Below are 61,949 nucleotides of genomic sequence, written 5' to 3'. Positions count from 1 at the left end.
ACCTAGGAACAATCTTTTCGGTTGTCATGTTTTTTCCCTCCATGCTATAAGCTTTGTGAATAAATTACATGATAATCATTCAACTTGTGATTGATCACATCAACTGCACTATATTCTCGAATAAGCCTAATTAGACAATATCAATATAATGATTACGTAGTCGAATTGAACTAGAACCGAAAACCAATTTATAATTTATTCTAATTTATAATAGGTGCCACATTTACTTTGGTCAAGATTTTCAATCGAAATAATATGTGTTACTCTTTTTCTGGTCGACGTTACCTATCAATTATATCACATATGACTAAACTAGAGAAAAAAGAACAAGAAGATAGTCCAATAACGTAATCCAACTTTAGCAAAAAAAAGCCATGCATAAATGATTAATTAGGTATGATTGTACATAACATGTTGGAGATGTTTCCCCGGATAAAACTTTTTTCATAATCATAGTATTCGAACCAGCTTACGTACATCTCGATTAATTTCATGAGGTATATATCTGCTACCTCCTATCAACACAAGTAGTACCTGCAGGTAAGTCATATCAAGACTTAAATAGGAAAAAATCACCTAGCGTTTTTATCTCCAATATAATTTGATTATATAATACCTCATGATTCTCAACCCAATACCTTTCAGAGCTAGTCCAAGGATAATATAAACTCTTTACATATGTTCATTTCCCTAAAGACAATAGCATTGGGATGAACCAAAAATAGTGTAGTCATGTTAGGTCATCTGTCATTCATATATATCATTCATCTTTCGCCGCTTCTTGTCTCCCTCTGCACTTATCTTATCATTTGCAAAGGAATTAGCAAAACCCCATCTCCAAGAAGCCAAAAAATGGTGGGAAACAAATCACATTGGCTTAACATGTCAATGCGTGGTAAATAGGGTTTTGGGAATGTGAGATGGACTTATTATTTTGGAATCCTAAGTTTTAGATAAGTTAAACTTTGTTTTATAGCCATCTGATTTGGAAATTCACTGGCTCGACTATTTAGATTCACATCGCATAAGACTCATAAAGGAAAAGTTGTTCCTTATCATAAATTTCTTCATTTTCAGAGCTCGAATCTAAAATCTAATCTCTACTTAAGATTAGAGGAATCCCATTCATCCCACCACAACTCTTAGATAAGTTTTCAAGAGACTTTTGCATGGGTCCATTGCATAAACAGTGGACGATATTGTTATTTCATGAAAGTATTTTAGTAAATGTCTAGTTATAGATGAAAGAATATGTTTGATCTCTTTTAATCAGAAGTCAAATATTATCTCGCCATTATCGTTTGTAGTTTTGTAACTTGGCATATTGAAAAAGTGGTGTATCCAATCAAATGAAGCCAAATTATCTAGTCACTTATAATTTTCATGTGAATGCAAAGTGTTGTGAGCTTTCACAAAGAAAGTACTGGTATAATATGTGTCCTTTCACAAGACCTAAATAGTTATTTCCGTAATCTGTCTAAGAGGGAAATGCACACAGAAAATGAGTTTAATCTAAAAAATCAACTTTAATTTGTCATTGACTTACATTTCCTACCTTCTTACCTTGTCTCCAAGTGAAAAGAAAACAAAAGGTAAAGCTACAACTCTCAAAAACTTGGGTGATTTGCATAAATAGGACACTTCGGTGCCATTATTGATTTTTTTACTCCGCTTACCCCATGAGCAGAACTTTAAGTTTAACAATTGTTGTCCTTTGCTTTCCTACGACAACACTTTTAACTTTTGACTTAAAGGTTTGAACATGGGCCAAGCAGAGGTAAAAAAATCAAGACCATCCATTTTCAAGGTCATTTGGTGTAATTTCCTGCTAAAACTTTTAGTTACCAAGGGAAATAAATTTACATTACCGCTTCAAATATGGTTATTTAAGGCGGGGGCGGGGGGTTAAGAAAAGGAGAGAGGCAACAACAACATACCCAATATTATACCACACCGTGGGGTCTGGTAAGAAAAGCAGAGAGGGAAGAAGAAAAAAAGCAGATGTATAGCTATGACTATATGAGATTAATAGCCTGTTTGGCCAAGCTTCTTTTTGGCCAAAAGTATTTTTTTTTTGCCAAAGCACTTTTGGCCAAAAATTGAGGTGTTTGGCCAAGCTTTTGGAAGGAAAAAAAAGTGCTTTTGAGGAGAAGCAGAAACAGTTTTGGAGAAGCAGAAAAAAGTAGCTTCTCTCCAAAATCACTTTTGAGAAAAATACACTTAAAGCAGTTTTTTAAAGCTTGGTCAAACACTAATTGCTGCTCAGAAGTGCTTTTCAAACTAATTAGCCAAACACAAACTGCTTCTCACCAAAAGTACTTTTGAGAAAAGCACTTTTGAAAAAAAGCACTTCTCAGCTTGGTCAAACGGGCTATAAGTTTCCCAATTTTCTCATCCTTTTCCAAAGGTAATATTTTCCCTAAAATATAACTAAGTTTTCCCTTTACAACACCATTTCCTTTCCTGCATATTCTAGTTCCAAACATGAGAAAACAAACTGCATAGAGTTCAGTCACTAAAATTTTCACTCACAAAAGCATAGACTAAGGCCATGAAGAGTAAACATGGCACTCTCATCAAACCTAAGATTTGTGCTAACTACTAAGGTTAGGCGAGCCGTTACAGATCTACAATATCACATTTGGGTTCACGTGAAACAAGTAGCTTTTGCCAAACCTTGTATGTGTATTAAGAAACCCACTGATCATAACTCCATTTATTATTGTATATTAAGTCTTATGTAAAAAAGCATCAACTTCAAATCCTTAATATGCCTCTGTCCTATGCCTGACACACACCAGAACTTTAAGTGCCATCTCATAACAAGTTCATGTAAATGAAAAAGGAATCCTACTAATGTGCCCTCAGGAAATGTTGGGAATAAACCCCTTGCCAAAATAATATTCACGGTAATAAAAGTGGAATAATAATATAGCACCGAGATACGGTAATTAACAAGAATAAAAGAGTAACAACGACACCAAGATTTTTACGTGAAAAACCCTTTTAATGAGGGAAAAAACCACGGCCCCGAGAGGAGCAACTGATATCACTATAGTAAGGAATTTTACACTTTGTAGGTCAGAGATAAATACTCCAAAGACCACTACAACACTCAAAAGAAATAACCCTCTTTTGATATTCCCACCTCACTACAATATCGCTCACTCTCTATTTTCCTCACAGACTATTTTCTTATACCTTGTCCGTAAAACCTCACTCTTTCTTTCTCTCTTTGTTGGTGTATAGAAATGAGAGTTGAAGCTCTCCTTTTATAGCCAAAGCTTCACCCTCTAAAGTCTACAATATTTGACAATATACACACACTTTTCACAATTCAACAAAGTTGGCTACCAAACCAAAGAAATTCAATAAGGTTGCCTACCAAACCAAACTAATTCAACAAGGTTGGCTACCTAACCAAACCAAGTCAACAAGGTTGATTACCAAACCAAAGAAACTTTTATTAGGCACATGCCTAATACTTCTTCAATGAGATGGACATCATCAATCTCCCCCTCCAGTCTCATTCATCCAGAGGAGGTAGCACTGTCTTCTAGTTTGAGTGCATGCCGACAAGTTCTTTGCATAGCTCGAACTTGTTCCTTGGTACCACCTTGGTCAGCATATCTGCGGGATTCTCACTTGTAGAAATCTTCAAGACTTTTAGAGATTCATTATCTACCATTTCTCGAATCCAATGATATCTCACATCAATGTGTTTGGTCCTTGCATGGTATATAGAGTTCTTGCTAAGGTCTATTGCACTTTGACTGTCACAATAGACGACATATTCCTTCTGATGCAATCCAAGCTCTTGAAGGAACCGTTTGAGTCATACCATCTCCTTGCCAGTTTCTGTAGCGGCAATGTACTCTGCTTCAGTTGTTGAAAGTGCAACACACTTCTGCAACTTAGACTGCCATGATATACCTCCCCCTGAAAATGTAAACAAATATCCAGTAGTAGATTTTCTGTTGTCAATGTCACCTGCCATATCAGCATTTGTATAGCCCTTCAAGATTGGATCAGATCCTCCAAAGCACAAACAATCTCTCGTGGTACCTCTCAGGTACCTGAGTATCCACTTGACTGCTTCCCAATGTTCCTTTCCAGGATTTTCAAGAAACCTGCTGACAACACCAACTGCGTGAGCAATATCAGGTCTAGTACATACCATTGCATACATCAAGCTTCCGACTGCTGAAGAATAAGGAACTTTAGCCATGTTTCCTTTCTCCTCCACTGTTGCAGGACACATCTTCTTACTCAACTTTAGATGACCAGCAAGAGGTGTGCTGACTGGCTTAGCATTCTTCATGTTGAAGCGTTCTAGTACACGTTCAATGTACTTCTCCTGAGATAGCCACAACTTTCTACTTGTTCTCTCTCGAACTATCTTCATCCCTAGAATTTGTTGTGCTGGGCCCAAGTCCTTCATATCAAATGACTTGGACAGATCTCTTTTCAACTTTGCTATCAACCCCTTGTCTTTTCCTACAATTAACATGTCATCCACATACAACAACAATATAATAAAGTTATTCTCAGAAAATCTTTTGAAGTATACACATGGATCAGAATAGGTCTTTAGGTATGTTTGACTTTTCATGAATGAGTCAAACTTCATGTACCACTGCCTTGGTGCCTGCTTCAATCCATAAAGACTCTTATTCAATTTGCACACCATGTGTTTCTTTCCAGCTACTTCAAATCCTTCTGGCTGCTCCATATAAATCTCCTCTTCCAAATCTCCATGAAGAAATGCAGTTTTCACATCCAACTGCTTCACTTCAAGATCTAGGCTAGCTGCTAAGCTCAAAATTGTTCGAATAGAATTCATTTTGACAACAGGTGAGAAAATTTCGTCAAAATCAATACCTTTCTTTTGTTCGAAGCCTTTAACCACCAATCGAGCTTTGTATCTGACCAGCTTGCCATTTCCATCTTTCTTGAGTTTAAAGACCCATTTGCATTTGAGTGGTCTTTTAACCTTTGGAAGTTCAACCAGCTTGTATGTGCCATTTTTCTATAGAGATTCCATCTCTTCTTGCATAGCTTTCATCCACTGGTTCTTTTCTGGATGGGACAACACCTCCTTAAGACTTTTTGGCTCCCCCTCATTACTGATGAGGACATACTCTGTGGAAGGGTACCTGCATGACTCTACCCTTGGCCTCTCTGATCTCCTCAGAGGTTGAGGTTGTTCTTTTCCCTGAGTGGGGTGCTCCACTTCCTCGACACCTTCATCAAGTTGCTCCCCCTGCTCAATAACCTCACCAGTCGTACTTTATGCACTTGTGGGATTGTTAGAAGTAGAAGGTAGTAACAAAGTTAGGAATTATACCATTCTTCGCCTTTTCTGACATATCAGCAGCAGTTCCAACTTCACTTTCTCGGAAGACTACATCTCTGCTTCTGATGACCTTCTTTTTTACAGGATCCCACAGTCTGTACCCGAACTCTTCATCTCCATATCCGATAAATATGCAGGGAACAGATTTATCATCCAGCTTTGTTCTCTGCTCTTTTGGTACATGTGCAAAAGCTCTGCAACCGAACACCTTCAGATACGAGTAGGACACCTCCTTGTTGGTCCAAACTCTCTCTGGGATTTCAAACACCAACGGAACTGATGGACTCCTATTGATCAGGTAACAGGCTGTCTGAACTGCTTCACCCCAGAATGACTTAGGCAGTTTAGCCATTCTGAGCATGCTTCTCACCTTCTCCACAATGGTGCGGTTCATCCTCTCGGCTACGCCATTGTGTTGTGGGGTTCCAGGAACTATCTTTTCATGTCTGATCCCATGACTTGAACAATACTCTTCAAATTCCCTTGAAGTGTACTCACCTCCATTGTCACTTCGGAGGCTCTTTAGCTTTCGACCCGTCTCCCTTTCTACTAGAGCATGAAACTTCTGGAAAACTTGAAACACCTGATCTTTGGTTTTCAAAATATAAACCCATAGTTTTCGTGAAGCATCATCAATAAAAGTAACAAAATATTTGTTACCGCCCATTGATTCAATTTCCATTGGGCCGCAAACATCCGAATATACTAAATCAAGTATATTCAATTTTCTTTCAGACGATGTCTGAAATGAGACTCTATGTTGCTTACCAAATAAACAGTAGTCACAAGGTTTTACCATTGTACCTTTGGCATAAGAAATGAGTGCTTTATTGGCAAGAATCTCCAATCCCTTCTCGCTCATATGACCCATTCTTTTTGTGCCACAAATCTACAGAAATCTCATCTTGTGCCGCGTTCAATTCACCTTGGCATATTTCTGCATTTGTCCTGTACAACGTGCCATGAAAAACTCCCCTTGCAATCACCAATGATCCCTTAGTGAGTCTCCACATTTGATTTGCAAAATAACTCTTGTATCCATCTCGGTCTAAAGCAATTCCCGAGATCAAGTTCATCCGCAAATCAGGTACATGCCACACATCCTTTAGAACCAATGTGCATCTGACATTTGTCTTGATACAAATGTCACCAATCCCCGTAATCTTTGAGTAACTTGTGTTACCCATTCTCACTGTGCCGAAATCACCTGCTACATATCTGCAAAAAAGATCTCTTACCGGTATGGCATGGTAAGATGTCGCTGTGTCAACCACCCATTCCGACTCTGGACCTGACAGGTACATGCATTCCTCTTCCTCATTTATAAAGAGGACAATATTATCATTGTTTTGCACCATGGCGGTTGTGTTGTCGTCATTCTTCTGGCCACTGGTTTCACCTTTGCCCTTCCTTGGATTTGGGCAATCTCTTTTGAAATGACCTGGTTGATCACAGTTGTAGCAATTTCTGGCTCTTGATTTGGATCGGTTCTTTGACTTCCCACGAGCTCCGGATCTACCATAGTTGTTCGAACTCCTTTGATAACTCCTGCCTCTACCTTGTGTGATGAGAGCATGTCCTTGATTTTCAGGCTTCTTTCTCATCTTCTCATTGAATAGAAGAGCCGATGTGACATCTTTCAACTCAATAGTAGTCTTACCGTGCAAGATGGTTGTTGCCAAATTATCGTACGAAGATGGCAACGAGTTCAATAGCAAGATGGATTTATCTTCTTCCTCGATTTTCACTCCGAGGTTGGCAAGTTGTGTGATTAGTCCGTTAAACACATTTAAGTGTGACAAAAATTCGTACATTCACTCATGTGTAGAACTGCTTCTTTAGGTACAATTTATTTGTCAGCGTTTTGGACATGTATAGGCTTTCTAACCTTGTCCAAATTCCATGTGCAGTGTCTTCATCAATGATGTTATTTACCACATCATCTGATAAGTGCAACCTGATTGCACTAGCAGCTCTTTCATCCAAGTCAGCCCAATCCTCAGCTTTCATGGTATCAGGCTTTTTGGAATCAACATCTAGAACCTTGTGTAATCCTTGTTGGATGACCAGATCTCTCATCCTTCTTTGCCATGTTGAGAAACCGTTATCTCCGTTGAATTTTGCTACCTCGTACTTTACTCCAGACATTTATTTTTCACCGAGTATAGTACTACCGATAATGAATAGTATTTCAGTGAACGAGTAGAACCTGTGCTCTGATATCAGTTGTTGGGAATAAACCCCTTGCCAAAATAATATTCACGGTAATAAAAGTGGAATAATAATGTAGCACCGAGATACGGTAATTAACAAGAATAAAAGAGTAACAACAACACCAAGATTTTTATGTGGAAAAACCTTTTAATAAGGGAAAAAACCACGGCCTCGAGAGGAGCAACTGATATCACTATAGTAAGGAATTTTACACTTTGTAGGTCGGAGATAAATACTCCAAAGACCACTACAACACTCAAAAGAAATAACCCTCTTTTGATATTCCCACCTCATTACAATATCGCTCACTCTCTATTTTCCTCACAAACAATTTTCTTATACCTTGTCTGTGAAACCTCACTCTTTCTTTCTCTCTTTGTTGGTGTATAGAAATGAGAGTTGAAGCTCTCCTTTTATAGCCAAAGCTTCACCCTCTAAAGTTTACAATATTTGACAATATACACACACTTTTCACAATTTAACAAAGTTGGCTACCAAACCAAAGAAATTCAACAAGGTTGGCTACCAAACCAAACTAATTCAACAAGAATGATGATGTCCATCTCATTGAAGAAGTATTAGGCATGTGCCTAATAAAAGTTTCTTTGGTTTGGTAATCAACCTTGTTGACTTGGTTTGGTTAGGTAGCCAACCTTGTTGAATTTCTTTGGTTTGGTAGTCAACTTTGTTGAATTGTGAAAAGTGTGTGTAAATTATCAAATATTGTAGACTTTAGAGGGTGAAGCTTTGGCTATAAAAGGAGAGCTTCAACTCTCATTTCTACATACCAACAAAGAGAGAAAGAAAGAGTGAGGTTTCACAGAAAAGGTATAAGAAAATAGTCTGTGATGAAAATAGAGAGTGAGCGATATTGTAGTGAGGTGGGAATATCAAAAGAGGGTTATTTCTTTTGAGTGTTATAGTGGTCTTTGGAGTATTTATCTCCGACCTACAAAGTGTAAAATTCCTTACTATAGTGATATCAGTTGCTCCTCTCGGGGCCGCAGTTTTTTCCCTTATTAAAAGGGTTTTCTACGTAAAAATCTTGGTGTTGTTGTTACTCTTTTATTCTTTTTAATTACCGTATCTCGGTGCTACATTATTATTCCACTTTTATTACCGTGAATATTATTTTGGCAAGGGGTTTATTCCCAACAGGTGAAACATATTTGAAGTTCAAAAAATAAATCTTCGACCTAGAGTAATGTTGTCCTGGTTCACTAATGTGCCCTCAGGAAAGATATCCAACATCAATACCAATAGCTCTCAGGATCAGGAATTCAGACTAGGCCTAGAGTAATCAGTGGGCTTCTACTTAGTTATACTTGAATATATAGCTGCTTGGGCTGTAAGACGGACGACAATACCATCTCTCTGGGCTTAGCCCAAATTTTTTGTGCATCAGTGCGTCTCTACAGACCAAGAAAGTCGCCCCGATCTCTAAAGAGCTTAAACACTACATGAATTTCCTAAGTGGCGGGTCTCAAAACTGAATTCGCAGCCAAAATTAAAGCAAGCTTGAAAACTCTCCGTTCCCTAAAGTAAGGCAGATACATTCCTTCAGAAATTAAGGAAAACAAATTTATTCAAGTTCTTCCTAAAGAAGTAAGACAAAAGCCTGCCCTAGTAAGTAACTTGTTGCAAGAAAAGATGCAATGAGCTTATTTAGAATGTACAACTTTTTCTGCTAAAGCTACTAAGTATGTCAAACAGGAGACCAATTCTATACAATCAAAGACAATCAAGTGGCTAGACCTTTTTGACCAAGCCAGCTTGAAACAAAAATTTCAAGAATTTTGGATTACCTTTGAAAGACCTCATAGTACTTCTAAGATATGGTCAAATATATTAAATTACATTTATCTTTTAGATTTCACTCATCAACCAGTTCAACTGAGTTTATCACTTCATACTTCGTTCGTTCAAGACTTGGTTCAAGACCCTTAACCACAGATAATGGATGTCATTCCTCTTGGTGTTAAAAGGTTATTTCTTTAATCCAGCGGACATATTAAAAATCAAAGAGAAAAGGGGCAGCAAGGTGCACTAATATCCCCCGTAGTGATAACTGCTACAGTTGCGCCAAGACTCTCGTTGACTAGCAATCAAAGAGTGCCAAATAAGAAACTAAAATTAAGATAGGTAGATATATCGCAAGATCCACGATAAGTCACATTATGTTAGAGATGCCTTCCGATAAAACTTTTCAGAACTCAACAGCATCCTGCACCGATACAATCTGGGTGTGTGGGCGGAAAAAGGGCGGATTCAACAAACCCTTCCATACACAGGTCAAAACATTTAATGGAGGTTATGGACATCCCCGATTGCTTTCTCATCTTACCTTCTTCACCTATTGAAACCTCCATTCTTAGCAAATATATAAAGGTCATTGCCTCATCCTTAAAACGTCTTTCCTTTCTCCAAGGCAAAAAAAAAATTCAACACTGTCTTCCTTCACTGCTAGAAATAATGATCCAAACTTAAAGGGATACCCTGTCCAAATAAGGTCGTCCAACTTATACTAAGATCTGCATTAATCCAATAGCATTGCATTAAAGTCTAGATGCTCATCCATATGGAAGCAAAATGTGCGTGTGTGTTGTCATGGGATGCTTTCCAGACACGCCCCATGACCCCTTAGTCGCGCCCCATGGCGGCCTAGCAAGCCTCACAATGCCTAGAGCCATGGTCGGCCTCGTGGTCTTGGCTGCGCCAAGTGACAAGCGCGCATGCGCCTCTGTCGCCCCACCGATGCCTCTCGCCAGCGCCCAAGGGCTGGCCAATGACAACAGCGCCGCGCGCCCTGACAATGCCGCGCGCGCAGATCCTGATGCCTTGCCAGCGCCCAGCTGCAGGCCCATTCCAGCAGCGCCTCGCGCACAGACCCTGATGCCAAGCACCAGTGCCCAGCCTCAAGCAAACACAACAAGTGTCGCGCGCGCAGACCCTGACCCGCAAGACAAAGTTGTTGCCATCGGACTTGTTTCTACATTGTAATAAACTAAGTCTTTTTCATTGTAATTATAGGCTAGTTTACATTATTTTCATTTAGTGTGCTTCTATAGCTTTATTATGGCAAATCATGTAACTTTGGTTTATTTTTTTTAAGTATTATTAGGGGGATTAAGCAATCAAACATTTTCAAGCAATCAATTTTTTGTACTGGTGTCTCTCCCCCTCGACGCCGCATCTTTTGTAATCAGCTTTCATTCATTAATAAAATCATCATCATCATTCAAAACTCAATTCTCTCTCAGCTTCCGCAATTGCTCGTGACATTGGTTTTCCCTCACGACACTGACAATCTAGTCTAGCGTGCGGAGGGGACCTCATTGGCGGACAGCAACCGCACTGACATCGGTTGCTTAGCCTTACATTCCCTTCCAAGGAACATCAGGAAGGCGCCGCATAACAATTGGTATCAAAGCCTAGGCTCGATATCAGACGAGGGAACACATTTGACATCATCACCATTTCTGACCATGGTGAATCATGGGGAGCGTCTAGCATCCCTAGAAGAGACGGTTGACCGATTACGACCCATCGTGGATACGGTGCCTAATCAAAACAACAACTTAGTGCAAAGGTTGGACGACCTGGACCGCTGAATGCGGCAGGCGGAAAATAACATTGCAAACATCAGTCGTGACTCTGAGGATGACCGACAAACGGCAGCCATCGAAATTGCCAATATTCACGGCAAATTTGAGGACCTCCAATAGGAGCGTGCCGCGATTTAGCCCATCAGGAACAAGAGGCAAAGAGACTAACTGCCATGCAGCAAACCATAGACGACTTGACAGGCCAGCTCAATGTTGTCAATGCTACCCTACAAAGCCTACTTCGAGGAGGCGACAACCACATCAGGGGTGCAGCAAACCTCACCCCCATTCCACAAAAACTTAAGATACCGGAGCCAAAGCCATACGACGGATCCCGGGATGCTTAAGAAGTGGAAAACTTCATCTTCGACATCGAACAATACTTCGATGCCGTGGGCCATTTGGAAGAATCGAAGAAGGTAGCAACTGCTGCCATGTATCTTCAGGGCGATGCCAAACTTTGGTGGCGGGTCAAATACGAAGCCATCAAGGCCAGTGAAGATACTCTCCATACATGGGATGAATTGAAGGCAGCCATCCGCCTGCAGTTCTTCCCCAAAAATGTGGAATACAATGCAAGGAGAAAGCTACGGGAGCTCCGCCACACCAGGTCAGTGCGGGAGTACGTGCGCGAATTCTCCGCACTCATGCTAAACATATGCGACATGGGGACAAAGACAAGCTCTTTGCATTCATAGAAGGTTTGAAACCTCATGCCCGTATGAAACTAAAGAGACAACGGGTAGACACCCTGCCCAAGGACATTCAAGCTACAGAATGCCTTGGCGATTATCACTTGGGAACTCAGAACGACAGGACCCAACCGCATGTCTAAGGGGGATTCAACGGTAACCATCCCAACAATGGTGGCCAAAGCAAAAGTGGGGGAGGTCGGAGTGCATCCAAAACTAAGACTCCTCCCTCCAGCAGCAACAGTGCTGCATCCATCAACAACAATCATGGGAGAAAGACTCCCTCAGAATGTCCGTCATTGCGGTGGGGCATATTGGAACAATAAATGCCAAACATAAAGATCAATGCTCATCAAACTATCGAGGATGAGTCAGATGCATCATACACATCAGAATCAGACCAGGTAGGCGCTTTCAATGCAATTATTGGCTCTATCCCACATGCCTTAGCGGGGACTAGTGCATGTCCTCCTAAGAAAAGCTCAGGCCTAATCACCAAGAAAGGCAAGGAAAAGATAGACGAGGGGCCTCCTAAGCAAGCGAGGATCCTAATGTTCGTCGAATTGAAAGTGAACGGCAAGCCCATTCACGCATTGATAGACACGGGTGCTACCCACAACTACTTGTCTTCAACTCAGGTAGAGCGTCTCGGACTAGTTGTGCAAAAGAGCAAAGGATGCGTCAAGGCTATCAACTCGCCACTCCAGACATTGGGTGGAACAGCTACAAATGTCCCAGTGAAACTTGGCCCATACAAAGGAAGCATCGACCTGCGCATCGCAATCATAGATGACTTCGACATGATAGTGGGGTTGGAGTTCATGAGGCAGACCAACACCATACCAGTACCATATGCCAACATACTCCTGATGTTGGGAGAAAACGGGGCCAAGCCCTGCACCATACCATGCTTTCCCATAAAGATGGCCGCTGGAAAGTCATCGGCCTCAAAAGACTGGTGACGCTCCTCAGCGTGTGAAGACTTGTCAGCCATGCCACAAGGATAAGTCGGATCACTCATCACAGACGGAACCCTTGCAGCCATTACATGTCCCGCAGAGACCATGGGAAAGTGTTTCCCTCAAATTCATCACGGGATTGCCCCAAGTCGGTAATCTTGCATCCATCTTGCTTGTCATAGATCAGTTTTCAAACTATGCATCCTTCGTAGCAGCCCCGCAAAACATCTCAGCAGAAGATACAGCTCGACTCTTCTTCTCGTACATTGTCAAACATTGGGGCCTACCCAAAGACATTGTTAGTAGGCGCGACTCACGCTTCACTAGCAACTTTTGGACCCATCTCTTTGGGTGCTTTGGGTCAACATTGAGTCACAACTCAGACATCCATCTACCATCGGATGGCCAAACAGACTGGTTCGATGATATACTGGACGAATATCTCCGCAACTTTACAACCGGATCATAGAAGCATTGGGTGAAGCTCTTGGATACTGCTCAACTGCGTTACAATTCTCAAAAGAGCCATCATACAAACAAAAGTAATTTTGAAATTGTTACCGGACAGCAACCGCTTCTCCCGCAAACGGTGAATGCATCAACTATGCCGAAATCTCCTCGAGTTGCCAACTTCTCGAGCGAATGGGAGCGCAACATGGGGATAGTGCGGAGCTATCTCGTCAAAGCCCAAGAGCAGGCAAAAAGGTTCACCGAACAAAATCTTTGCTTTGCCCAACATCAAGCAGGGGACAAAGTAATGCTATGCATCCCAAAGCGATACTTGTTTGCAGAGAGGACCCATGACCCTCGCCTGCAACAAAAATACATCGGACCCCCGTCCATTGAAAAATGCATTGGGAAGTTCGCATACCAGGTGAAAACTCCATCCTGGTGGAAGATCCATCCAGTCTTCCATGCCAGCCGCATGAAATCATTGCATTGCTACAACAGCAAGCTCAAAGAACAGAGGGGCGCAGACCTCCCAACCATCAACCACCAGAACAATCATCATCATAAGGCTCTAAGAACGGCGCCAACTCAGGTGGGGGAGAATGTCATGGGCTGCTTTCCAGACACGCCCCATGACCCCTTGGCCGCGCCCCATGGCGTCCTAGAAAGCCTCACAATGCCTAGCGCCATGGTCGGCCCCGTGGTCTTGGCTGCGCCAAGTGACAAGCGCGCATGCGCCTCTGTCGCCCCACCGATGCCTCTCGCCAGCGCCCAGCGGCTGGCCAATGACAACAGCACCGCGCGCACCCAATGTCGCGCGCGCAGATCCTGATGCCTCGTCAGCGCCCAGCTGCAGGCCTATTCCAGTAGCGCCTCGCGCACAGACCCTGATGTCAAGCACCAGTGCCCAACTGCAGGCCCATTCCAGCAGCGCCTCGCGCACAAACCCTGATGCCAAGCACCAGCGCCCAGCCTCAGGCAAACACAACAAGTGTTGCGCGCTCCAATAGCACCGCGCGCGCAGACCCTGACCCGCAAGACAAAGTTGCTGCCATTGGACTTGTTTCTACATTGTAATAAACTAAGTCCTTTTCATTGTAACTATAGGCTAGTTTACATTATTTTCACTCAGTGTGCTTCTACAGCTTTATTAGGGCAAGTCATGTAACTTTGGTTTATTTTTTTTAAGCATTATTAGGGGGGATCAAGCAATCAAACATTTTCAAGCAATCAATTTTCTGTATTGGTGTCTCTCCCCCTCGACACTGCATCTTTTGTAATCAGCATTTCATTCATCAATAAAATGATCATCATCATTCAAAACCAAAGTCGCTCTCAGCTTCCGCAATTGCTCGTGACATTGGTTTTCCCGCACGGCACTGACAATCTAGTCTAGCGTGCGGAGAGGACCTCATTGGCGGACAGTAACCGCACTGACATCGGTTGCTTAGCCTTATGTTGCCCTTCCAAGGTCATCAGGAAGGTGCCGCGTAACAGTGTTTGGGGGGGGTGGGGAGGGTTGCAAAGGGGAATCAGAATTTTTGAGCTCATAAAGAAAGGGACTTGCACGCTCGTCTATGTAAGAAATTCGAATATTAGCGTTCAGAACAAGTGAAGTAGAGGCTGAAATATTTAAGTATAAGTGTAAAATAGAAGCTGTTTACTGTTCAGAACCAAGTGAAGTAGAGGCGGAAATTGTAACATACTGGTGCGATAAACCTAGGAAACATGATTCGTAGCATCTGATCTATGACCTGAGCACCAGTTGATTCAATTGCCTGAACTCAAAATGCAAATGGAATCTCATTGCTGAACTGCACAAACTAACATACAATGCTAACTAAAGAATATGATCAAACGATATTTAATTCATTAAAGAAGTTGCATGCCCATACCAAATCAGTGTCAAAGCACTCCTGAAAAGAATAGCAATAATTAGTTTCAGACACGGCAATTGTTATTGCAGAGAGCGCTTTCTCGCATCACATTTTAACCTATAAGATAAAAGGCAAAGCAATCATTCACAACGAAACAAAGGATTGGTAAGTTAAGTATACTTTGCAAAGAGAAACAGATTCACTTATAAGCATCAATTAAGCTATTGTATTATCCCAACAAAGTCACTCATAATTTAACTCGAAATTGTTTATGAATTGCACGTAAGTTTTGGTTTCATCATATGTTTTGATATCCCTATCTAAAGGCCAAATTTATCCGCTTCCCAGAAAATTAAAGGATAGGTGTCACAATTTGAGATTCGTGTTTTGAAAATAGAACTCAGACTTTCTATGTTGTGGTTTTCCAAAAGAAAACGGACGTCGTTACCCACTCTTCCTAGCTTTCTATTCCTGACACAGACGAGGATGATAAACTAATTGAAAAACAATGCATCCACCTCAACAGAGCCAAAGCATGGATAATCAATTGGTTTCATTACTACTTCTCTGGCCTATTCTGAAAAATTTGATCCTTCTGCTACTTCCGATGATAAATTGGTTGCAAATTTGACAATGCAGGGCATTTAGCAGGGGATTCTGGGCTGTAATACCTATTGTATGGGGTACAGTAGGATCAAAATTGTCTTGTTTGAATTTTGTTTAAACAATGATACATTTGTGGACAACAATGATGCATTGGGCTGTGGCAACCATTGTTGTCAAAGTTATTGAAAATTTTGATCCTACCAAATTCAAGCACCTTTTCTTTGTTTTCACTTCTTATATGTATAAAATTTGGCAAATTTGTAATTGCAGGTTGACTTTTCTTTGTTATCAAATGGGACATCAACAGAGCCTGCTAATCAAGATTATTTTCTAATTTCTGAGAATAACATTTGTGTGTGCTGGAGTGATGCTCATTTTGTTACTGCATATCTTTCTTTCTTCTACTTTGATTTGCTAATTGTTATTTATTGTTTTAAGCAAAATGAAGAAACTGAATTGCTTATGCAATCTCTAACAATTTATTGGACCAAACAGTATGTAAGGGACATTTTTTTTGGGAGTTCAATATATCCAGTGTCACGAGGTGGTAGCGTTTTTGGTGTTCCTGTCCTCAACTATTAACAGCGGTGATTCGTGTAAGCTTTATAGAATTTGTTTTTACTTGCATCCATGTTCAGTCACTCTACTGAGGTAAAAAGTTGTTAATCGAAAATAAAAAAGTAATCTATAAAGGAAAATGCTATATGAAATTTTGACTCAGAGCAGTGTCATTGTTAGTAGCCTTCAGTTTTAGATTTTTGTGCAACTTTGATAGTCATCAATATGTTAAAAGGAAATAATTGGTAGTGAATATTCTGATAAGAAAAATTAATTGGTTGTGAATATTTATTTGAAGTTTCTGTTTGTTCTGCTCATTGTATTTTGTTGGTTTGAGTCTTTGAGATGAGTTTATATGGTTAGGGAGGACACATATAGCTAACTTTAACTTGCTTGGAGTTGAGACGCAGTAGTTGTTGTTGTAAGAGTTCTTCATCCACAGTTCTTTTTAAACCTCCCATATCTTTTTAAGTACCCTTTGTTTGTTATCTTCCAAAAAAAATGGATTAATTCTTACCTTAATTTTGTTTTCAAGTTGTTTAAGCAAATATTTTAAAGTACCTTTTGTTTACTACTTATGTGATGTATATATATATATATATTAAAGTTTGGTTTTTATTGCATTCACTGTTAAATAGGTGAGGTTACTTTTGCCACCACATCTACAAGCAAAATACATGTAATTCTTGAAATAGATTACATATCATCGTTGATTCAAAGTTTGCATCATATCTGTTCGGGTACTATCTATCGAAAACCTTAATGTCAAGAGCATTCGGATTGAGGAGGAGATGTTTCTCAACAGGATTACCAGTAATAAGTTGCTGGAGTCTGATTGGAGTGCCGAAATACAAGTGAATTCAGTATGGCTTCAATTTAAGGCTTATAAATGGTGCACAATTTTCACTTTGAATGGATTTTACTTCACATCATAACGTCGGGAAGAAGTTCAAGATATTGCATATGTTATATTATAGCAATTACTCCAATCAGTTAGTTGTTTCTTTTCCTTTTTAATGCTTTCCCTTTTTCCGTACAATATCAATCCCTTTTGGACATTGACTATCAATACAAGAAAAATAAATTCATAATCTAAGGCAAGTCTATAGGCAAAAATCAGGTTTTCTTTGCCTATTGCTCAATCAAACTAACCTCATCTCTCTTCCTATCAATACCACATTAGTACTTCATTGCCACTTCTTTGCGGCATGTATGTTGACATCTCTACCTATTCAGGTATTTAATAATAAAGGTCTATATTAGGAAAAAATTATCCCTTTTTTAAATTTAAGTTCATTACTAATTCATCCTATTTTAAACTGTCATTTTCTGAAGGACTACCTCCTAGGTCAACAACAACCCAAGTTTCCTTTGGAATAAAAAGAATTCAATTATTGCTAGTATGAAGTTCTTTAATTGTCTTATTTATTGTTTTATTATGTAATAAATAGCATGCACAAATCCATATCTTATTGTTACTTCTCATAAATTTGTATAATTTGTGATATACATCTTTATCAAGACATTCTTTTTAACTCATTTCTTAATTTTTGTCCTTATGTTGTTTCAACTTTATGCGTCTTCACTACAAAAATTATATCTCTTTGCAAAAATGTCGAAACCATGATCCACTTGTGTTGTTAGAAGAGGACTTCCGAAACCATAATATATACAAAAAAAAAAAAATCGAATCCAAATTCTTTGTTGATTAATACAAATATGATTTTGAATCAACTCTGAATTCCTATCATTTTGCTTTTTACAACTTTGCGCGCCCTCACTAAAAAATTCATATTTCTTTGCAGACACGTCGAAATGCTGATTCACTTCTGCCGTCAGAATAATAAATTTTGCACTACAATAATTTCAGAATTCAGCTCCAGATTAATATTACATTTATACGATAGGCATTTGAATTCAGTTCTAAGCATCTGGTATTGTGCTTTCTACAGCTGTGTGTCCTAACTAAAAATAACATAAATCTCCGCAGACACATTGAAACTACGATCTGTTTATGTCATTGGAAAGAAGACTTCTGGAACTATGATACATACAAGCGTCATGTCCATATTATTTGTATATGAGTACATATATTCTATTGAATACTATTCTAAATTTCTATCATTCTGTTTTTCACAACTTTGTGCGTCGTGACTAAAAAAATTATGTCTCTGTAGGAACGTTGAAACCACGATCTGGTTGAACCTTTCAAAAGAAGACCTATGGAACTACAATATATACAAAAAATAGGTCCATATTCTTTGTAAATTTATTCAATTATTTTAATGAAATAATGTGGACATTAAATATTTTTATGTAATTATTTTAAGTTAGTTTGAAAATATTAGAACAACACTTATTGGTTGGTGCTGACCTTCTTTAAAGTTAAGCTCATTATTAATTCATCCCATTTTATACTATCAGTTTCTGAAGGATTGCCTCCTAGCTCATCCAACACCTCAAGTTTCCTTTGGAACAAAAAGCAATTTAAATGTTGCCGATATGAACTTCTTTAACTGTCTTTTTATTGGTTCTATTATCTATAGCATGCAAAAATTCATATTCTCCAAAGTTTTAACAGCCGGCGTATGAATGCACCTGTTCAATGTTTTGCCATTTTCGCCTGTGGAGACAGTTTCACCTAAGACATCCAACATTTTCGGATTTTTGGCTTTCCCAACAGTTCGATTGTACACTTCAATGCAAAGGAGCGTTTGATGATCACACTAATAATTTCTTGGGCTGAATGATACTAGCTTTAACCATTTCTGTATTGTTTGTCAAGTCATTATTTGACTAAAAGTTTAGCTAAAATCTCAACAACCACTACACTTCGTAAAAATGATGATGAATGACTAAGGACCAAGCACTTTACAAGCACTAGATATGATATGTAGCAACTACAATGTGGTTATTGTAATATAAATGTAGTTCTATCACAAATTAGTTTTTTCTCTGTGTCATATTTTAAACTACGTCTTTTCCTCACCATATGTTTTCTAGTGGATAAGTCTATTTCCACATGACTTGAATGTATGAATATTCAGTATATTTATATGTTCATAAAATAATAGCATTTTAATGTTCCTTTGTGTCTACCGTATTTTAAAAAATACTTTTTTTTTAAAAAATGTTATATTTTATATTATCCTCGCAACGCACAGGTACATATACTAGTTGGAAGAACTCAAGAAGCCATGTGCCAATTCTTTGGCTATCTCATGTAGTGAAGCTTTTCATCTATAGGGAAATAAATTCAGATGTTAGAATGACTTGTTCAAGTGACAGTTAGCTACCTAGTATCAACTTGACCCATGTCAAAGGATGCCACGATAGTTTGTGATTTTCATCAAACTTCTGATCAGCCTGGAGAGATTTCAAGGCATAAAAAAGCAGCAAATATTTCTACTGAGTTCAAACATTCTAATAAAAACTGAAAACTATGAGTAATCAGAAAGTTGCTTCAATCTAAACAAAAAGATTAACAAGAAATCAGATAGCAACCAATATGTGGTAGTGCAGTGAACACCGGATTTACTTAGCAGAAGTCCATCAAAATTCAGTGTTCAACCATTTAGTGTAATAGACACAGGTTTGTGGGGATATAACTCCATTGGGTGAACATTGACTAATCCTAGGGCAAGCACCGCATGGAATTGAAGCCATTGGCCCTATTGTTTTCGGACCAGTCCCTAAAGCAACTCCGCTTGCAGTTCGATAACAAACTGATCCAACGGGAATAGGATGATATTCTCCCAATCCAGTGCTCTTCACCTCTATAATAGCATTGTCTAGAACCATAGAGTTCAATATTTCCGCAATTTGCTGACTTGTGCACTCCACAACTTTCCTTTTCTTCAAGAAGTTGTGGATTCCCTCCACCGTAGCAACTTTCAGCAATTCTATGACCTTGAGGCACGTGTCTCTGAGAACGGTGATGAATTCCTTATCAAGATTTCCCTCAGAGTACCATGAACCACCAGTCAGTTCCTCCGAAGGTTCAAACTCAACAGCCATGTAATGCTTCTTTCCCTTATTTTGGATATTCACAACTTGTTTTATCAACTTCTTTTTCACGAGTGCGGTCAGGGATTTATCCACAAGAGTTGGTGGGAGGTTTGCCTCCTTTTTCACCTCTGCTACCCAGATGCCCAGATTCTTTTTATTTTTGACCAGACTGAGCACTACACGTTCAGCATCTGGAAGTCCCTGAGTAGGTGAATCCAAGTCTGGTCTTTTCCGCTTCATGGCGGCTTCTTCCCTTGATCGACTCATCTGTGAGCATAAAAAGAGCAAACAAAGAGATGAATTTTACCTTGGTTCTTATCACATTAAAGTGGCATGGAGAAGACAATAATTCCAGTTCAGACTCATGTAGTAACTGGGAGTAAGAGAAAAATCAGTTCTCTCCGAATAGTCAGTCATGCCAACAAGATCCCAAATCAACAAATGCAGAAACGCTCTATTTGAACTCTACGATATTTCTTATTTCAACTAAAAAATACAGAGTAAGATAACTTTTTTTAAATGACCGAGAAATCCGTCCGAGGCCAACCGCAGCTTTCGAAACTCGGTTATAATGGACCACCCCTCTACTCTTCTCCACTTAAATATCAGGCTTAGTTCTCATGGCGCAGGGCTTGAACTTGCCCTCAACCATTGCCACTTGAACTAACCCTGGGGGCTTGAATTTGTGACCTAAGTCATAACTCCCTCAACCAACCTTTGACACTTGAATGAAGAAATTTAAATTATTATTTCTGAGAATATTCTATTCGAATTTTCCAATAACAAATTGTGACGCCCAAATGTCTAATTTGGTTGATTTCTCAGTAACTACAAATTTCTATCCCAAAATTACGCATCATATTCAATCTTTCATTCCATTCCTACACCATGAAATTGGAACAATTCACTAATAGCCGACAGTTATAGAAGAATGATTCACTATATTAAATTAAAACAAACGAGGATGAAACAAATTAAAACAAAAATAATACTACGAATGAGAGGAAAGAGAAGAGAGACATACAGAGAAGAGATGAAATAAACTATTCATATCCTCAAACTTACCCCAATATTTCTCAAGCTTACTTTTCATCGCTTTTGGTATACTTTATAATAGCATTTCGAAGATTGAAAAATTCATGGAAGAAAGAGTTGGGAAGTAGCATATAAACTGCCTGAAAATTTTAAAGTTGTCTGATAGAAAATGCTAAGAAACTTGATAAAAGCTTTCACATTCTTCCAGTCGTCTGCACTACAGATGGATTTCCTCTTAAAGCACTTATTTCTCGACAATTCTTTTGATACTTATGGTCATCCACGTACATTTTTGTAAAGGCTTTTTCAAATTTTAGAGTTGTATCTAACATTGTATATGTGGAGTTCCACCTTGTTTCAATATCAAGACTCACAAGACCATGAGTATCTATCACGCTTTACTAATTTAAGAATGTTTGGCCGAAGTTGCGCGAAAGCATACCTCGCTTTAATTTTGAAAATCGTAATTATATCACGCGAACGAGTACACAATCACAATAATAATTTAAGCCGCGCCTAAAAGCATTTCTACGAATATACATTTTTTGAAATCATAATCGTGTCACGCGAACATGTACATAATCGCAATAATTTGATTAAAACGTGCCTAAAGCAACTACGAATATTCGAGAATTGATTATTTTCCTAGAGTTCAAGAACGTAAGTGAAAGATTCAAGTATTATGGAGTTTCTTTGTAGAAGTACATATAAGACAATCTAAAAATTAATTGAAAAATATGAATACACATTATTCAAATTTAGAACTACACAATCAACTCGTCCAGAACGAAAACAATCCAGATTGACAATAACCACTGTTTACTTACACATTTTATTTTATTTTTTACTCAATTAAACTAGAGATAGTGTTCATATGACGTCAAAAATATTCAGTTATCTTAAATGGAAAAAAGCACTGCTAATTAGCATGCACACCACAGACAAGATCGTTGAAACTTATCCATAAATCCAAGGATACGGAGTACTGCCAAAGAAAAGGATTTTTCACATTCACATAGCGAAGAAAGGACAGCCACTTTCCAATGCCACAAATTTTTGTCCAAAAATTAAAAGGCTGCTGCTGTAGCAACCCTACAACAACATATCTCCTCAAGGTTCGAGCTATAAATACATTGCCTATTGAATCCAAGATTTCACTTAAAATCATTTGCTTATTTTCCCTATCATAAAATTTCCATATTATGATGTCGTACTCCATCTACTACAAACCATTTTATTGCTTTCTTCTCATAATAATAATATCCACTAATTGCCTAGCTAAAACCACTTTCCATCCTAAAACTCCATTTCTTGCAGTGAAAAAAGACCCCTCCAGCCTACAATACATTACTGAAATTAAACAAAGAACACCTTTGGTTCCCCTTAAACTAGCTATAAATACATTATAATTCTACACCAGTAGAGGAATTTAGACCAGTGCATACATTTATTAGAACTTAGAATGTGTGATGCAAAATACACCAGTAGAGGAATTCCTCATGTAAGCTGCAGAACCAAATTTCATGCTCAGATTCCGTGAACATTTAGGCTTATGTGTTCAATATACCCAACCTACTTATCGTAAAATGTACAGTGACAGAGAAAACATTCCACCAGATATACACAAACAAATTTCAGTAAAATTATAGCACGGGGATGTCCAAACAAGGATTAGATTTCGAGATTGAGATAAATACCTCTAGGCAGCAGTAGAGACAAACTAGAATAGCCAAATAAAGACGAAAGGGAAGCACAGAATCAACAAAACAGCTTCAGCTTCTGAAATCAAAATCAAAACTCGAACACCCAGAAATTGGAGAGATAAAGCAGCGCAGAGTCTTCGAAACTCCCTGTTCTCCCAATTTTCTTCTAATTTTGAAACCTCTTTTGTCGTTTTCAGCTTTCAAAATCTTCAGAACTTTCAATTTTCTTCTTGCTTTTTCGTTTGTGTGTGTGCGTGTGTGTGTGTGTGTGTGTGTGTGTGTGTGTTCGTTTGTACAGAGAGAGTGAAAGAGAAGAGTGGCCGTTGTCGATCTCGATTGAGGGGGGTGGGGGGGTCCGTTTTTGCTTCTCTTCAGAGAGGAGTCAATTCGATCTGATTCTCTGTTGTGAGAGAGGGGTGCGCCGTTTTTAATGGTAGGGAATGGGTATTTGGGTAGTGGGCTGGGATGGTATGAGCTTGGGTGATTTGGGCCTTGAAATTAGGCCAATTTGAAACTAAGAGCCAATTTGATCTTTCAAAAATAAGCCACTTTATTACTAATTAAATTTATTTTACCAAAACGACCTAATTAGCATTTTAACTAATTAAATAAACTAATTGATTAAAGCTAATGTATATTTTTGTGATTTTCATATATTAAATTCTAACAAATTAAAGAGTAATTAATTCCTAAAAATGCAAATTAAACCTAAGATGGCATGAAAGATGTGACAGTTTTTATGATTTTTTTTATGATTTTAAAATATTGAACATGCATGAAAATGCAACTAAATGCATACAATCAATTTAAAAGAAAATTCTATAAGTTCAAAAACAAATAGGAGAAAACTATTTTTTGTGGATTTTGTAGGAATATTTTTCTGTAGGGCAAAAATTAGGCGCTCACAGTCGAATCATAGTGAAGTGACTTGTACGAAGGTAGGACCTCTTCAATTTTAGGGAGACCATGAATCTCCGAAGTTTGTGTTACATATTTTTACAAAGGTATGAATTAAGTTGTTACCATTCATATTTTGTAATTCAATTCAATGGTACAGCTCTTAATACTTGTATCCCATAAACATTTAAGGTTCGATTCATAGTACTACCTACTACTCGGCCCTCGCCAGAACTTTTACCTTCCATTTTGGCTTGCTGCTGCACTTTGCAGAAACTAAGTTTCGATCTTCTATATATCAATGAATGTCGAACACTCATCTCTTCAGGTTGACTTCTCCAACCAATAGATCGTACGCGGATGTAAATATCTCCATTAACAAGATACTATAGCTATAGCCTGTAACATCTCCCACGGTTAACACTAAGCCTTCTGATCTGTATTCTGCAAACATTCATCATATATTTTTATCAATAAAAGATGACATAATATCTTATCTTTCTATTTTGTTTATAAAAAGTGACACTAATTACACTGAGATAGATTATGTTGTTCAACATAAATAAAAAGGACTTGAGAATGTGTGCCTAACGTCTTGGTTTGTGCTATCATTTTATTTGTTGTCATAAGTTTGGATATACCAAAGTCACTTATTCTTGCAACCATGTCTTCTTCATCCCAAAGTATGTTACCTGGTTTTAGATCACAATGGACGACAACAAAAGAATGACCTTCATGCAAATATTCCATTGCAAAAGCCACTTCAATCATGACCTTCAATCTTTGGATCAAATCCAAAAATATTGTTGTGAGAGTAAAGCCATGCATCGAGGTTTCTATTTGGCATGTACTACGCACCAATGCTTTAAAAGCAAGATTAGCACAACTACTTATTACCTTAACAAGATTTCTATGGCGAATGTTACGCAAAACCTCACACTCCAAATCAAACATTTTGTATGCATCTTCTACTTCTGTATTGAAAACTTTCACAGGAACCATATTTCCATCTATGAGTGTTCCTCTATATACTAAACCAAGGCTTCCCCTGCCAATCAAATTGGCTTCATCAAAGTTGTTTGTTCCTCGAACAACCTCATAGTAAGAGATCCTCCTTATGGGATTGACCTATCAAATCTGGTATAGCAAGTTGTCTATTTCATTTTTCGTATTTCGAAAATGGTTGTGACTACTAATGCTACTGCAATTGATGCAAGAACAAAAGATAAAGCCCTTCTCTTGTTTCTACTTTTCGGGCTATTGATTCTGCATTTCACCACATTGAATTGAGATGTTCCACACAATTTGGCGTTATCCATGAAAGATTCAGTTGTCAAGTTTTTAAAAGGTCCTCCATTTGGAATCTTACAAGTGAGCGGACTTCCTTTATTGAGATTTTACCCCTAGGAGACGCACTTCCTAGCTTGAGTCATTGAAGTTTCACCCCTAGGAGAACTTGCTAGTCTGGGTCTTTCGAGTTATATTTTTGTTTTAGAAAACGCACTTCCTATATTGAGATTTTACCCTTAGGAGACACACTTTCTATTTTGGGTCAAAATCTGCAAGCAATTCAAAGGCTTAGTCGTTTAAGATTCACCAAAGTCTCAGGAATTGTACCAGAAAGGTTATTTCTAGATAGATCCAATTATGCAAGAGCAACCATGTCACCGAACAATTCAGGTATAGAACCTTCAGAATTATTCATCGACAATGAAAGATTCACCAAATTCTGTAGTTGTCCAATTGTGCTTGGAATTTCTCTCATGAATTGATTTCTTGATAAATCTAAATCACTAAGACTCCTAAAAATTTCCTATTGAGAAAATTGGAGGACAAACTCAGAATTGAAATACCCCTATTAGTACTCCAACAGGGACTTCACCTGTGGTGCCATTTATGAAGGCAAGGAACCTTTCAAGAGAATCAGACCAGTTACGAAAGGCTAAAAGAATTTTGTCCTATTTGTGTAACCCTCAAGGAAACCTAAATCACTTGTGGAAGGATCATTTGTCAGTTGATTCTATTGCAAGTTGATCACTTCAAGATGTTGTAAATTTTCAAGATTCATCGGAACATCCCAATAAGCAAATTGCGACCCAAATCAAGGATAGTGAGCTTGGAGACACTAGAAATAGAACTAGGAATTGTCCCACTAAACTGGTTGAGCCTAAGGTACAGGTCGTTAAGATGAATGTTATGGGCATTGTTAAAAGGTAGAGTTCCAGAAAGCTCATTAGCTATAACTGCAATTATTTCCAAGCCGGAAATGTTGTAGAAAGATCTAGGAATTTTACCTGATATCTTGTTTGAACCAAGATATATTTCCTTCAGATTAACAAGATTTCCAAATTCTATATGAATTTTTCCATTAAGATTATTGACACCAATATCCATCATCACCAAAGTCGATAAACTCCCCATACAAGGTGGAATTACCCACCAAATCGTTTTTTATTCTTTGAATTGCTTGCAGATTTTGAATTTCACTTGGAATGTTTCCCGAAAATGTATATCAGATTTTTGGAGTTGTGAGCCAAATTGTTATTTTGTAGTATAAAGAAACTAGACCAGATTATATTATTGTTTAGTAATTCCAAGAAAATGTACAGGCAGGGACCTGTGGAGTGGAGATACTTAGTACCAGTAATGGAATGGTTGGGACTTCCTGAGGTGAATGCGGAACCTACTAAGCCTGCAAGGTGACGTAGACAGGTAGATTTCTTTTTGCAATTGCTATATATGGAGTATTTGAGTCGGGGCTTAAATGGACTGATAGATGAAATAGAGTTTAAATTTCATCCCAAATTAGGCATCACACACCTAAGTTTTGCAGATGATCTTCTACTCTTTGCCAAAGGAGACAGTAAATGCATGCACTTGCTACATGACAGATTGTCAGCTGCTTGTGGATTAGAGGCAAAATTGGCTAAAAGTTGTGTGTATTTTGGAGGTATGGATAATGATATGAGAGAAGGAAAATATTGCAGACAGTGTGATATGTACAAGGAGAGATTTCAATTTAAATACCTGAGGATTCCAAGAAACTGAACTTGGTGCAGTGGCAGCCTCTCATTGAAAAGATAGTGACATTGTGAGAACGATATCATCATGGACTGCAAAAAGCTTTCTCGTGCGGGTAGGACTCAATAAGACTGACTGTATACCAAAAATTACAATTGAGTCCTTTGGTCTAGCCAGGTTTGTAAATATATACTTGGTGATTAATAAAATTCCTAATCACCAAAAAAATGATGTACATTCAATGCACATTTTGACCATGTCTGGTTTAGTATTTAGTATTTTGTCAGCAAAAATGATACTAAAATAGAGGGATATTAGTGTGGATATCCTACACTATAGTTTATTCTAACACAAGAACCTTATAAAATCTGGTGGTCGTTATAGTCTTCTGTCTTTTTGACTTAGAAAAGTCCTATGAAGCAGCAATTTCCCTAAAGCTTTTCTTTTCTATTTTTTTTTCAGAAAGAGAGCTTAAAGAGTCATATTAAGTAAGTAGTAATTAAATATTAATTCTTCAATCGTAAGAACAAGGAAATCCATTTGTTTTTTTCCTCCTTGTAACTAGGGGTGGTCATAAAAAATAAAAAAAAAACAACCAAACTGAAAACCATACCAAACCGATCAAAAAAACTGACACTTTTGGTTTGGTTTGGTTTGGTTTGGTTTGGTTTTGGTTTTGAATTTTAAAAACCGATCAAATTTGGTTTGATTTTGTTTTTAATCAAAAAAAAAATCGAACCAAACCGACTATAGGAGTAACTATTTCAAATTTATTATTACACTTATATATATGATATTTTTATACAAAGTTTCAAAAATTTAATGGTAAATGTTAATAGTTTGCACTTTTAGCATAGTTATTTACCTTTACATTCTAGTTTCATTAGTAGTTTTCTTTTGTTAAATGTAGAATCCATTTCGTGTTAAACATAATATATTTTTAATCAAGTTCTTAAATTATTCATCACTATTTGATTCAATTATCATCAATACATCTTGGTAAATAATAGATTTCTCAAAGGGCAATTGATTTGATAGTGTTACGTTGAAAATATGGTCGCCGGAATATGTGTTTGGTAGTGTATGTCTTATATTTAAGAAAAAACCGACAAAACCCGACATAAACCGAATCGAGAAAAAACCGACTTAATTGGTTTGGTTTGGTTTTAATATTTAAAAAATCGACTTACTTAGTTTGATTTCTTTTAAGGGAAAAACCGATCCAAACCGAACCATGAACACCTCTACTTGTAACTTGGCTTGGCCTAAGAAATTGATTAAAGGCTAATGGTAGCTGGCAAGACTGAGGTACATGCAAGATTTTAACGTAACGAGTAACCGAATCCACTTTCAACGCACTAGGCAAGAATGTAGTTGCAGAAGGTGTTTAACCAAAAAGTATAATTTTCGGTTAAACCTTTATATTTATGTAATGATGGGTTAAACCTAGTTAATAATGATATTTCTAAACGTTGATCTTGAAAATATGGATAATATAGGGTTGATCCAGTGGGGAGTTAATGATATTGTACATTACATATTCCAAAAGCATGTGCAATAATGGAGGAGTAACTAGCAATAAATAACAATAAATGATATTAAGTAAATAGAAGAAATAATTCACCCAATAATGAATGAGTTAGATGATTGTTCTTCCTGACAATGATGCATGACAGATATTTATGGCCAAACATGAGTTTTGAAAATAAATCCCAAATTTATTTTGGCAAAACTCATGGTCAAACGGGGTCTTAGTCCCTCCGCTTATTGAGGCCGGTCTCAGTCGGGCTTGATGAGCGAATACTATGCAACGTAGTCGAAGCATTTGGACGACCTGACCGAGTCATGATGGTTGGGACAAATTGGCGACGTGTCCCTTTGTGAACCATAATTTCGAGGGTCGTAAGTCTCACGAATCAGGATGATGTCATGGCGACAGGTGTCACTATAATGCAATTTCCCAATGTGTTGCATCGTTTCGCGTGTGTTCTTCCGATTGAACATGCCGCTTCGATTACAGTGCCAAGTAATGATGGTCTAATTCCTTGGTTTCGCGCTTGAGTTCCTATAAATAGGGGTGTGTGGACAACGTTCCTGTCTATACAAAACTCTTGCATTACTAACGCTGAATCTTCTTCTTTTTCTTCCAATGTTGTGCTTCTTCTTATCAAAGTCCTATGCTTTCTTCTTCCTTGTTTGAACGTGTTCTCTTCACAACATGGCTAACGTATCCTCTACTTCTGGTATGACATCTGACTCGTCCCTTTGGCGGTGCTGATGCCCCCTCATGCTGACAGTGTCTTTGTTGCTATTGAGGATGAGAATTTTCCTACGGTGGAAGAAATAATCCCTCGTAGTGAAAAGGTTAGGTCCGATTTTTTGAAGGCGCTTCAAGGTGAGCACAACATCTCGGAGTCTTTGATGAAAGAGATCAAATTGGCCTAGCTTAGGGCAAAATTTAAAATTTCTACCCACGACGATCTGGTCCCAACAAAGCGTGATATGGTGCAAGTCCACCACCTTGGATATTCCGTATTCTGTATGTATCCTTTCCAGGTCGGCTATACTCTCTCTCCCTTTTTCCATTGGCGGAGTAATTTCACCGCTACTATGGTGTTTGCCCGGCTCAACTCTCTTCGTACATCTACAAGCTTATCAGGATGCTCACAAAATTTGCGGAGTTGGCCAGGGTTGGGGTAACACTCCACCATCTTAAGCACCTCTTCTCCCTCAGCTACTATTGGGGGACGATGGTGCACTTTCACCATCGAGGAGGTAAATGCATGGTGGTGAAGATGGACGATAAGGTAAATTGTCAATTTTGGCTCAACTACTTTTATGTCAAACTAAAGACATGTTACCAATGGGGACGGCTTTCCTAAGACTTGGATTCACGCTCGTAAGTATCCATTTTCTCTTTGGTGAAGCGCACTTGATTTATTTGTTTCAAGTCGTAGTCCAAGGTTGCGCCTCCTCCTTCGGTAGGGGATATTTCCGATTGGGTTGGTTGGATTCTGCCTCATACTATGGGGATTTGCGAATGATTGGGCTTTATCAAAAAGTTCGGATCTGCTTCTTCTTTGGCCAGTGAGTTCATCTATTTTTCGTTTTTATAGTTTTGACCTCGTGGTTGTTTGCTCATATTAGTTTGTTATTGGTAGTGATAACCCTTGATTTTCTTTTTTTCAGTTCAAGGATCTTCGAGGAGGTCGAGGGCTCCTAATCCTGCGTTCTGTGGCCAGGCCTGCTCGATCATCTACTCGGTCATCTACGACCAGGCCTGCTCGGTTCTCTGCCACACCTACTATTGCTTCCGCATTGGCTTCTTCTCTGCCTGCAGGTATATCGGCAACGGAACTTTCGTATTCCCCTTTGCATCACCTAGTGGACGAGAAGGATGACTCGTCATCGAGCGGTGGAAATTTAGTTCCCCGTAAAAGAAGATCGGTGGACGTCGGTGATGGGGTTGCCCGATTTGTCGATTCGGTAAGGGGCAATTTTTCCATCCATAAAGCGGCGACTATAGAGCTTGAAGATGACGCCGAGTTATCGTCTGAGGTTCCGCCCTCGACTGAGGTCGTAGAGGGTATGCCTCTTCCCCAAACCAGGGTGGAAGTTGAGGGGCCGCCTGTGAGGATCTCGGATTCTTTGCGGCCAGATAAGCCATTGGCCTCGCGACCGGCCGATGTTCCTTCTTCTTCGACTGATGGAAAGGGTAAAGGCGTTGCCAAGGACGGCTATGCGACGGGCTCTGACCTTGACGCCGAAGAGGTGAGGATGATGGGGCTATCAACATAAACATATTTACCTATTTTAAACTTTTCTATCAAGATGGTTACTTGTCGCCAATTTATTAATGCTTTGTATACCTATAAAGATATAGGACCAATTAAAACCACTAATGTTCACACTTGTATTTCTGACCTAAATGCACATTTATAAATTTTATATAATTTTTATGTTAACATAGTTAACGATTCTTCTGTTGTAGATGTTAAAGAAAATATTCCTTCAAGTTCGGCTTCTACATCTGATTGCGCTGCTATAGAGGATGATGACGGTCCTGAAGGTTATACTATTTGGTCCACGCTAAGCGAATATCAACCTAGTAGCAGGAGCATTGATGGATTATAGTTCTACTTGCAAAAGGTAATGGCACCCCGCACAAAGAAGCAACTCAATACAATTTTATGTTCTTTTGGCAATGGCTCGAAACACGCTAAACGTGCCAATTTTAATTGTTGCTCCAAAGAGCGCATTTTGCCAAGCAAGGCAGCAGCTAGGAGATACCTGTCACTCATTGGATTACAACATTTTAGAAGTTTTAGTATGTTTTAGAGATTGTATTAGATCATAGCGACGAAATTAAGGACATGAAGAAGTAGATGCACCGGAGGACGAGAAAACTGGAGATATAATACTAAATGCTTCCTATTTAAGTCGTCCATGAGGCTCAGACACTCATGTTGATATGGAAGAACTTAACAAAAATGACACAATACATGTGATGAACTCTTTCTTATTTTTAATAGTTGTTGTAAAATTTTAATTTGCAAGTTTAAAAATAAAAAATTCGAAATAGAATTTACAAACTTAATTTGAAGTACTAGTCAATGAAAGCTTTTGAAGTTTTATCCTTACATATTGATCTTATTAGAACTTAATTCTAAATTTTAAATTTTAAATTTAGGACTTTAAATTTATGTCTTAAAATCACTTATTTATAACACAGAGGTTTCTAAATACTCACGTATCAATTACATTGAAATAATTAGGAAAGGTTCTGTAATTTGTAATGCCAACACGAAATGGCTGGTAGGAAATGGGACATCCATTAACCTATGGCACGATAAATGGATAAATCAATTAGGAGCCCTCAGAGACTACATTCAGGGTCCCATTCCAATTAGGGAGCTAGAACTAAATCTCTCATGCGTTATTAGAAACTGAATATTCGACCTTAGAGACTTGTCTTTCGAATTACCCACAGATATAGTCTCCAAGATAAATTGCACTTACATAAAACAAACTACGCCCACTACTGACTCATATACTTGGGACTCAAAGGATTACAACTGTTTCTCCGTTAAGGCTGCCTACGAAGCAATCTCAGATTTTACATGCAATAAAAAAGACTACTCTTGGCTCTGGAAAATCAACTCCCTAAACAAATTGAAATATCTCCTCTGGACAATCATTTGGGACAGGTTACCCACAAAGCATATGCTGGCCAAAAGAGGGATTTGCCATGACGACACTTGTAACATATGTAATAGGGAGACTAAGAACATAGAACATATCTTCTTCCGCTGCAGCTACTCTAGATCCATATGGGAACAAACAAATTTTAACCATCCCTTCTCTCAGAACTCTTTAGGAAAAGATACCTTGTGCAATTGGCTTAAAAAATAACTCATGTCAAGGAAATCCTTCAACAATCACCTACGTTGGTTAGATTTCCTCTCTTTCCTCCTATGGCATATCTGGAACTTCAGAAATGGGATTCTCTTCCAAGGAACTAAATCCCCTATCACCATAAGCTAACCCATTAGCAAAGCCATGGAATACTTTTACCTGGCAAAAAATCTTAGCTTAAAACCACCCAAGAAAACTATCCTTGTAAAATGGGAGCCTCCCAATCCAAATTTTTATAAACTAAATATTGATGGCTCACGTGTAGGAAACCTAGGAGTGGGAGGAATAGAAAGGGTGTTTAGGGATGATAGGGGTCAATGGATCTTAGGTTTCAATATTAGATTCGACCATACTACTAACATATATATATAGAAATTCTGGCCCTACTCCATGGAGTCAAACGAGCACTAACAGAAAAGCTCTTCCCATTAGTAATAGAGACGGACTATTTGGAACTAATAAATCTCCTAAAATCTAATAATTGTCTCTATCAAAACTTGATTGATGATTGCAGGTACCTATTGCGGAAGGTGAATGATCCACAGCTGAAGCATGTTTCTAGAGAGGCTAATGGAGTAGCGGACTTGTTAGCCAAAAATGATTGTAGCTTGGACACTTTTTGTATTTTGCAAACTTATTTTATTCCGCCTATTTTTGTTGTTCGTGTACTTAAAAGAGACAGTCTAGGCACTATGTTACCTAGACTGATCTCTAATTATAATAACTTTTAGCTTGTTGTTGTTTGAATAAATCGTTTATTACCAAAAAAAAATTACATTGAAATAAATATATAAAACAAAATTAAAAAGAATAAAAACCAATTCCCCTGGCTCGGTTCAAACCGGATAAGCCCGAACCTCAACGAGCCCAATAGAGCTCGGAAATACCCAGCCCACTACCAACCTGCTTACCCCAGCCCACACTAACTAACCCGTTACAGTAACCAAACGGGCTATGTTTTTCCACCATCAGTCTGGTCTCTGTAACCACCTTTACCACGAATGCAACAATGATATAGTCAATATATATCATATTTATGCCCGCTCTGTTCAAATTTAAAAAAGGAGAAAAAGCATATGATTAGTAACAAGAAATTAGTAACAAGAAGTTCAAATTAAATTTAGTGACGAAATTGCAGTTTCCTTTAAATGCTTCAATTCATCACTTGTACATTCTTGGAGCTCTTTCCAATTTTCAACACCACTGCTTTGAAAATCTTGTGACATACTGTTGATATTAAAGATCATGAAGTAAAACAAATCGGCCATTTTTGATAAAGAACGTTGGAGCTTCTTGTAGCAAGTTGCATTAAAAGGAAGAAACCAAAAATCAGGCTCTACTTATGAGAAATTTTTGGATATGGGATTGTTTTTCAATAATCCCTGCATTTCTGGCTGACTATTTGGTTCATGCAGTATATCCACGGTGAAATATAATTGATTCTTTGCAAGATTGGCCGCTCGTGAAACAAGACAATCCAATAAAAGTTTCTGTTGAAAATAAATTAGCATCCACAATTTTCATGATCATCCACTGGCTTCTTTCTCCATCAATAAATTACCATTGCTGTAAGACGAACGTATGCGCTAAAACAAGTGTTGAAATTTAAAGGTTTTGCTCAATAATGGATTTCTTATATGTCAGAGAAAAAATAATTCATAAAGAGCCACAAATATGTACACAAGATTTTATCGGATTCAAAAGGAAATAGATCTGCCAATTCTTGGCCAAATGTGATTTCTTTGCTTAATCCAAACAGTTTATGCGAAAATGACAAGTGTGTTTGATGACCCAAAGGATTGTTTGGTTCTCAATTATCTTAGTATAGATTTTGGATTATTCAAACGCATGACGTAACAAAAATACGCCACCAAATTTCTCAAAAAGCTGATAGATGATTAGCTGTCGAATACACAACAAGCGTTACAAATCAAAGGAAGCTAAACACTAATTACTTAAAGCAACTATTTTTACAACCCTAAAGACAGTAAAATTAAACATTCTTCAAGAGCTAGTAAATTTGGCAACAGCTTAGTGCCTTGAGAGACAGCATGCTTAGCCATCCAAACTTAAAGATAAGGTCGTCAAGTCAAACTTATACCGATATCTGCAATTGCATAGCACAACAGACACTCATCTATGACCTAAGCACCAGTTGACTAACTAAAGAACATCTAATGAAGCAGCATGCCCATACCAAATCCTGAAAAGAATAGCAATAAATTTCAGATTGCAGAGAGCACTTTCTCGCATAAAAAGGCAAAAGAACTGAAGGCAAACCATCATTCACAACGAAATAAAAGACATTACACTAGACACAGATACATTATGCAGAAAACAGCTCAAACAACAAAAATGAATCAAGACAACTACATCAAATACAACTGAGAAAAAACAAAACTTCTGCCAGAAAGTTCATATTAATGACGTACATTTTAACAAGAGTCCACTCCATACTAGAATTATCTCATAGAATTTATATCGACTTAATTACACTTATCACATTTTACAGACAGTTCATTCCAAAAACCAGAGTGTTGCTGACTTGCTGTAAGTACCGTACCTAGTATAACATGTTGAAACTGAGCTTTCACTGAACATGAAATATATAGACAGAATTTACCATCCCAGCAATACCAATAAGCAGATTTTTGTTAATTAACATGTCAGTTTAACTCTAGCGGAAGAGTAACTTATGGTGTGATCCCCTGCTAGAGACCACTAAAGAACCAATCCATATAGATGCCAAACCCATATTATTACTATTTAGGTATACCTCACTATACCATGGCATGATTATTATAGACTCATGGAAAATTGGTTAACTCCAGAAATTAGAATCCATGCTGATCTGCATTCTGCACAACTACATCAATGAGTAATACGGTACATCTTTATCCATCAGCAGCGGAGGATCTAGAATTTGAATTTTATGGGTTTTGGATTCTTGGAGAACAACCTCAAGTGCTAGTAATTGAGTTCTAAATTTAATTTATTCCTATTTAATGAATTTTTAAAACATATATTGGGTCTAGGCCAAAGGTACTAAGTTCTACCGAACACATATTCAAGCCTACATCAGCCCCTGTCCATTAGAGGATCATGTAAAAGATAGAAGGAACTCAACTAAAAATACTGAGAGGATGTCAAACAGTAAAAGACAATCCTATGTACTAAAAGAAGTGTCAAAATTTAAAGGTTTTGTTCCATGATGGATTTCTGATATGCCAGAGAAAAAATAATTCATAAAGAGCTGGACATATGTACCACAAATTACCAAGTAATGTACAAGAGATTTTATCTTTTCAGAGTGAAACACGCAGGATTAGATTCAAGTACTAATTCAAGAGGAAATAGATCTACCAATTCTTGGTCAAATGTGTTTTATCTGCTTAATTCAAACAGTTTATGTGAAAATGACAAGTGTGTTTGATGACCCAAAGGATTGTTTGTTTGGTAACTTAAGTATACTTCGCAAAGAGAGACACATTCACTCATAAGTATGTCAAATAGATCCAACATGAAGCATCACTTAAGCTATTGTTTGACCAAACAAAGTCACTCATAATTCACCTCGAAGTTGTTTATAGATTACCCTTAACTTTTGAATTCAACATAAATATCCCTATCTAAAGGCCAAATCCATCCGTTATACCCAGAAAAGTAAAAGATTCGAATCACAGTCTGAGATTCATATTTTGAAAATAGAATTGGGAGTTTCTATGTTGTGGTTTTCCAAAAGTACATAATTTTCCTAGTTTTCTTTTCCTTCCAAAACCTTAAATAGGAGGCTGAATCAGACCTTAGAGGTTCTCAGTTCATGCTTCAACCAATTCATGTTTCAAAATTAGAATTGGGACTTCCTATGCTATGGTTTTTCTAAAGAAAACAGACGTCATTACCTACTCTTCATAGTTTTCTCTTCCTTCCAAAACCTAAGAATAGGAGGCTGAATCAGATCTTAGAGGTTCAGTTCATGCTTCAACCAATCTCCAACCTAGGGCGAGGAAGACAAAGGGATATGGAGGTGGTCTGTGACACAGATGAGGATATAAACTAATTGAAAGCAATTCATCTACCTTCAAAGATGATATCTTTTTTATGATTAACAAGGAACAATGCAAGTTCTATAATGGCTCACATTCAGCAGAGCTACATTCAAATTAGAAATAAAGTAATGAAAAACATACCGTGGAATTCACTGTTTGGACAAGATAATTGGAAAACCCACAAAGCTGAAATCAACAGAACAAAAACAAATTAGTACAAAATGATCTCACGAGGCATAACCCTTCTGATACCAGAACCCTTAAGCAAGTGGAAAATCAGTGCATGATTTAATTATTTTGCTTCATTTCATAATTCAAATAACATTGCAAATAAAAACAAATTAGCCAATTTCTAGTTGAGGCCCAGGATAAGGTAAAGAGAAAACCGAATAGGCGCATTTTGGCAGATAGGAACATAATTTTCTGACTTACACTACCCAGGTGACGACAAGTATTTAAGTAAAGAAGAAATATCATAGTACAATTTTTGGATTATTCATCCACCTCATGACGTAACAAAAGCTCATTATATCTTCAGCTCAATAAAATACGCCACCAAATTTTCTAAAACCCACATAAATTTCACAAAAAGCTGATGAATTTCATAGATGATTAGCTGTCGATTACATAACAAGCGTTACAAATCAAAGGAAGCTAAGCACTAATTACTTAAAGCAACTATTTTTACACCTAACACAAACCCTAAAGACAGTAAAATTAAACATTGAAACCCTAAAATTCTTCAAGAGCTAGTGAATTTGGTAACAGCCTTAGTTCCTTCAGAGACAGCATGCTTAGCCAGTTCACCAGGAAGTACAAGTCTCACAGCAGTCTGAATCTCCCGAGAAGTGATAGTAGGCTTCTTGTTGTACCTAGCAAGTCTAGAAGATTCCTGAGCAAGCTTCTCAAAGATATCGTTAATGAAACTGTTCATGATACCCATAGCTTTGCTCGAAATACCGATATCAGGATGAACTTGCTTCAGAACCTTGAAGATGTAGATCTTGTAGGTCTCAACTGACTTCTTTGCCCTCTTCTTCTTCTTGTCTCCGGCAGCACCGGCGTCCTTTGGGAGCTTCTTTCCGGCCTTGGGCTTCTTCTCTGCTGGTGCTTTCTCGGCGACCGGGGTTTTCTCAGCGGCCGGCTTCTTCTCGGCGGGTTTCTTATCTGCCTTTGGTGCCATTTGAGGAGAGAAAAATGGAGATTTTAGGTTTAAGAGAAGGATTTTGAAGAGATGCGAATACGATTGATGAAGAAATTGGGAATTGAGGGTTTGTTTATATAATGTTTTGGAAAGAGTTCTGATTGGTTAAATCTAAATGACGCGGATCGTGGTATTGACCGTTGATCTTTGTTTTAATCAACGGTGGAGAGGGGTTTGGTGAGTTGAGGTGAAATGTCTTTTTGTTTTGGGATTTGAAATTGAAATTCGTCAGCTTTCATTAAGGCGGTAGCTGAAAAAGTGAAATCTCGATTCCCGCCTGATAAAAATTAATGTGCGAAAATTTGGTATCAAATGGATAAGGAGAATAACGTTGCAATAAATATGACTATGAGAGCATCTTCCTTAGAAATTGATTGAAAATTTTATTCACAATTTTAGTATTTTTGTGTGTTATTTATATGATGTCTTTCTTTTAATCTATTGTCAAAAAGAATACATCTTCCCCTTTTTGGGATTTACTTAATTTCGGCATCCTCAATGACATGACTTATTGAGGTCATCACCATCACTCATTTGAATAAAAAATACGTGGAACCCTCACCGCCATTGTATAAATTAGCATTTGAATATAAATTTGGTTGAGATAAAAATAATTTTTATAAATTAAAATTATGTTTGAACATACATTATACTTTAAAAGAACTTGAAGTTTGTGGGTAAAAACTTGAGAAATCAGTCTAGATTACTTTTTAAAAAACATGAAAAACTCATCCACAAAAATTGCCCAAAAACAACTCACTTTTTATAACCAAAGAATATTTTTAAAAAATTTGAAAAAAATGAAAAAAATTTATAGCCAAACGGAAGCTATACTCACACCTCTCTATAATAGCTCTCATTTATAACAATATTTCACTAAAACAGTCAAGTTTCTTTGGAACTATTTTTTATGGAAAAAATCTCATTTTATACCTATTAACCCCAAACTATTTACCTTTTAATACTCATGCCCAAACTATTTACTATTCCTACCCTTGCGGTCCAATTATTTACCCGGCCCAAGCTATCTATTGTCTTTAATGCCTTATTTTCATTCTTTACACTAGACTAAAAAATCTAGCCCACCTATTTCACCCGGCCCAAGCTATCCACCGTTTTTAACGCTTGTCTTCGTCCTTTAAGAGTTAACACTAGACTAGAGAACAGTTTCCAAATCTCCTTAGCCAAACCATGAAAACCCATATTTCACTTAGATTCGAGCTTTTAATTTTTTCTTCCGATTCTGTTCTATCTCTTCGTCTAGTAGTAATTTTTGGGTGAATTTTTTGCTTCTGAAGGTACATTTTAGTGAGAGTGAGTTTTCAAAATCATAGAATTTTTGTCTTTTTCTTTGTACTTTTGTGAATCAATGTCTGTGGGTTGTTGTTTTCTCTATGGGTCGGAAGCATTGTGTGTGTAGATGGTGGTGTCGTGGACAACATCATTCTTCAACACAAGTAGCTGTTGAATCTGTTGCCTCAGCCATGTCCGGTCCTAATTTTTCCTTATTTTCTGATTCTCAGTCTGTGTTTAGTCGTAATTCTAGCAGTAGTCATGTTGAAAACATAACTGAAAATATAGAATTAGAGGGTGGAAAAGGCAACAATATTAATGCTTCGTTAGTCGATGAAACTCCCTACCAGTCATTACCCGACACAAATTCCGAACCAGTCATAGCAGGTGTTCCTATGACTAATAAGGGAAAAGGTGAAATTATTGAGGATTCTGAGTTAGGGGAAGCCGACGTGAATCCGTGCCTAACATAGAGACTCAACTAGTAGATGTTGAGTGTAGCGATGACTCGCAGTTTAAGTAGTGATGCTCATAATGCTTTTATGTGTTCAGCATCTCGGGTTGATGGTATTGGTCAAGTGGATGTTGGTGGCAATAATGTGAATTTGCCTTCTGGTAATGTCTTCTATGTATAACATTTCATTTTTTTTTAAAAAAATTCTTAACTTTGTATATTTGTTTATTCACTGGCATTTTCTAATTTAAGCTCCATGTCGACATAGGGGTGATTTTCACTTGGATTCTGATTTTAAATATATTGATTCTCAACTTGATCTAATTGGTGCCATTACACAAGGAGGGAAGCGTAATGTAAATCAATCTGCAAAATGAACTAACAACTCGTGATGTAAATAAGTCTAAACCTGATCAGTCGATATCAAAAAGTATTGTCCAAACACAAATAGATATTGAAACAACTCCCGCAGTTTTCATACGGAGAAGGTGCCCTGCAACTGTAAAACAATTGTCGTAGAGGAATGACTGGCCATCTGGTGTTAGTGCACTTGAGGGATCCTCGAAGGTTAACAAAGGAAGATTTCCATTTGTAAATGACATTTCAGTGGCTGTTAATTATAAGCTTACGACTGCATTCTCAAACTTTGTCAAAGCAAATATGCAATTGGGAGAGTGTGTATTCATTTCCATATACTTTTGTTTTCATGTTTTCTTAATTTTTGTTCTTATATATATCTTCTTTTATACGAAATAGGGAAGTGTATTTACCCATTGATCAAAAGTTGGACCCTTATTTTGACTTTGAAGTTGAACAAATTGATGATAAGACATTTTTTCATACCTTAAACTATTCTAGTAGGCGGCTGTCTAGTTCAGTATGTGTACTACTTTTAATTTTTTTTTTGTTGTAGTAGTTCATTCATATTATTAGTGTTAGTCATGTTTTCTTTCTCTCTTTTTTGCAGCACTTGAATATTATATTCTACTATCTTAGAAAGAAGGCGAAATATGGAATTAATATACCAATCAAAGTCACAACTACAGATACTCTTTTTAATAATATCATTCAAAGTGTTTTCACAAAATTTGTAAAAGGTGGGAAACAAGATCATTTGATTGATAGATCATACGATATCATGGAGTACATGAAAGGATTTAGGATGCATTGCAACACTACATGGCACCTGGTTAATCATGTCCTCTTTCCAATTAATTTGGCAGAATAGTGGCATTGGATATTGGGGTGTGTATAATTTCACAGGAGATGTTTTTACGTATATGACTCGCTATGTAATCGAAAGCACAAAAAGTTATTCCAAAGGTGGCAAAGGCATATGCTGTGTTGATCCCCCTGCTTCTAGTTAGCATTGAATTTTATAACTAAGGAAGTGAAATTACAGTACAAAATGGTCTACACATGGGAAAGGAGTTGACTAATCCTTTTGAGATTGAACTGATTACAAATCTGCCAACACAGCAAAATTCGTAAGAATAATTACTTTTTTTTTTTTACTTTGTTTTCCTCATTCATATTAACATTTTTCACTTCTAATAGATTTTTATATTCTATTCATTTGATTTATGCAGAGATATTGGAGTATATGTTGCATGTTTTGCTGAGTATATTATTGAAGATCTTCCAATCCATGTTGCCAATTTTGATGTGGATGGTCTTCGAGCTAGGTTTGGTATATTGTTGTGGCACTATGGGAGGAACAAGCAGTTGCGTGGCAAATCAAGTGAATATGAGGCTCCAGTAGCACCTAAAAAGACTCGTGGAAAGAAACGCAAGAAGTAGTATAGGTCTTTTTTTCGTTTTAGTTAATCATAGCATGAAAACTTTGTAGGATTTTAATAGTTTTTAGTGAAGTATGGTATTTTGCATTATTAGATTGTTAAAATGGCAGCTTTTAAAAGTGTTTTCTAGAAATACAATTGTAATAGTACAATATATTGCTATAACTGTTTTAATGTTGAAATCTATCTTCAGTTTGTTTTATTATGCTTCTTCCATAAAGTTGTTGGTTTATTAGGAGTGCCTTTTGGAGACAAAATTTTGTCAGCACTTGAAGTCAAGCCATTAGTGTAGAACATGGTTGTTACAGCAGCACTGTTAGTTTCTACTCCTACTGCTATTTACAGCAAGAGGAGCATTGTTAGTTCGTTGTAGTACACCAGCAGAAGTTATTTTTGGAGGTGTATTTTTAAGGGAGTGACGACGTTCAAAAGAAGAATTATGTTGTTATTTTGTTGAAGAACAGGACGGGCATTGATTTGAATGAGAAGAAATATTTTTAGAAAATGAACTGGTTTTGAAATTATATTGAGAGTAGTTGTTAGTTGTAGCTGAATCTTAGAACATCTGTGCATAATTTGCATTGATGCACCAGTTGTATTATGCAAAGATTTTGGTTCAGGTATATTAGTGCAGTAGAATTATATACCAATCAGGTATACTGATATACCATTTGGGTATCACGTTGTATTTGAATACATTTTTCCTACAACAACTAGATGTAAGTACTGACATGAGTTGCAAAGCATGCACATTTTGGGTATCACATTGTATTTGTGCACCATTTGTATTTCTGCGAATATTTTTGGTTTATCCATACTAGTGCAATACAACTATATACCAATAAGGTATACAAATATACGCACACTTACATTTTAGCATCTTTTTTCCTACAACAACTAGATGTAAATGCATCCCACTTTTGTATACTAAAATAGAAAATAAACATATTCTCATTGAAAACACAAGTAGCCTGTCACGACTCCGGTTCGCCTTCCGTGAACCATCGTGATGGCACCTAGTCTCTATGACTAGGTAAGCCTAACAATGCAGATTATAAACAACAATTGCGAAAGAGATAATTAAAAATCGAAATAATGAAATAAAACAGTATTTAAAAATGTCGTTCGGCATACACAATAACAACTCTTGAAACTAATAACTTTTCCCAAAACTCGGAATCTCATGAAAGTACAAAAGGGCTAATACAAAAGGGAGAGTAGACAGAGACTCTTCGGTCTACGGACGCGGCAGATATACCTCGGAGTCTCTACGAACGCCTCGTCTCAAGCGTGACAAGTCTGAGTGGAGGTACCTAAATCTGCACATGAAAAACATGCACATAAAGGGCATGAGTACACCACAGCGGTACTCAGTAAGTGCCAAGCCTAACCTCGATCGGGTAAGTGACGAGGAAGGTCAGGGCCCTACTAAGATTAAGTGAAATATAAGGTGTGACAGTATAAGATGAAGCAATACAAGTGAAAGATAATAATAAGAATTAATACAGGATAATAAGGATAACAACAACTGAAACAGAGGTAAAAACAATCACAAGAAATACCACTCTTCACGAAGATAATAACCGGGGATCTCTTAGTACCCTCAATATATACCAGTAATCTCTTGGTATCCTCAATATATGCTAGGTATCTCTTGGTATCCCGAGGATCTCTTGGTATCCTCAATATATGCGAGGGATCTCTTGGTATTCCGAGGATCTCTTAGTATCCTCAATATACGTGTTAGGGATCTCTCGATATCCCGCACCTCAGCTCAAAACATAATATGTACAAGGGACCCCCCGGGATGCTGATTCAAATCTCTAGATCTCCAGATCTCCAAACTGAGAATAGAATTTTCAGCTAAAAATTCAGAAGTTTGAGTGTAAACTTCTGTAATACTTATAATTTTTGACATTCTGCTTTGCCAACGAAATCAAAATCGTAAAAATAAGATGCGAGTTTGAGCATCAAAAGTTTTAGCATCTTCCAAAGTCAAATCAGCTACTTCTATAAAATTTAAGGAGAAAAAATCGAATTGTAAAGAGAAATTAGCATCTTCGCTATGTTTTTTCACACTTACGATCTTCAAATTAGGGGATGCCGGTGGAAATCTCAATTTTGTGCGCTTATTTTCTAAAATTTTGAGCAGCTTTTGCATTTTTATAGGCAGGGTATTAGCGTGGGGTAGTTATTTTGAGATACCTGTTTATTTATTAAATGGGTAGGAAATTATAATTATTTAATGGGTAGAATTCTTTTATGGGTAGAGCAGGGTAAATAGTTTCACTTTTATAGGTACTCTTATCTTTTTCTCCTTTTTATGTAGGGAGGTTTGATTATAAAATAATTATTTTGATACTTTGCATGTATTTAAATTAGACGTCAAAAGTCTTTATAGTTTACTAGCCTTAGGTATGCGTGTTGTGCGCGGGGCGGATTTACGCTTATTGAAGCGGTGTCGCGTGACACCACTTCGTCGGAAAATTTTACTAAATATATGTATTTATACTGTATGAAAACAAATAAGTAGGAAACAATGACATCACTTGACATTAATTGTATCTTGGTGTAGGTTAAATGTTCAAACCTCAACTTGTACGTTTTCCTTTTGCACATTTTTCTTGTCTAAAGGTATGATAATCAAAGTTATATTTTAATTCTTTTATAAATTTCGACACAGCTTAAAAAAAAATTATGCGTACGCCCCTGATTGTGCGTGTACACCATAAATAAAACTTTTTAAGAAAATTACATAAATATCCTATTGAAATACTTTTGCTTGTTTGTTTTCATATGAAAAAAGTTTCTACCAATTTTTCCATTGTGTTGTATTTATATTTTACCTTCACAAAATACATGTATATATGATTTATCCACCATAACCTAGGTTGCTTTTTACTTTTTTTTTTCCACGTATATATGGCAAGTGTTTCATATCACTTAGATATTTGCATTAGTTTGTACACAAAAAGTTACTATATCGCTAAAAATATTTTTTTCAAAAACACTCTAAAAGAAACAGAAAATTACAGTTGAAACCATCAATCGTTAGCATTTCAGATAAAATTATGAAAGAACAAAAAATGTACTTCATAAAAAGAAAATTATTTTTTATATTAGATTGAAGTACCGAAAATATATGTAAATTTCAAATGAGTATTACATAAGCATTTCAAGTATTAGTAAAGTAAACATTATTATTGGAATTCGCATAATAGTAATTCAGGCATTTCTTAAATGTTACTTGATTGTGATTAAAAATTTACTCAGTTCCCGAAAGAGTACCATATATATAAACAACGAAACAAATAAAAATATTGGAGGAATATATATACCTCATATGAATTCACAAAATATTGTCAAAATACCTAGCTTCTGCAGTGTTTGGCTATGCTCAAATTCTCAGAAACCAAAACTGTCTTGTTCTTCCCATCTCAATTTACCGCGAGAATTATTTAAAAGGGTAATATATGCGATTTATGTGGAGTTGGAAGAATATATTGTGAATTATATCGTGGCGAGCAATTGAATTCCAATTGAAGAGTATTTTTTTTCATTAGAATATAAAATTCTATTATTAGTTGACTTCCTTTATTTACGTCTAAATTTTAGGAATATATACATTCCTTTCCTTTTCTGTATTTACCTAGGATTCTAAGAATTTTTTTTTCTTAATGTCGGATACAATTTAATTGTTTCTAAGTTTCAAAGCTAATAAATCTACATTTATAAAAAAGTTAGATATCAAATTACTAAATATTAGAAAAGTTAACATGAAAAGTTGTTACATAGTTAAACTATGGAAAATATTTATATAAGGTCAAATATAATCAATTTTAAAATTCTAAATATTAAGATTTTTTTGAGTTAAAATTATATTCTATTGATACTCAAAAATATTATAATTTGGTTCCTATAGTAGTTTTGACTTACTACTACCCCTTTACATCATTTATACTATGTCATGGATATCAAAGTGTCTAACTAACTATAACTACCAATACAGACACTAGTATCTCATCTATACCTTCTATTTCTATTTGTACATTTGTTCTTCAGGGAATCCAATCCAGTTTCTGCAGCAATTCTCTGCATTTTCTGTTATGCTGCCCTCGAACATGAATATGCAGAACTATTTCCTTGCAGATTTGATATTCATCATATTTGCCATCCTCAAATCTGCCTCTGTTCCTCTCTCTCCATATCATTGCAACTGTCATGGCAAAAACACAGCATGTGATGCTATTGATACTTGCCCTGCCTTTTGCCTTTTTGCTGATCCATTCCAATTCACATTCCCAGTCTCCTATATTTCTTTTATGCCCCAGCCATGAGCACAGTTTAGTCCACAACCTTTTTGTTATTGGACACTCAAAAAATAGATGGTTGAATGTCTCTATACTATGCTTACAGAAAATACAGTCTGTTGGCACAGTAATACCAATTTTCAGCAATGTATCCACTGTGGCCAGCCTCTTATGCACTGCAAGCCACAAAATGAATCTGTACCTCGGATGTACACTGGTATGCAACATTAAGCCCTTCCATTCCACTTTGCAATATTCTGGGATCAGCTTCAAGTACACCTGCTTGATTTGAAACTTGCCATTCTTACATAGCCTCTTTAATCTTTCATGCAAGGTTCCTTGGAGTTGCTGATGCCTCATAACCACTTCTCTGCTATCCATTATCTTCCTTAGGAGTAGGCACTGTGTCCAGATCCTTTTTCTTATATAGAAACTATGAACCCATCGAATCCATAGGCAGTCTTTCTTTCTAGTTAAATCCCATAAGTGCTTAGTAACTGCTGCTTTGTTCCATACTTTGATGTCCAGTATGTTTAGTCCACCAGCTGCCACTGGTTTACATACATTCTCCCAAGCTACTAGTGCCTTCTTTGAGATAGTTTCAATCAATTTCAGCACCTTTTTTGGGATAATGAACACCTGAGCCCAGTATGTCTGTATACCAAATATGACTGACTGCCTTTATCAATTGACACCTTCCTGCATAGGATAAAAGCTTTGCTGACCAACAGGTAACCTTTGTTGCTATCTTCTCAACTAGAGGCAAGTACTGAGTAATAGTTAGCTTTTTTGAGTCTAACGGAATGCCCAAGTATCTAAAAGGAAGCTTTCTTCACTAAATCTCAATGTTTGCAGGAATCACTAAATACCAAATATGACTGCCTTTACCCCAATATTAAGGTTTTTTTTTTTTTTTTTTTTATGTATTTCGAATCAGGAAAGATTTAATAATAAAAGTTTAATACATTTCAAAGTCATAAATATTAGAAAAATAATTCAATTACTATGTCGAATGTCATAAATCTAATTTTAAAGGGTAAAAAAGACGAATAACAGTTCGCTAAGAGGCTTGTGATATCAAATTATGTAATACATGTTTCTGATGATATATAGTAAAATTCAATAGAACACAGCCGGTGATGTGCAGATTCAATTAATTAGAATCAGTAGAGACTACATAATATGATTGGAGGACATAAAAAGATTTTTATTTCAATAACTTCATTTTTAATGGTGGCATCTTGTATTTCCACATTTTTTATGTGTATCGTCTGTATTTTAGAAGGGAAAATATTTCATATAAACATGATCTGTATTTTGCTTAGAAGTAACATAAAATTAGTTGATGATAGAACGTAACTCGTAAATATTTTCTAAAATAGTTCTAACAATGAAAGGAAAGAACCAATTTTTCTTATATTGTTCACCTTTTTTGTACTAATTGTACTTGAATTGGGTTAAATAAATTGATTTTATCTTACATAATATGTATGAACAACTTGAGTAGGCATAGCTTAATACATAATACTACTACTGTAGCTTCGTCTAGTAGTAGCTTATTACAGTATGGCACTAAAGTCACTTGTAATAGAAGGCTATACCAGCCACTCTCTGTACGCGGTACTTAAATATATATAAATATTATCTTTTGTACCAAAAAAAAAACGTCAATAACCCTAAATACAATTTTATGGTTCCCTCTCCCCCCCCCCCCCGAAAAAATTACCGAACCCTAAATCTAAAGTCTAAACATAGAAAAGAACCTAAACCTAAATAAACAAAAGACACGGCAATAAAATTTAATTGCCAACAAATTCTTAAACCTATAATGAATCCTAATTAGTTGCAGAATCTTAAACTTTAATAAAGAAAAGTTGCACTCAACAAAAAAAAAGGCAATAAAACGGCACTTTTTAATTTTTCTTTCAAATTTTGTCTGTTAGTGTTTGTAATTACAATTTTCCAACGTTAAATTTACTTACGAAGGGTAAAAAAAAAGAACAATATCTTGATGGAGATTTCGTACTTTTAATATAGTATAAAAAATATAGATTAAATTATCCTCTCAATCAATTAATTTCAGATAAAATAAGAGATATTGGAGTATTATATTCACACTCATATTTATTGCAAGATAACAATTGTGAGGCTAGCTAATTCTAGGATAAAAAGTCATATGATGAAGGTACTGTCTCCAAAATTCTTCTTTTATAGCCTTTAAGAATGCATAGTATTGACAATAACCAAATTAACTAGTGTAAACCTAAATAAACACATATTTTTTTTATTATACCAAAGCATCTACCACAAAAATATTTAATAAACACAAATCTCGTATTATAATCATAGTATAAAAGTTCGTATGGTTATTTCTTTGCAGTGCGTTTGATTTGAATGTTGTTTCCAATAAAAACTAGTCTCTCGGGCTACGAGAACATTAAGTCATAAAAATAAATTGGTAGAATAAAAAACTAATTTCCTTGGCAATTCAAATACTCCATGTCCACAATAACTAGGGATGACAATAGGGCGGCTGGGGTAAAACTCACAAAAATTTCAATCCGGCACGTCCCGCTTCGCACAGTTATTTTTCAGTTTTCAACCCATCCCACCCCACTTTTTTTTTCTTTTTTCTCTAATTTTTTTTCTAAAACAAACTAGTTTGAGATTTTATTATTTTATAAAATGACGAGTTTAATAGAATCACATAAACATAAAACTGAGAGAGTATTACGCTGATCTTCTAAAATAAATGGGTTACTATCATTTCCTATTACTAATACGATATCTTGACTTATGTAATATCACTTTTGTGAGACTTATGCAAATTAATTAATTATAAATCAAAATAGTATTCGTGCTAATGAAGAAAGATATGAATTGTAGTTTAAATGATTGCTTTGTTTCAAAAAAGATAAAATTCAAAGTTGCCCCGCATTAAACTCGCAACCCGCCCCACATCGCTTTCAAAATTTTAAAAATTATTTTAACTCGCCCCGCCCCGCACCCGCATAAGAGTAAACCCGCCACAACCCGCACCCGCCCCATTGCCATCCCTAAGTCAATAAGTGACTATTTTAACTTTTTATTTTGATCCAAAATAAATGTCCATTGACATAATCAAGAAGGAATTAATTTTGATTTTCCAAAATTTACCCTTATTTACATATTTCAATATGTCAAGGTAATATTTAATAAACCAAAGAAACTATTACATAAACTACAATTCTAACTCTACACGCTCCTAATGTTTTCGCCAAGTAATATATATATATATTTTTTTGGGTTTGCCGCTTGTAAACTTCAAAAGATCGGAACTTACATATGAAAAATGAAATATTTAATTCATAGTTTGAAATTCTTAATTCAAAATAGATCTTAGAAATTATATTTTCAATAACTCGTTATAGTGAGTAAAATTCCACTTAGGCGAGCATATTATGTTGGAATTTCAGCACACGGAAAGTTCTCAGCATAATATGTTAGATTATGGAACTCCTGCGTATAAACTTCTAGCATGTTATGTTGCTGGAATCTTTTATGTAAAAAATTGAACTCTAACATATTACATTGAAATTTTTTCGAATTTTAAAGGGTATTTTATTCAGATTTTATCTTTACGTGAAAAAATTACTAAATTTCAATTACTTTTGAAACAATTGCTATTTTCAATTACCAGCCATAAATTTGACTATTTCTGATTTTTACTCAAACAAGCTCATATACCAGACCTTGTTAATTCGTTCATTTATCTCGTTTATATTGACAATAATTTCATTATACGTTGTCAGTGCCTATTCGTTTAATTAAGGGGTTTTAGCATCTACATTTATAATGTAAGTGCGAGGCATTTAATATTAGATTTTGATTTCCTTATTCCGCGTCAATCCAAGCTCCAAAGAATAAAACTTATCATACGGCAAAATGCAAAAAACTCTAATTTAGTGATTTAAAGATATAAAAATAGTTTTGTGACTTGACAATATAAAGAATAAATTCAATGATCTTAAAAGTGCAGTAAATTAACTTTGTGAATTTACTAATACAAGAGGTAAAGTTCAATGATTATTATAGACAATAAATTCAACAAAATATAATCTAAATTGAAAAATAATGCAACAATCGTAGTATTTGATTTCAAATAATACGAGTTTACAATCTCTATGAATCTTGTGATTCTTCTTTTCTAATATAAATTCAAGGGCTTTCGAGCTTGATCTTGAATTTATGCTTGTTTTCCACGAACGATGATCTTGAATTGAACTAGCACAAACTTAGATTTGAACTCGTACTCCTTGAGCCTTGATTTATTCTTCGTTATTTAGCTTGAACTTGAACTTGAAACTTGAATCTTATGGAGAAATTTGCGACGTCTGATCCACAAGACATGTCATTTACACATGTGGCATAGTTGCATGGGACTTTTATTTGACTTGCATGCCTTGTCATGTTGACACATGGCATGATCCTATCGGCTCTTCCATTTGACTTGGCAAGCCACGACGACACGTGGCACCAAACTGGGCCTCTAGGAAGATGATATATTGGACCTAATGAAGTTGGCTCATCACTTGTAGCCAAGCTAAATGAGTTAGCACAGTAAATATTTATTGGACTTAACTAATTAAATGTAACAACCCAGCCCGTTAGTGTTATTGTCCGCTTTGGGCCTAGGCCCTCACGGGTTTAAAACGCGTTACTAGGGTCTATGACTTGTTAACTTATATACCCATAATTCCTCTTGTGTTTTTGCCGATGTGGGATGTTGTCTAAAGTATGGGATGTTACATACACCTACTCTAATGGACTCAGTGTCCTCGATGAGTTTTGTTTCACTGCATGAGATTCGCCTAGACTTAACACTGAGGTTTGCCCCACCTAACTGGGATTTGCCTAAACTCGGTTGAATTCTGACCCACCATCGGCAAGGCTGACACAAAAGTGGCTATGATACCATCTATAACAGTCCAACCCGCTAGTGATATTGTCTGCTCTGTGCCTAGGCCCTCACGGGTTTAAAACATATCACTAGGGTTTAAGGCTTGTTAACTTATATACCTAGAATTCCTCTCGTGTTTTTACCGATATGGGACTTTGTCTAAAGTTTGAGGTGTTACATTAAACCAATTATATTAGCACATAATATTTTTTTGGACTAATATATTTAAAATGAAGTCCAAATTATTTTATTGAATTTAAATCCAACAAATTTTGCATGTTTACAACTATAACCAAATAAATTAAATTAAACACTATAGACAATTAATCAAACTCACCAATTGAAAAGTCAATGATAGGAAAATTAAAGGCGATTCATAAAATGTACTTATTGATCTTCCAAAAAATAGGAAGGAAAAAAAAAAGCAATTTTAATTTATTGAACAGTACACGGAACTTAATTTAGCGACCCATATGCTGACCCAAATATTGTCGTGATGGTTGATTGCTTTGTTCTTTAATAAAACGGGCTATAAGCTTGTAATCTTTTATCTTGTGCTATTTCGAAACATTAAGAGCCTCTTTTGGCCAAGCTTCTGGGAGGCCAAAAGTATTTTTTTCCCCAAAAAGGTACTTTTAAAAAAGTTTAAGCTGTTTGACCAAGATAAAAAAGTACTTTTAGCCAATAGCAGAAGTAATTTTTCTGCTTTTGAAAAGAAGCAAAAACAGAAAATTAATTTATTTAAGATAAAACTATCCTCACCTTAAAATTTATGCTTTTCAAATTATCTCTTACTAATTTAAGTTTTTTTTTTTCCATATTTGTTTCTGATTTTTATCATTCTCTTAAATTTAAAGATATGTTATACATGAATCATATTGTAACTTTCCAAATTCTTTATTGACTTTTCTTGTTTTTGATTTTTTGGGGTGTAATGTCTTGTAACTTTTCAAATTATCTTCTTCTTTCTTCACACTAAAGCAAATTATCTACATCCTTTTTTGGATTATCAATTCTCTTCCTACAAATATTTATTTATAATTTCTTCTGTTATAGACTATTAGTTCTCGAATCTTTAAAACAATTGTAAAATTTAATTTGTGAAAATTACCTACAAATAGGTAATAAATTTACAACTTCATCGCATATATATATTATTAAAAGATGAAGAAAAAACATCCACATTAAGCCAAGTGGCAGTTCACAATAGGCCGCCATGCAATTTACAACAAAGTTGGTTAGGTTATGTAATAATTACTTTCTGATTTAAATTTTAAAAAAATAAAATTATACATTATGTATTGCTAATAATTAGTTACTCTTCAAAATTATTTTTATTTTACGCTCAATGTCATATTATTTCAAGTTTGTCACTTAGAATCATCTAGTTATAACTACCATGACTATACATAATTTTATCCGACGATATTTTTCTACCGATAAGGAATTCAACTATTATGCTAATGAAGACATTACTACACAGACATAGGAAGGAGGTGGGTCTTCTGATATTTCTTTAGAAATGCAAGACAAGTCTACTACTATGGAGGCATTATGTGATAGAAGAAGAGATGAAATTGTTGAAAAATATTATCTTTACTTATTATTTCATGGTAGATTATAAATATATAATAATTTGTGGAATAGACTTCTAATTCATGCGAAATGATGTATTTTGATTATTCAAATCATTATGCAACAATAAGTAATTATATTAGATAATATTATGTATTTTGGTATAACTATATATGTAAAATTGAGTTAAATCTTTATTATGTTTGTTTACATTATATTTTATATTTTAATTAAATAAAATAAAAAATCTCTTACAATAAATATTTAAGTTTATTTTTCTCTTTAAAATAATAATAAGACCTTGGTACTATTCTTTTTGGTAATTTGACACTCAAAAGCACTTTTTAGGAAGATTGACAAACACAATTTGTTTACCAGACGTTGCAAAAAGTACTTCTTAAATGAATTGACCAAACATAAACTATTTTTAAAATAAGCAGAGTTTGACATTTTGGCCAAACGGGCTCTAAAATTAATCTTCCTCCATGACCGATCTTATTGTGAAGAAAAATTAAATGTCATTGTGAGGTTTAACAGAATCATTACATTTTGTGTAGTATAATTGCTGAATGATCGGGACATCTGAAGAGGCTACTCAAAAATTGAATTTAATGAAAACGTGTCAATACTACTTTGTCAATTGGGAAAAATTTTCAATAGTAAAACTTAATGAGCCACACTTATAGCAGATTTATATTGCGGACAGATTGCAATTATCTGAGACAGCACCAAAGTATCTAATGATGAAACTAAAGAATTCAATAATTAATATTTAATACTAATAAAATCATTTGAAAACCAATCACGTTCTAGCAAAACGCATAATTACCAAAATTAAGAAATCACTTGAGGGAAGATGATTAAGATAACAGATTGAGATAGAATAGTAATTAACAAATAAATAATGTTAGACTGAGCAACTCAATATTGTGACTAACACTAAAATGGCAACTGAATTTGAATGAGAAAACATAACTATCATCATTTGATAGCCACTGACAAATCTAACCATACCAATTAATTTTATCAAGACAATTTCAATTTAAAAATTAACATAACTTCCAATTTTGCTACAGATGCAGAACTGTAAAACATTACACCAAAAGTTCTTCTTTACATCACCAAACTCTAATTGAACTCATAAACGCAACAGAAACCAAAAGGAAAAAACAACAAAAACCTATCAACTTTCAAGAGCTGGTGAATTTGGTAACAGCCTTAGTACCCTCAGAAACAGCATGCTTCGCCAATTCACCAGGAAGTACAAGTCTCACAGCAGTCTGAATCTCCCGAGAAGTAATCGTAGGCTTCTTGTTGTAACGGGCCAATCTAGAAGATTCCTGAGCAAGTTTCTCGAAGATATCGTTGATGAAACTGTTCATGATACCCATAGCTTTGCTTGAAATTCCAATATCAGGGTGAACCTGTTTCAGCACCTTGAAAATGTAGATCTTGTAAGTCTCAATTGACTTCTTTGCCCTCTTCTTCTTCTTGTCTCCGGCAGCAGCGGCGCCGTCCTTCGGGAGCTTTTTGCCGGCCTTTGATGATTTCTCGGCGGTGGGGGCTTTTTCGGCAGCTGGTTTTTTCTCTGCGGGTTTTTTCTCAGCCTTTGGTGCCATTTCAACAAGATTTGAGGAATGTAAGAGGAGATTAGCAAAGTTTGTAGGAAATCGGAGGGATTTTGAGTTCGAATTGTGTGAAGGGAATGGTGTAAAGAGATTTATTATATAAGAAGCTGGGGCGACCTATTGATTGGTTAATTTGGGATGACGCGGATCGTGAGTTTCAGCCGTTTGATGTTCTAGTCAATCAACGGTGTAAAATGAAGGATGACTTGGATTAAATTATAATCTCCTCCTACTTTGGAGGGAAAGCAAGACTTCCCTTCCTTTTTTTTCATAGTAAAACAAGATTTCGTCCTACCTCCCCCCCCCCCCCCCCCCGCTTATACTGGTTAAACGAATATAAGGGTGTTGAAGAGAAACTAAAAACTAAATCAAGTCGGCTTTTGATATTGAACAAGCAAAAATATCGATCAAATCAACATAATGTATTTATTATTTATACATTCTAGCATGATCGCGATCCTTTCTTCATTTGTAATATTTCTTTTTGTCTGGTAAAACCATTTATATATTATTAATTCGATTAATCCGAATTCCGTCACATAAAGTCCACTAAAGGGGCATGCCCTCCTTAGTTCCTATCGGGAATTTCTCAATATTTGAGATGTAATATTTAATATGACTATCATAAAGGATACATTTTGTTGATATTAATCTTGATTCTAACAGTATCCTCACTTTCCTATCATATATTGGTTAATTTTTACAATCTTTGTTCTTTTTTCATCACAAGTCAACATTTAAAAAGCTCATATATTTTTATTCGATATTATTTTTTCAGGTTTTGTTGTCTTAGAGCCAAGGGTCTCCCGCAAACAAACTCTTTATCCCCTCTGGGATAGGGGTAAAGTCTGCGTACACTTTATCCTCCCCAGACCCATTGAGTGAAATTTTACTGGATTGTTGTTGTGTGTTATTTGTTAATGCGCTTTCCAATAACACGTAAACAAGTTATTTCTGGGCCTTTATAAGGAAAAGAAAAATAGATCATTTTATGGACATTTCTTAAAAGTAAATAAAATATATTGATGTTATAAATTTTATTTTGAGTTGCATTGATGAATTGAAGTTAAAAACAAGTCATTCGTCTATTCTTGGCATAATAGCCTACTAAACCCTTGTACTTGTTCCGATTTGATATTCTGGTCCTCCTACTTCACTTGTTTTTATCCAAACACTTTAACTTGATCAAAGTCTATATTTTAAACTCCTCTGACTGTTGACCAAGCACATGCGACAATAAAATAGTTGAATTGGACAAAGTGTGTGTAATTCACGGGGACAACGAGCGTGCATATAAAGATTTTGAAGACGAAATATAAAATAAGAAGAAAAAAAAATATTAAAATAAGAATAAAAAATAAAATTAAAAAAAAAAGATAAAATAAGTATTTAAAAAAAAAAAAGCAAAGTGATATTGTCTCTTTCTGCTGTACCTCGCACCCCACTCCCATTTAATTTATATTTTCTACTGGCTCCCCTACCCCCCACCCCCTCTCCCTTTTCGTTATTTCACCCTGTACGCTTCTTTTTCTTCCCCACTGCCCCCTCCCTTTTCATTTTTTCCCCTTCTTCTCCCCCCCCCCCCAATTTCTTCTTAAAAAAAAAAAGAAAACACAATCTCTGAAGATCCCTTAAAAGTGGCCATTTCTGCTATCAATACTTATTTTCTTTTGTTTACATTTAATTTTGACCTTTTTTGGTCGTGAAACCCCCAACCCAGCTTCTTCTTTCTCATCCCCCCTCCCCCAATATCTGACTCCGGCAATACCTTGGTAGCAGTTGCTAAGAACGACGCAGAATTGATCTACCTAATTAAAAATACCTAAATAACTATTCATCGACATAATGGTGAGACTGAGAAGGGATATGAGACGGACAAGGAAGAAGAAATATGTGCACTACTAAGCACAAGGCATCCCTAATTTGAGAGAAGCGAGATGAGATGGGGCATTAATTTTCTTAAAGAAAATAGTATATAATAAGTATTTTTAGTAGATACAATATAAAAACTGACATGGAATATGAAGTATCATCCACGTCAAGCAAGTGTAACAACTCGGCCGATCGTTTTGAGAATTTAAGTTCCGTTAAGCGGCATAAGATCTTGAGTAGCTTCGTAATATGTGTTATTACTTGCGTACATGATCGAGTTTAGTTACCGGAGGATTCAGAGTCAAATGGAAAAAGGATTATAGTTTTTGAAACTTATGAGGTTAGAGTTGACCGGTATTTAATTTTTGTGTAATCGACTCTAGAATGAGTTTTGGATGATTTCAACAGTTTCGTATGGTGATCTTGGACTTGGGCGCGCGTCCGAATTTGGATTTGGAGGTCTGTAGGTAAATCGAAGTATTTAGGCGAAAGTTGGAAGAGTTGAAGTTTGGAAGATGGAGAAGTTTGACCAATAGTTGACTTTGGTGATATCGGGGTCGGAATGCGATTCCGAAAGTTGGAACAACTCCGTTGTATCATTTAAGACTTGTCTGCAAAATTTGGCGTTATTTCAGATTGAATTGATAGGTTTTGGCGCGAGTTTTAGAAGTTGGAAGATTTGAAAGTTCATAAGTTCGATTCATAGTGCGATTCGTAGTTTCGACGTTGTTTGATTAGACTTGAAACCTCGAGCGAGTCCGTGTTAGGTTATGAAACTTGTTGGTGTATTTAGATGGGGTCTCGGGTGTGTTTCGAATAGGTTACAGCCATTTTCTTCTATTTTGGAACTGCTGAATCTATCATCTAGTTTTCTCCTTCGCATTCGCGTCTATTCCTCTATGTTCACGAAAAGTAATTTTGGAGGAAGGAATATTTGTTCTTTGTGTTCTGTAATGACCCGGCAGGTCGTCTCATGAGTTACCGCTCAGTTTCCCCTATTTCTCCTTCTTATTTCTTTGTTTATCGGTATTATGTGTTATCGGATTGGTTGGCTCGGGTTCGAAAAGGTTTTGGCGAAGTTTGAGACACTTAGTCTCTTTTGAGTGAGTTTAAGTTGAAAAAGTCAACAAGATGTTGACTTATGTGAAATAGGGCTCGGATGTGAATTTTTTGAGGGTTTGGATAGCTTCGGGAGATGATTTGGGACTTAGGAGCATGATCAGAACGGGTTTTGGAGGCCCAGAGTAGATTTAGGCTTGAATTGGCAAAGTTGGAATTTTGGCGTTTTCCGGTTGTCACACCTCCTTTTTCCGCACCCGAGGGGGCGCAGGAGAGTTTTTTCCAATTAAAGGACAATCGAAACGGGATTTGTTTATTTATTTCAGAGTCGCCACTTGGGAGATTTAGGGTGTCCCAAGTCGCCAATTTTAATCCCGAATCGAGGAAAGAAGAATGACTCCATATTACAGTCTGCGTACCAGAAATCCGGATAAGGAATTTTGTTAACCCGGGAGAAGGTGTTAGGCATTCCCGAGTTCCGTGGTTCTAGCACGGTCGCTCAACTGTTATATTCGGCTTATTTATCTGATTTTTTATACAATTATGAACCATGTGCAAATTTTATCTTTTACCGCTTTATTATCATTATTTTTTAGGAATGTGAACATCGCTTAAAACATATCTTTGGACTGTGTCACATGAAATGCACCCACAATCCGAAACATATTTTATTTGATGTTTTAGGATTTGGATTTGGGTCGCATGAAATGCGCACCCGAGTTTAAGAAAGTGATTTAATTAAATCGCGTCTAAAGAGGCTAACGCGTTATTATCTTTAGGGAAGACAGTGAACTTCACTAAACGGCTCATCCCAAATTCTAAGTATTTATTATGACTAATTATTGAGGGCCCCGCAATTTGCATTTTTACTTGGCGAGGCTCGTCTCATTCATTAAAAAAAATTTGCAACGTCATGGAAATGCATCTCATACCACGTCACAGTCAATGTACCCGTGATTAGAGACACATTTCGATTCCATTGAGATTTGGATTTGGGTCACATAAATGTGCACCCGAGTTTAGGGAGATACATTATTAAGACGCGCCTAAAGCAACCAACGCATTATTATTTTTGGGGAGGGCCGTGAAATTTGTTAAATGGCCCATCCCGGAATCTAAGTATTTAATACATATATTTTGTGAGGGCCCCGCAATTTGTCCCTTTTATTTGGCGAGGCTCGTCTCATTTTATTTTTTATTATTATTATTTATTATTTATATTTTTTTTTATATTTTTAAAGGGATGCCATTTTTACGCTTTTAACCATACTAAACCTTACAGCTTCTTTACAACTAAAATCTCATAACTTGTTAGAGGTTTAATAAAAAGAGTTTTAGCGAACGAGTATTTCGGGAGTAGTAATAACATGTACTAATAATAAAAAATTTTGAATGAGCTAAGCGAAGTAAAGGACGAACAAATTAACGTCAAACTTGTGTCATAGAACAACTAGTCAAACTTAATTACATGACATCAAATAAACAAGAATCACATAACGCAAAATGAGCAAAAATGCATACGATGAAACATGAGCAGAAAATTATCATATCAATTGATATATTGCAACTTCGAACATTGAACGTAAAATTTCTTTATCCAATACATCGAGGCTTACTAACCTGAATAAACAGAAACGCATAGAGCCATGGACCGAACCTCAATATCGACTTCAACGGACGGACTCGACGCGCCGGACCTCGACGAACAAAGACGACCTCAACGGACTGCACGACAACAGTGAAAGAACAACGATAACATCCGCTGAAGCAGTGGTGGTCGCGTTTGGACAGTATAGCTGAAGCAAAGGTGTTTGGACGGTGTTCAGTGGTCGTTTGATCCATTGCTGGGCGTGAGGAAACGACAGTGAAACGGGTTGTTGCTGTTGGTCGTGGCGCTGGGGAAGGTGACACAGCAGCAGCAGCAACAACTGCTGCTCGACGGGGTGATGGTTGTTTGATGATGGTTTAGGGTGGTCGGAGGTTTTGGTGGACTGGTTTTTTTGGTCGACTGCTCCTTGGGACGTGGGGTTTGGGTGTTTGTTGACGATGCAGGCGAGACGGAGAGGGTCAGCTGGCCGGGACGGAGTGGTCATTTGGTGATGGGTGGTTGCAGGTTGGCAGTGGGTCGACGGAGATGGTGCGTGGGGGTGCCGGAAGGTGGTGACTGGTTGGTCGCGATGGCGGAGCTCGCAACGACAACAATGGCGGATTCAAGGAGGAGGAAGGGGTTGCCGGTGGGCTTTCGACGCTGGGGGGGGGCAGTAGGGTTTTCTTCGTTTTTTCCAGGAGGAAGCCGGAGGAACAGTACTATTTTTCTTTTTTAAAAATTCCCAAAGTCCTCCTGTTCCTTTGTTTCATCCGTGTATTTAGCATGGGTTTGCCCAGAAAAATGAGCCCACGCGTGGTGGGGTTCAAGGCATATGTCCCCCACGCGTGGTGGGGTTCCCCACGTGTCCTGGACACGGTTTATTATGGGCTAGGTCCGAAAATTAGGCCTAAAACCGGGTAGTTTGAACCCGAATATTATTCTTTTGCCCGGACCCGAGAAATAGGAACACGTTGTTTAACTAGTCCTATGTAAGCAAAATAATTACCAAAAATAAGACTAGTATTTAAACAAAACTATATCTTCTTTTTTTTTAAATATTTTTCAAGATTTAAAATAGCTACAAAATATTAATGAAACTATTTTTTTGTAATTTTCATTTTAAATATTAAGATAAAATATGAGGTAATATTTTTGTATTTTTCAAAGTTAAAATGACTATAAAATATTAATAAAACTATTTTTTTGTAATTTTCGTTCTTTAATGAAGACAAAAATATGAAGTAATATTTTTTTGTATTTTTTCAAAATTATAATGACTGCAAACATTAATAGAACTATATTTTTTTTATAATTTTCGAATTTATATAAAGTACCAAAATAAAGTACAATTTTTGTATTTTTCAAGTTTATGAGAGATACATAAACTAAAATTTATATATATATTTTTTGAAATTTCTTTTTGCAACGAAATAAAGTAAAAATAGTTAAAATGGTTATACTAGTCCTAAATTAGATATTTAAGCTTAAGAACGTAAAAATTCCCGGGGAGGGTAAAAAATCACGTGCTTACAGCTGCCCCTCTTTGATTGGAAACACGAAGAGTTTTCCGACAAAGAATGACTAGACATGTTTTTGACCCGACCATTACTTGGACGGACTACACTTAAGGAAAGGGAGGGAATGTGACCGAGCCCTGGTATCTGAGCTACCTACATATCCTTGGTTATACAGGAATCAGGCCACGTGTAGTTCGGGAATGAGAGAGATAGTGAAGTGTACCGAGGTGAAGAGCCGATCGAGGTGCCGTTCCGTTGAGGTTCCGGTCCGCGGTCCTGTCATTACAACAAAAATGAAAACTGAAAAAGACTAACTAAGCCTATCAGCTACTAGTTACAAGGATTCCTATCTCTAAGTCTTCTGAAACTTGATCTTGAGTCTTGAATGGTGCTTCATACAGACTTTGGATTTGAACCTTGATACTTGCTAGTTGTAGGTGCTAGTTCTTGAGCAGACCACATTTGTTCTCCACTTCCGTAATTTGGGTTCTTTTTTTTTTTTCCTTTTTTTCTCTTTTTTTTTCTTCTTGTTTTTTTTTTGGTGACCAGCTTCTGTTGATCATCCCAGACTGTTGACTTGCATTCTTGGGGCGAGCTTCTTGTTGCTTCTATCTTGGATTGAGTGCTGGGGATTTTTGTTGTAACCTTCTGCTTTCCAGTGGGTCACTGCTTGATCTTGAAAAATGTTTCCCCGTTCTACAGGCGGACTCCTGACTTCTTCTATCTTCGACACGCAACAACTTCAGGTCTACAGGCGGGTCCCTGACAATCAAAACAAACAAAACAAACAAAATTTCCTAACCCAGTTTGTACTGGGAAGATTTGTGAGTCGTTAGCAAAATCGTAACTCACTTACACTACTGATGCAATGATGAGAGTAAACTAAAGACTAGGCTAGGATGTGCATCTCCTATGAGTAAAACCAAAACTCTTGCTAGCAAATGTGTCTGCTAAAATAAAAACCTCAATGACTCAAACTAGAAAGTGTGTCTTCTATGGTTGAATCGGAATGAGCTAAACTAGGAAGTGCATCTCCTAAGGGTGAAAACTTCAGTGACTAGAACTAGGAAGTGCGTCTCTTATGAACTTGAAAGACCTTGATTAGGAGGTGCGTCTCCTAACGAGTAAACTTCAAAAAACTGGACTAGGAATTGTCTCTCCTATGGTCGAACTTAAAATGAATCAAACTAGGAAGTGCATCTCCTAGGAGTGAAATCTCAATTCCGGAAGTGCGTCTCCTGAAATAAAATATAATCTAAAAAGCCAAACTCGGGAGTGCGTCCCCTAAAGTAAAAGTACAACCTGAGTGAACCAGACTAGGAAGTGTGTCTCCTAAAATAAAATAGTCTTAGGAAGTGCGTCTCCTATGGGTGAAACCTTAATGATTTTGAACTAGGAAGTGCGTCTCCTATGAATGAAATTTTTTTAGGAAGTGCGTCTCCTATGGGGTAAAAGTAAACTTAGGAAGTGTGTCTCCTATGGGCAAAACTAAACTTTGAGGAAGTGCGTCTCCTGTGGGTACAATAAACTTAGGAAGTGCGTCTCCTATGGGTACAATAAACTTAGGAAGTGCGTCTCCTATTGGGGATAACTGTTCTTAGGAAGTGCGTCTCCTACTGGGTGAAACTATTCTTAGGAAGTGCGTCTCCTATTGGTACAATGGATCTAGGAAGTGCGTCTCCTATTGGTAAAACTTAGCTTAGGAAGTGCGTCTCCTATTGGTGAAATCAACTTAGGAAGTGCGTCTCCTATTGGTGAACCTATTCTTAGGAAGTGCGTCTCCTAATGGTAAAACTGAACTTAGGAAGTGCGTCTCCTATTGGTAGAACTAAACTTAGGAAGTGCGTCTCCTATGGGTGAAATGAACTTAGGAAGTGCGTCTCCTATGGTGAAACTGAACTTTAGGAAGTGCGTCTCCTATGGTGAAACTGACTTAGGAAGTGCGTCTCCTATTGATGAAACTTGCTTAGGAAGTGCGTCTCCTATGGTGAAACTGAACTTTAGGAAGTGCGTCTCCTATGGTGAAACATATCTTAGGAAGTGCGTCTCCTATTGGTGAAACTGAAACTTAGGAAGTGCGTCTCCTGTGGGTACAATAAACTTAGGAAGTGCGTCTCCTATTGGTAGAACTGAACTTAGGAAGTGCGTCTCCTATTGGGATAACTGTTCTTAGGAAGTGCGTCTCCTACTGGGTGAAACTATTCTTAGGAAGTGCGTCTCCTATTGGTACAATGGATCTAGGAAGTGCGTCTCCTATTGGTAAAAC

The 61,949-nt window shown here is 36.6% G+C and overlaps 4 protein-coding genes and 1 long non-coding RNA gene across 5 annotated transcripts; all 5 read right to left on the bottom strand.

Annotated features, from left to right (window-relative positions):
* Positions 1–19,697: 19,697 nt before the first annotated feature.
* On the bottom strand, positions 19,698–23,465 carry LOC107802332 (uncharacterized). The gene is made up of 2 exons (XM_016625803.2): positions 23,058–23,465; positions 19,698–20,592 (listed from the first exon to the last, which is right to left on the bottom strand). The coding sequence occupies exon 2, from the start codon at positions 20,590–20,592 to the stop codon at positions 19,870–19,872; it is 723 nt and encodes a 240-aa protein (XP_016481289.1). The 5' UTR covers positions 23,058–23,465; the 3' UTR covers positions 19,698–19,869.
* Positions 23,466–34,389: 10,924 nt separating this feature from the next.
* On the bottom strand, positions 34,390–36,876 carry LOC142166230 (uncharacterized). Its single transcript, XR_012696433.1, has 2 exons — positions 36,587–36,876; positions 34,390–34,599 (listed from the first exon to the last, which is right to left on the bottom strand). It is a non-coding gene; the product is annotated as an uncharacterized LOC142166230 (long non-coding RNA).
* A 149-nt stretch (positions 36,877–37,025) lies between these two features.
* On the bottom strand, positions 37,026–37,820 carry LOC107802329 (histone H2B.3). Its single transcript, NM_001425910.1, has one exon. The coding sequence runs from the start codon at positions 37,626–37,628 to the stop codon at positions 37,188–37,190; it is 441 nt and encodes a 146-aa protein (NP_001412839.1). The 5' UTR covers positions 37,629–37,820; the 3' UTR covers positions 37,026–37,187.
* A 7,433-nt stretch (positions 37,821–45,253) lies between these two features.
* LOC107802328 (uncharacterized) lies at positions 45,254–45,886 on the bottom strand. The gene has a single exon (XM_016625800.1). It carries the CDS (start codon positions 45,884–45,886, stop codon positions 45,254–45,256), a length of 633 nt encoding a protein of 210 aa, XP_016481286.1.
* Positions 45,887–53,040: 7,154 nt separating this feature from the next.
* LOC107802330 (histone H2B) lies at positions 53,041–53,733 on the bottom strand. Its single transcript, XM_016625802.2, has one exon. The coding sequence runs from the start codon at positions 53,636–53,638 to the stop codon at positions 53,210–53,212; it is 429 nt and encodes a 142-aa protein (XP_016481288.1). The 5' UTR covers positions 53,639–53,733; the 3' UTR covers positions 53,041–53,209.
* Between the last annotated feature and the right edge of the window lie 8,216 nt (positions 53,734–61,949).

Source organism: Nicotiana tabacum, chromosome 11 (assembly GCF_000715075.1).
Source record: "Nicotiana tabacum cultivar K326 chromosome 11, ASM71507v2, whole genome shotgun sequence".
Taxonomy (NCBI): Eukaryota; Viridiplantae; Streptophyta; class Magnoliopsida; order Solanales; family Solanaceae; genus Nicotiana; species Nicotiana tabacum.
The sequence above is the reverse complement of the archived record's forward strand: the minus strand, read 5'-3'. Positions and strand labels throughout refer to the sequence as shown.

Coding starts and splice junctions, on each gene's coding strand:
- LOC107802332 (XM_016625803.2), bottom strand. CDS start 20,592: ATGAGTCGATCAAGGGAAGAAGCCGCCATGAAGCGGAAAAGACCAGAC.
- LOC107802329 (NM_001425910.1), bottom strand. CDS start 37,628: ATGGCACCAAAGGCAGATAAGAAACCCGCCGAGAAGAAGCCGGCCGCT.
- LOC107802328 (XM_016625800.1), bottom strand. CDS start 45,886: ATGGATAGCAGAGAAGTGGTTATGAGGCATCAGCAACTCCAAGGAACC.
- LOC107802330 (XM_016625802.2), bottom strand. CDS start 53,638: ATGGCACCAAAGGCTGAGAAAAAACCCGCAGAGAAAAAACCAGCTGCC.